The sequence below is a fragment of the Triturus cristatus genome, chromosome 5_2 (assembly GCF_964204655.1).
Source record: "Triturus cristatus chromosome 5_2, aTriCri1.1, whole genome shotgun sequence".
Classification (NCBI taxonomy): Eukaryota; Metazoa; Chordata; class Amphibia; order Caudata; family Salamandridae; genus Triturus; species Triturus cristatus.
The window spans coordinates 272,266,125-272,338,213 of record NC_140588.1 but is presented as its reverse complement, the minus strand read 5'-3'; the positions used below and the strand labels follow the sequence as shown (position 1 = coordinate 272,338,213).

Sequence of the window (72,089 nt, the reverse complement as noted above, 5' to 3'; positions counted from 1 at the left end):
CGGTCCCACAAGAGGAGGGATCAGCGAGGGGAGATGGCGAAATCGCCGAGTCTCAGATCCCAGTTGTTGCTCCTCCAGCTCCAAACAACCAAAGCCAAGCCAGTTCGTTGAGTGACCTGAGCCATGGTCCGGACCCATCAGGGGCACTGCGCCCCGTCTTGTCAGACTCCGACCTCTCTAGAAGCCCCGCACTCCAGGGATCCGGTGAGGACACAGGACTCTGAGCAGATGTCCACGAGGATGGAACTATGGCAGAACTTTTGCAATATTTTACGTTAATCAGCTGATGATACTATGATATTTGTCAATACTGAGGGATCCATCATTGCCACAAACTGCCCGGCCAAACGTTTTAGCTTAGCTATCTGTTATTGTTAATCACTTTTTTTTTCATTCCGACAGATGCTTCAGTTTAGGAAGTATAGGGTGGGGGGATTGGGGGGAGAAGGCCGTTGTCCTCCGATTTGTTTTTGTTGTATCTCCATTTGAGCCTTTGTTTTTTGTTTTTAATGACAGCCTGCCAGTTGCACACATCACCATTGACAGACACCATACTACCTTGCGCATGCCACACCCTTCTAGCATGGCTGAGACGTATCCCTTTCCCTGGGACCCAGGCCCCTTTTGCCCTCCCGGCCCTCACTCCACATACTTTCCAGATATCCACCAGCAGTAGACCTCTTCACGTCCTGTCGTGGAACGTGAATGGCTTCCTGGATCGCATCAAATGCGCAGCAGTCCTCAGATATGCCCAATGCCATGCTTACGATGTGCTACTCCTCCAGGAGACTCACCTCCTGGGGACCCACTGCCCATTTTTAGCAAGATACGGGTACGACAGGGTGTGGCAATCCGGTTTCGCAAGGGGCTCCCGGGCAGTAGCTATACTAATCCGAAGGGGCCTTCCCTTCACCCCTACACAGGTGACGACCGATGCACAAGGCCGCTATGTATCCGTATCCGGTAGGCTAGAGGGTCACATCTTGAACTTAATCTCAACGTACATCCCGCCCGCCACACTCCCCTCTACTCTCCACCACCTTACAGCTGTAATCTCCGCTTTGCCCCCGAGTCAGAAAGTAATTGGGGGTGACTTTAATGCAGTTGTGCAACTGTCACTTGACACTACCGGAGAACCGTCCTCGTCGCGTCTCTCCCACTTCAAGAGGCTGTCGGACCAGTCGGCTGCCCTTGGTCTGTGTGACGCCTGGAGAATTTGGAATCCTCGGGGGAAACAATATACAATTCGGCGGCCCACCATACACACACTTGTATCGATTTAATCCTCCTGCCCGCCACCGATTGCCAACAGGTCTCTAACATTTCCATTCTCCCCCGTGGAGTCTCGGACCACTCAGCCATTTCATTGTGCCTGGGGGGCACCACTGATGGCACACTGATGGTCTGGTGACTGAAAGCGTGGTTTTTGCAGGACGCAGAGATTAAAGACACGCTTGTGGTGGAGCTTCGGCATTATTTCCTCATTAACAAGGGATCAGTCCCCTCCCCGGGCACACTCTGGTAGGCTGGTATGGCTAGTTTACGTGGCGTAGCCAGAGGTCTTGTCCACACAAAACGTGCAGCGCAGAACGCTCGCCTAACCTAGCTTGAGGCCTTGGCCATGAGGCTGGAGCAGACTCTCGTAAATACGACTGAAGCTCAACCTGCCAGACAGCTTGCAGCGATCCGGGATGAGATCTGTCAGATCTCCCATGACTCGGCTAAAATGCTGTGGCGCTCCTCTGTGGCCTGTGTTTACGGGTGGGGTGACAAGAATGGAAAGTTGCTTCACAACTTAGTCTCCTACCCCAAGGCCAACAGAATTATCCCCGAAATCAGTGACGCAGTTAGAACCAGCCATTGCACCTCACGGGCTATTGCCCAGGTTTTCATGGGCTATTATGCCCAGCTGTATTCAGCCCACCCCCCTGGGGCGTCTCTGTTGGGACAGGAGACTGTCTGGCTCCCCTGCCTTGCCCAGGCTTAACCGATGGACCTGGATCTCCCCCTCACCCCAGAGGAGATACACGGGGCTATCTCCCTGTTGAACTCCGGGAAGACACCAGGACCAGATGGCTTCCTGCTGGAGTACTATGCGGCCGTACTGGTGCCCCATTTGGTGGACCTCTTCCAGCACACGGCAGATGATGGCTCCTTCCCACACCTAATCTCCCCCCCCCCCCCCGAGACGGACATGGCAGCAATATAGTGGTCATCCCGAAGACCCAAACACCTTCTCCTTCCTGTGCAGACTACCGTCCGATATCTTTAATCAACACTGCCACAGCCCTGGCCCAGCATGTCCGCCCCCTGTTACACAAACTGGTTCACCCGGACCAATGTGGCTTCATGCCGGCACGATGCACTCTGCACTGCATACGGCGTCTCCACCTCGCCCTGGCCCATCGCCACAACCTCACACCATACTTGGCGCTCCTACTTATAGATTTTGAAAAGGCCTTTGATACGGTGAACTGGAGGTACCTGGAGGATGTCCTCGTGATGATGGGTTTTGGCCCCCATTTCTGACGTCTCATGCGTGTCCTGTATTCCAACCCCAAAGCTCGGGTCCTGGCCAATGGGGCCTTCTCTGAGGCATTTTCAATTCAAAGAGGCACGCGTCAGGGGTGCCCCCTCTCACCCCTCTTGTTTGCTTTGGAAATGGAGCCCCGGGCCTGCCTCATACGTAATGACTCCCCAAATCCGAGGTTGGTCATGAGACCCCCACCAGGTGGATAAGATCGCCCTATATGCGGACAGTGTCCTGCTTTTCTTGGCTGATCCGGAGCGCTCCGGCCCCCGCTGCTTGGAGGTACTCCGGGCTTTCGAGAACATCTCGGGCCTGCGGCTCAACCCGGCGAAGTCCACCCTTTATCCCTCTCAAGGGCTTGATTTGATTGGCAGTTCAATATCCCTATCAGGAGACAATCGTTTAAATACCTTGGGATCTGGGTGACTCTACTGCCGGAGTTGGAATGGGCGCTTAACATTGCACCCCTGGTCGCGAAAGCCAAAGCCGGCCTTAAGCGCTGGCAAGCCCTCCCACTTAACCCCCTCGGAAGAGGGGCACTCTTGTTATCCAGGACTGGTTTACGGGGGTGGACTGACCCGGACTATTGGACTGAGCTTCGAACCATGGACTTCCTGCAAATCCAAACCTACTTGTATGAGGCCTCCATCCCGCAGACTATCCCACCTGTCACCAGAGCGGTTCTGGCGCTCTGCCTTGCGATTTAGGCGCTGGGACAAGCGACTCACTCAACACACACCTCTGTGGCATGGCATGTGGCTGTGGGAGGTCTCAACCCGTGTAGGCTTTCGGCAATGGGATTACGTCAGGATCTCGCTCCTTGGACGTCTGGGTGGGAGATCACGTCAGGGCCTTCCCCAACCTACAATGTCATTCCCTTCATACCTCCCAATTTTAGAGATATCTGCAGCTCCGCCATGCCCTTGCCGCACACATTCCACCAGGAAGGACGATTCCTGAATTTAGCTTGTTGGAGGCCCAGGTAATGATGGGAAACTTGGGCAGGGGAGGAGTGTCGTGGATATACCACTCCCTAGTGAATAATGACCCCACTACCCTGGACTCGCTGAAAACCCGCTGGGGGTGTTGGTTGGGTCCCCTAGAAGAAGCAGACTAGCACAACGCCCTTATGGCTCCCAAAACCCTTATGACCGCCTCTGAACTCTGTCTCATTCAACTCTACTATCTCCACATGGCCTACCTTACCCCAGGGCGCCTATATAGGGCGAGATTGTGGCCCTTCCGAGACTGTACATGATGCGGCCAAGCCCCGGCTGATTTTCTCCACATGGTTTGATTATGCCCTGGTCTTGCCTCGTTTTGGTCAGCTGTGGAATCTAAACTTACACAGACTCTGGGTTGGCATGTACCCCATGATCCCATACGTCTTCTTTCGGAGGTATTTGATGGTCTAGACGGTTCCAGAGCCGACACTTTCTGGGCATGGCGGTGGTGGTTGCCAAGCAAGACATCGCAGCGACCTGGGTTCAGGCCAAACCTCCAACCATGCGAAAATGGTGATGGGGGTGGACTGGTGCGCGGCCCAGGAAGAACCTCTTTGAGGCCCGGGAATGCCCTGGGAAGTTCCACAAGGTATGGGGCAAATGGCTGAGTTTACTGTTTTGAATTATCTGCTCCGCTTTTCTCATACGTTGCCATACTGCCTTTCAAATGGGAAGGCTTACCAGAGTACTTCAATCAGGTTTGTGGTCTGTTAGAAATGATCTCTGCTTTACTATGTAATTGTATGCGGTCATTTTGTGAATTGGTTTCTCAAATGCAAATACATTTGATTATCAAAAAAAGCTGGGAGGTGAAGCTGTGTTTGAGGGAGATAGTCAATGTCCATCGGTTTGCTGATAGAGGATTACCTGTCTCCTGTTTTCTTGACCTGAATGCTATATCCTGAACTATTCTTTGTTCCCTGAAATCTTTACTTGGGGAACCCCCCTACTTTTCCCTTTGGCGAGAGGAGTAGCTTTCCTTAGGTTAGTATAGCTAAATGATCCGTACTTTGCATAATCATTTGCAAATGTAATTTTGTCTCTGAAACTTTTGTCTCTTCACCTATCCACTCCTTCATTTGCATTTTGTTCATTTTGATATGGGTTTGACACTGTTTGCATTAATAATGTTCTCTCTCTCTGTGATTGGTTCTTTGTTTGCTTTGTAAACCTGTATATGATGAGCATTTTACCTTCACATTATTTTGCGACAAACACAGTTACCCTTACACTGAGTTTGTGATTATTTAAGCAGTACAGATAGATAGTACTAATTATTGCCATCAACTTCTCAACTTTAGGTCCATCGACCAGAGGAAAGGAGTTGATATACGGACTCAGTTATATATTTAGTGTGTTAAATAAGAGTCTGTATTATGAAACAAATGATTTTTGTCAAACAGCACTACCAGGGATTTGTTGGGTGTATGAGTATGAGCCTGTTTGGGTTATTGTGGACTATCGATCCCTGATTGACGCTGGATCAAGGGTTAGACACTGGAGTCTGTAGCAGTCTCCATCGACGTCATTGATGAAGGAAGGACCAATGCAGGTCTTGGAGATGGGTGAAAGTATGCACAAGAGCCAATGCTGAACCCATGAGGTGCAGAGGGAGTTCAGATGACACCACGGACTGATCCACCGACTGAGAAACCCCGATAGATCCTTGGGGTGAAAAAGTGCCAAAGATGTGCAGAACCGGTTGATAGCTCCAGCTTGGTTGTTGATAGCCCAGGAAACTTCGGACACATCAGGATCGGCTTCTCAATCAGAGATCAGGAAGGCAATAGATTGTACTTTTACACCCTTTTGACTTCTCTTAATAGAGGTGAAATATGGGTTGAGTCCCGCTTTGCTTTCTTATGTTTTTGCTTGAACTTCAACTGTGAAGACGACTTCTTGTGACTTCAGGAGCAGGCCCATGCCCTTGACTTGCAGTGGGACTTATGAGACGCCCATGATTTCTTTAGGTTATCGGCAATGTGCAGCTTCTAAGAACCGGATTGTCATCAAGAGCATTAGGGCGCACCCATTGCACAACTTGGGAGTCGTGCCCTAAAATCATAGACACGCCACACCTCATGAGTGTCCATCACCAGTTTTCTGCAATCAAAGCATAGTTTGAAACCAGCAGTTTTAGGAGGGAACATCACTACCTACAACAATTTATTCCTCTAGGTAAAATTGTGAGTTAAAAAGTAACCTTTTGGTGTATAACTTGTAGTAACAGTCTTTGTCAGGCAGTTTAAGGGAAACCCGCTTCTCACTGCTGAATAGTGGTTTGTAATTTTTGCAAATTCGGCATAAATATTGAAAACATTGCAGTGTTTGTAAGAGTGTTGTTCCATAAGGCCACTTGCTCCAAGATTTCTTTTCAAGAGCAGTTCGGAGAGAGATCTGCCTTGACTCGGAGCATCACAGGAGGTGTTAGTTTATCCTTTTACGTGCTCTTCTGTGCCAGGCATGCACTCACCCACAAAAAGTATTGACAGCTCACCGTCACTACAGCCATCCATTTTGAGATTTAAGGGTCTATCGTCAGCAGTACAAAAATATCTATCAAAGACGATCTAGACTATGCGGATGTTGTACAGCTGGGGAAGAAAATCCCAATTATTTTTTGAAGCAGCCTTAATGAGGTGGCCAGTTGTAAAATACATTTGCTATATCGTGCTTCACAGCAGTCTTAGAGACGGATTTGATGCGACTGCGTACATTTCAGGCTGCCGATACGGAATTAAAGAGTTGTGTGAAGAATACAGACTTATTAGAAGGCCTTTCCACTGTGCTTGGGCCAAATGCTGCTTAGCATACAATGCAAACAGTTACTAAACAATACACCGGACAGGCAGTTTTTCGACAGCCCCATACAATGACTTCAGACTACATTACTTTGAATAATGCGATTCCCATAACCATAAAGGTCATCACTCTGCCAGCGGTACAGAACCACATAAATAGTAGACGTGCATTAACACGTTGCGTGCTTCTGCCGGCCAACCACCGTCGCGCGCACTACCTCCGTAGTGCTGCGCACGTCCGTTGGCCGCCGCAACCCCGCCCACTCAAAGGTACCGCACCGCGGCAGAAAAGGGTTAACAAAATGCTTGTTAACAGGTAGGGTCTGATGCAGAGAAAACCACATTCTATTGCTTTCAACAAGTTTTGAGTTATTTATTTATTTTTAAACAACAAATTTATACTTGGGTGATATTTATGCAATGAATCTGCAGTATCATTTTTATGATCCTTCGATCCGCGTCAGAATGGATACATTTTGAAACAAAGCTGCACTGCTGATATACATTGAGGAGCCACAGTACACAGGCTTACAGAGCTCCTCAGTTAATCCTACACCAAGGAGCAGAGTGGAGGCAAATCAACACTACCATCAATTTATTTTACAGAGTACCGCCACTGGACTAGGTTCTGAGTCACTGAACTAATTTCATAAAGAACGGTGCTATAGGTACTCCTGTCCAGGCCAATTCAATGCATGAAATGCTTCACAGAACTGACAAACACCTTCATTAAAAACTGTTTGTGTGTCAATTTTAAAGTAGCGTCAAAGCAAACTGAACATTAACATGTATAGCGCCTACTCAAAGGGATTTATTGGTATGTGAATTAGTACTACTTTATATTCTTAAATTAACTTGTGAATTGGTCCCCAAAAAATCCAAAATGGGAATTATACATACACAATTAGTACAAATAAAAGGAAAATGCCCGCTTTGCACATTTACTAAATAGGGAGTTGGATAGTTCAGGGTTAGTTAACAAAGGCGTTAATGGGCACATGATGTAACCATCCTGTAGGACTGATTTATGACTCATGAATGACTGAACTAGCCCTGTGAGAGTGCCTCCTTTTTTGTGCCCACCCCCATTTTTGTCGGCTGGCATTGCTGGGTTTTGAACTCTGCACACTGGGGCACTGTCTAGGCTCAAGTGTATGTGCTCGGACCCTTAAAACATGGTCAAATTGCTAACTCCTAGTTGGGCCACTCAACTTTAGTTAGTTTTGGGAAGTTAAACCAATGACATGGATAAGTTAAATATCACTGTGGACTGCAGCACATATTGTGCCATCCACTAGGTGGACCAAGAAAACCTAGCTTCAGGCTTCCCTGTGTAGCCTGGCACCAGTAGCTTTTAAACTTTGAGAACCTGGTCAAAATCTTTTTGACAGCAAAGAACCCTACTTTTAATAGAGGATTCATCCCTAAGAAGTCGTCCTAGTATTTAAAAATCATTACATGTACGAATTTAATATTGGCATTTACCTAAAGTGACTAGCCATCAAAAGCATTTTCCCTGAGATGGACTGCAGCTGTCCTATGACAAAAAGGCAAAGATCAGAATAAAATCATAACTATGCTCTCTGATTTGGCTCAAGCTACCAGAATAATGGAAATGTTATTAAATGTTTATTAAAAATCCAATTTGGTGGCTAAGTCAGATTTTTAATAAATATTTAGCAAAAGCAACTTTGCCTGTTCTTAACTTTCAGAAGGCTAATCAGCATTAGCCTGCCAGCAGCTGGCCTGTTCATATTTGCGCATTAAAATGTGGGGAAACTGCTACTATAGCAGAAACAGTGGCTCAGGTTTCTTCCCATTCAGCTAGCTGTGAGGTAAGCAAATCAATCTCAGGAAGTGTATCAGGGGAGGGTTTCAGGAACTTCCATGAACTTGAAATGAACCATTGACAGTCAAGTTTAAAGGGAGACCTGGGGAAAAGAAGCATGTTTGTTCCCAGAATCCGTTTGGTGTAGCTGAGAAGGAAGGTCAGCTCAGTTCCCTAAAATACTCCTGGCTAGCACACGCTAGCCACCTCCAAGGGCAGAAAGGATAAGCCATCTTTGATTTTACTTCAAATAATGCACATTCAGATGGTATGCAAGAAGGCAAACACAATGTGCTCTAAACTTGGGATGGGTTGCCCTTGGGAACATTCGGTGGTTAAAAAGTGTCCAGGATTCACACCGACCCACTGGCTAGTAAAAGTTGCACCTCACTCACAGCTCATTAGAACAGTTACTGTACTGTGGAACAAAAGAAATGAACTGGACCTGCTTTCTGGGTTTGCTTTCACATGTACACGGGACTAAAAAGTGGATTCGAAGGGTCAGTTGATTGACCTCCTGTGTGGCTACAGGGATACCGCAAGCTGCAAGAGGTCTTTTAAGGTCTCGCCTGAGCCAGCGCTTTAGCGCTGCTCTCGCAAGAGCTTTTGTAAATGGGGGATTTGGAAGTGCAAACTAGTGCTTTCAGGCCTCCAAATACAGTGCATGTGCGCCGGGCGCGCGCACCATTTGGCAGCCTGTGTGATCATTTCGCGGCCGCTTTGATGTTCTCAGTGAGCCGTGCGGCCACTGAGAACATCAAAGCGGCCCCGAAAGTGCTCACCATATGCCAGCCTGCGTGCCTCTCTCCCCTACCCCCTCCCTCATCCCACTTCCTGCTTGTTTTTTTTAACTGCAACATGTTTGCCAATGTTTGGAAAAGGAATCATGTGCACGTCACACATATATAAACATATTTTAATTCACACACACAAAAGGGCACACAATCCAGCTGCATAAAGCAAAACAAGCATTGGCAAAGCCAACAAGTCTGACTTGTATGTGCTAACACATGTAGAACAGGTATGCACACATGCAATTTGCATGCAATAGCCTCCTTAGGTCAAATCTTTTGTCTTTGCCAATGCTGGTTTGATCCGGCAGACACATTTCAGTACCAGTATCCTGGAAATAATGGTCCTTCTCAGGCAGGTTATGTTAGAAGATTTACAGCCTACTGGTGGCCTTAAAGGTCCTGGGCTTGCGAGCCGTCAGTGTGTGTTTACTTCAGATCCAACTCCTCCTGCATTCGTCCACTCCAGGTTTGGCAGCAGGCTTGGTGTCACTGTGCTGGGAGAAGACAGCAGCGTGCTGGCCTCGCCTCCTTCATCATTAGTGCTCCCAGCAAGCCACGACAGAGGGAGATGCGGAAGCCGACGAGAGCGTGCGCCACTGGCTTGTTTGAAGGGAGCCCGTTTTCAGTCACTGTGGGCGCGTGATTTGTACAATTAGATGCAACTTGAAACGTTTCAGCTCTCTGAACACTCATTCGATTTTATGATACTGGCAACGGAGGAGTGACCCGACATAATTTTGTTGCGTTTCCTTAGCAGCACAAAAACAGAGGCCTTCAATTTAAAGGAATAGCTGAATTATTTATTACCAAGTCAGCAGTTCTCATTACTGACCTCGGAAGGCTGATTGGCTGATACAGCTTAGAGTTAGATGGCTTTCAAATCCGTGATTAAACTACTTCGAACCCGCTCATCGACCCACCAAGCAATCTAGGCCTTTTGTTTTTTTGCATATTTATATAGCACGAACTCGACCCGAAGGTATCGGAGCGCTTTACACGAGCACCGTATTTACATTGGCATGGGGAGATTAAGTGTTTTGCCCAGAATCACAGGATGTGGACGCGACCCCGAGGCTCGAACCCTTGTTTACAGCACCAAAGTCGGCAGTCTAGCCGACGGACCACATCCTCTCCCCTGATAGTTTGACTTGGCACCGCTCTGTGAGTCACCTGTAACTTTTGTAATGCAACCCATTGCAATTTTACAGACACACTACACATCACAACAGGTGTATTTTGTGTTAAAAAAGCTCTTTTATTTAAGTCAGTAGCCTTGATATCAGCAATTGAAGAATGAAACGATGAATAGGCATAACGCTTTGCAGAGAAACAAACTTATTACTAAGGTGCTGATTTACAATTGTGCAGACAGCGTACTCTGTCACAGATGTGGCGGAATACCCTGTCCCCCAAAACCTTGCCCCTTCCAACTTATTTAGACTTGGGTATACTGCCAGCTTCCGTTGACGGAGCCGCTGTAGGCTCAATCGATGGAAAGCTTCCGCCGACGGCCTGATGGAGAAGGGGGCCATTAGAGGAAAGACTTTCCACCCCTATCCTTATTAAAAGGTAAATCCTGCTGGTGAAGGACGAATAAAATAACAAGCATTTGCAATGAAATAGGTCTCGTAATTACGCGAGTTTGAGCTATTGGCATTGTAAATAACAATGCCTTTTATTTATGTTTTACAAACAGACACATAAATAAAAGGCATTGTCATTGATAGTGCCAATAGCTCAAACTCGCGTAATTACGAGACCTATCAATGACAATGCCTTTTATTTATGTGTCTGTTTGTAAAACATAAATAAAAGGCATTGTTATTTACAATGCCAATAGCTCAAACTCTCGTAAATGCGAGACCTATTGCATTGCAAATGCTTGTTTCCTGAAGTAACCGGTTGACCACAAACAACTGGACCTGTACTGGACCCTGCTGGTGGCCTCTGAATGAATCCTGGCTGCTAAGTTCTGTCCCTGAGGAGCTGGGAGCCTTACAGGTGGAGCTGCTCTGGAAAATCTGGGACTTGGAAAATGTATAGACTTCCAGGACCTTGGAGCATCACTGGGACCTCATGGCAAAGGTTTATTTTCGAAGGACCATCATTAGATGTAGCTTCAGGCTCAGCCCACTGAAGGATTTTGAGATCCATAAAAAACAGACCAACTCAGAAAGAAGAAACCTTGACCGAGAGAAAATGGGGAAAGTATCGGTATGAAGCGAGGACTCAAAATCCTCAGACCACAAAATTCGAATTTCTCTCACTGAGCTTTCATTTGAGTTTTTGAGGACTTCTGCAGATAGAGCCGGGCAACCTTGCCCGGCTGGAGATCTCGACTTGCATTTCAGAGACTACGCCGGAAAATAAAATATTTGACCAGGACAAACCCGCTTGGTGTATCTGACCCACACTCCACCAATACCAGTCAAACATAGTGTCTAGGTTCTGGTTAAACACAAACAGTGACTACTTATTAAAGTTACTTTTTCTTGCCCCTTTTTGCCTTAAAACATTATAAATTCCTAGTTCTGGTTACCGCTATTGGTTTTTAAGTCATTTTGGTGTAATTGTATTCGATTTTTGAACTGATTTCTGACTTCAACAGTTTTGTTACTGCTAAATACTTACCCACTTTCTTAAGTTAATCCAGTCTGCTCTGTGCCAACGATTCCACAGGATTAAGTCCAGGTTCAAATGGTTAAAACGGTTTTACCGTAACACTGTGTGGTTCACTCCCATCCAAATACGACTCGTTGCTACGAGAGTCATTACATCGCGTGCCTTCACAATGCGGTCGTCGACAGCGTTGTTACCACTCAATGCCATTACCACACAAGTCATTACATCGACTTGCAGTAGATGGCGCGCTAACATTAGGAATGTATAATTTACTATTCCAACTCCAGCCTACGCAACAGTAGGGAAGGTGTTGGAAGAGTAAGCTATACCATTCTTTATGTTAGCGCGTCATCTACTGCAAGTAGATGTAATGACTTGCGTAGTAATGGCATTGCGTGGTAACCACGCGATCGTTGTAATGGCATCACGGTCTAATGACGACGATGTAAAGGTTGTTTCCCCTCCCATCCACCTCATTTAGAAATCAACTTTAACAACCCCATTGTGTTCAATAAATGGCAATATCTAGAACATGAAATGCTCCCCATACCAGGAAATTACAACAGAACTGTCAAACTTTGGCATGTTTAGGACATGTATATAAGAATCAGATGCAGAATTTTTTTTTTTATAAATCCAATGTAGACCTTTATTTTACAGAACAGAATATAAAACAAGACAGAAATTGTCTACTACACGGAACATGGGAGTTATCGGTCACCTCTTTTGAGAAACTAAATTCAATTTACAAAGTGAAAAAATAAATACTTCTTGGGAATTACAAGGCTATGTGCATGTGCCATAAAAAAGTAGTTTTCTCCAATAATAGTTTTTGACAAAATGTCTGTGCAAAGAAACAAAATGCATAAAGAACACACTTACTGCTACATTAAGGCAATATGAAGAGGAGATAGAGGAACGTTTGCTGTAAAGTGACGGTGTAGTCGGTTTGTCCAGCTTTTCAGACAGCTAGTATTGCACACAAAATGGTCTCCCCTTTACTCCTGCTTATCCAAAGACCAAAAATGCCCAGATTTGGTAGTTATGAAGAAAGGAAGAGAAAATAGTGATAGTGGGAGATTGGGATAAAAGGAAGGGTGGAAGATAAAGTGGTCCACCCAAAATAATTTTCATATAAAGGAAAGGTTTAGTGAACACTCCTACATGTACACAAAAACAGTTTGCATCGTCCATGTGCCTTACAAAGTTCATTCCTTTGGATTAGTCCCACAACACCAACTCCTGAGAAAGTGAGGCTAAAATGCAGATATCAGCAAGAAATAAAAATGCAACAACCTTGCAATTCAAAACCCGTTTTTAAATCTGCTCACACAAAAACTTTTTTTTTTTGTTTTGTCTTTTAAATAAAAGTCCTAAGGTTCATTTAAAAATCCAGGGCAGTATCCAGAGCGAAGAACCACTTCCTTTGAAAATGCTTGGGTCAGTGTGGTCATATGAACTGACCAGGATGCCAAATAGGGACCCTCATTACGAGTTGGTTGATAATTGGTATGCTATTTATAGCACCTGATAAAATCAGACTTCTCCAAGTCGGAATTAATTGGGTTTGATCAATACCACCCGAATAGAAGTTTATCGCCAATAAATTGGAATAACAATCTGAAGTATTTACGGGGCATTCTCCCCTCGCCAATAAATATCAGCAGGTTTATCCTGAGTACATTGATCTGGGGATGAGATTTTTATCACCATACTTGTATGTATAATCTATGCCCGAACAGAAGTAACTACATACTTTGGAGTTCAACAGCCAATTTGCAAGGAGGGCCTTGGTAACAATCATTGGATTTGAGAGATCCGCATGGAATTCTTACGAACCAACAACTACATTTCTATAATACTGTTTGAACCTATTTCTCTACTAAAAAAGCTAGCTGCAGCACAACAAAAAAAGAACAAACCTTGGATGCCACACAATTAAAACGGGTCAGAAATAATGTTAACGCATTCTTTGTTCTCTCAATTAAATTTTAAAAAAAAGTGGAGTCAGATTCAGTAAAAGATCAAAAAATACAAAAAGAATTAACAGATAAAAACCAAATAAAATGCTTGACGTAGCTGGCGGTAATCTTCATTGTTCAGTGTAAAGTGTCTGTGGTCACCCCCTCAGTCACACTGTGTAAAGGTCCTTTGGCAACATAACCTATAGCGGAAGGAGCGCGGCTATAGGAAGAGAAAGGCAATCTGCTCCATCAACACACTTCTCATGGGTTCCTCAAGAACGAGAAAGCTGGTGAAATTCGACCTCCATTTAAAGCCAGATACACACCCGCCGGCTAAGTATTTCTGCTTCTCGACTCTGGCTGATGCTGGTGACCATGTCACCATTATTGCAGCTCAACAGTGCAGTTCCTTTCAACTAAGTACAGTACTTTGGGTCTCAAACCAGAGGGTATCCAGGTGCAATGTTCATATCAAAGTAAGGTTCAGCAAACTGGCGTGGGTCGGCAGGTAGACGTGCTGGACATGCTCCACACGAGATCGACACACCGGGCACACCTAATAAGACAAAGAAAACAAGCTGGTGAATAGGACGCAGTCAGAGCATTGCATTTATCTACACTATTTTGATACTGCTCAAAGCCAGAGAACAGTCTGCTTTGAAGTGCCAGATTATAAACAATAATATTAATTGAAAAACGAATATAGTTCATAAAAAACACAACTAAACATGAAACTAGCACTAGGCACTAACATAAGGGCATAAATGATTGGCTGATTTAAACTACATTAAAAATCACACAATGGGCTCGAAGATGCTTTTTTAGATTGACTGTAAAGCTCTCAATAGTCAGATGTCATAAAACAGGTGGCACCAGATTTCTCAGCCTTCCATTGGCTACGCTGTGCTATGCCTAAATGAGCATTACCCGACAGGTAACTAGAGCAATCATTTCTATGTACCAAAAACTTCTTCCAACAGTTTAACTTGACAGACCTCCACATATGAGCAACAGATTACAGGCAGGAATTAAGTTTCCTCTTTTAAACCACTTGCATTTTCTTTTTAGGTCGAGCCTGGGCAGCACATGCGCTGCAAGGCATGCTGTATTCGAGTATGACTTGAAGTCCTGCCGACTCTCTGCCCATATTTGTTATTGGCTTGTGTCACTGTCCTTTCTAAATGCTGGCTTATGATTCGTTAATAGACTTGTGAGTCCCTCCTTAGTACGGTTTGGTCTTCATTTGTTACCTCACATGAGGACTGGCCCTAGTTTGTTGCACCGGATACTCTAAGCACTATTTTCTTTAATGAGTTTCACCTATTGAAGGCATGACATGCTTTCCTGCAACAAACAGCGCGCCATGCATGCTTTCACTATCCAAGCAGCCCGGGAAAATGGCCTCCTGTTTAAAATGCAATAAGACTCGCATTTACTAGAGTTTGAGCTATTGGCATTGTAAATGCCAATGCCTTATATTTATGTGTTAATTATCAAATAAATAAAAGGCATTGTCATTTACAATGCCAATAGCTTAAACTCTCACAAATGCGAGACCTATTGCATTGCAAATGCTTTTTTTTTTAATTAACCAAGATTCACAAGATAACTGCTAGCAGATCAGTAATACGGAGTGCCAGATGGCTCAAATATTTGCATTTTGAGCCGCGAAAGAACCCCTGTGTGAAGGCACATTTTCAAATTTTGAGTTGGCCGCAATCTCTGCTCCGCAGTGTATAGTGGGGGATCTCGGTGCACGCAACACACTGCTGAACAAGGATGTGGCAACATCATTGCTCACAACAGGAAAGTACTGCCACACAAACGCGAAAGCACTACACGGTAGCTAAAAGTGTGCTGTATTTTCATCGACAGTAGTAGAAAAAGGGAAAGTCACCTTAGCATATTAGGAACAAATAGGATGTGGTCAATTGGAAAGGGTGACTTACACAAAAGAGTCATGTGACAATACGGGAGTGAGGGGGGGGGGGGGGGGGGGGGGGGAGTTGGGGAGGCGTGGGCCCTGCATTTATCATTCCAGAGGATGAGTTATCCACCATTAGAATAAACATTAGAGGTATGTGGCTATATCACCCCTATGATTGCATTTTCACTACAGGGATGTGACAAACCACTATGTGATGCTGCAGGATGTGTTATGCACCTGTGCGCACCACCACAGCAGACTTTCCACAAAAAACAGAAGTGATACAACTACGTGCACGATACAGTTGGTGTCTGCACAAGTTCTTTATCGCAGGGCGGCCCCGAATCCAGGTTCTGCAAGGTGATCTTGTTCTTGAGTCACAAGCTCTTCAATTACTTGTTTTATACTCTTAATAATGGTGACTTGTACGATTTGAACATACAGTACTAACAGTCTCTGGAAAATAGCAGGGGAAAGGCAATATCTTACCAAGACTAAATAATGCCGTTATATACAATTGCACATCAGGTTTTTTTGTAGAACAAATTGTGAATAGCAATTTGACACAATACTTCAACTGTCCCCGAACTAGAAATGGTTCCAACTTCATATCTTAACCATTTCGCTTAGTTCAGATTCGAATTTTTGTGAGTGGGGGGTCAGAGTTTGTAAATACAGGGCTTTTTCTGGAGATATACATGAATGTATAAGCAACGATACATTTTAGGAATTTGCCCAACAGGATTTCTAGCATAGATCAAATACGAGGTGCACTGCAACTCATTATTCTATCACAAATCCATTATGAAGGCACAAAACAAACTCTTCAGAAACTAGAACTCTGATAAAACGCCACAGGCTACTAAAAGAGGATCAAGGAGACTTTAACCACACAACCCTGCTCACTTCTACCCAGCAGTCCCAATGGAAGAAATAAATGCAAAGAGCTGGGCACAAATAATGTCCTAGTGTATGGACTACAACAAAAAATGTCAAACCCACATATCATTCACATTTTCTCTGCCATCACTACAGGTTAGAACAAAGGATTCTGCAAATTTAAAGCAGCTTCCTCTTCTTTAAGTTACCAATGTTCAGGGCAACATCGTATAAGTGTTAAAGGATGGAAGATCTATTGCATTTTTATGAATGGAGTATACCACCAAGCACCATCAGATCGAAGATCGTGGTCCACAGTGGAGGCCTGGTCTCTGTGCCAATCGTTGTTCATTACAATCACGGCTTATGGTGACGGCTAAGGCCCTTCTGATGAAAAAAGGTTCTCGAGATGAAAAATTAACCAATCCACCGCTTTATGATCATCTTACAGAGCTACAAGTTCAGCCATTATGCTCCCATCAATGATGTGTACGTTATAGGTCTGCACCTGGATTCTTACCCAGGTATGAGATGGGTAGGGCCCCACATGCATTAAAAGATTAAAATGTCTAAGTTCTTGTGCTGGGTAATAAATAGGTCTTATTCATCACCACCTTCTTGATGAGATGTGATGGAAGCCTTGACCTCAAAGATTGAAATTTCAGGATTTTTCTGGACTTGAATAAGATGGTCCAAAAACAGAGAAGTGAGGGCAGGTACAAATCTAAATACTTCAAAATTCAACTTCCAATGAAAACATAAATCCAACATGGAGTTCCATGCCAGCTAAATCGTATGAGTCACTCATTCAAAATTGGTCAATTTTCCAAACTTCTTTAGAGGTTCGGAGTAGACAATAGGAGTTTCAAGAGGAAAGATTTCACACACAAAGCCAAGTGCAAATAAGAGCCTTTCCAACTTCAATCCAACTAAAGAAACACCCTGCGGGCAGTGGGAGAATGTCATGCAGGATCTAATATTTTAAAACCCCTTGGCATTACATATGGTAATCATTAGGACACAAGACTCCAGTTAACGCATTGTCAGATAACCACAAGCACTCATTACGTGGGATGCCTGAACGAAGAAGCTAGTTACCTGTAACTGGCCAGCACACCCCTCGCAGCACACCATGTGACCACACGGGCAGAAGGCCGAGTTGATTTCCTCCTCGCAGCAGACCATGCACAGCATGGCCTCCTTCAGCTTCCGCAGCTTCTCCTGCAGGGCCTTGGTTTGGTGGCAGTGAAGGCCCTCGCACCCGTCGCAATCCAGGCCATGCTCTGAAGACTTGAGGGGGGAATTGGTGGCACTCTGGTTACTGCTGGGGGCCAGATCCACAATGCCAGCATTGTACAGCGCCCGCCGGGCATGGTCGTACACCTCCTTTGAAGTCCGTTTAATGTCAAAGACGTATTTTTTGCCAAGGTTAATGTTTTCATTCAGGAACAAAGAGGCCAAGTGGCCTTTCAGGTCTCTGCTGTACTGCATCATGACGGCATTCGTTACGGTGTCGCATCTATTATGAAATGAAGAGCGTGTTAACAAGGGCTGCTGTACGCAACAGTGTGTACACTACAGTTAAGTTTTCTTTTTTTATGTTGGAAAACCGCTTATTTAAATACAACATGCAATTACATATGTAAAGATTTACCAGGACCACTGGAATTAAGTGGCAAGAGAATACCTAATTATGCTGCAGGGTTAACTAAATTATGCATTAGGAATAGGGAAGTTATGTGACGTAACGTGGCACATTTAGGGATAAAATTACTCCATTTTGTTAATTTTTACATTTGCCACTGTCTGGGCAAAAAGGTCACCTCATTCATACTATTTTAACAACCAAATACAGCAATAAGCAACTGAAAGATGACCAGTCCACTTTTGCCAAAGGCCTTTCACTTCACTGGAACACATGTTGCCACATAAGTAACTTTTGATCTGTCTGAGATAAAAGTATATTTTTTTGTTAAAAATCTGCAGATTATGCAGCACATGATGGATTATGTGGCAAATCCATAACTATGCAGAAAACGCAGCAGCCGCAGAATCACACAATTCCAGTGGCCCAGACATAATCAAAGTAAAATTAAATCCCAAAATAAACTAATACAAATTGTGAAAATTACCAACTTGAAGCAATTTCTCAATTGAAAGATCTTGCACAAACAGCAGTTGAGTATCAACTGAATGCTGCTGTACCATCAACTCCAACCCATTTGAAGTTTGCCAGCTAACTATTCAAGCCAAAGCTCATCAGCTCTACAGTCGAGCACCACCCTTGCCCACCACCAGCCGCTCTCCCTCGACAACCATTGCTTCTTTGAATGGACTATTTCTGGAGCTTTTTGGAGCGGCTTTTCTGTGTCCAAAGCACACCTCAAAATGCTTTCGAGCCCTTGGGGAAGGCGGACAGGGGGTTTAGTATTTATGTGAAAGGAGTTGTTTGTGAACGAAGTCAAGAGGCCAGATTGACTGCAGGCGCTCAGTTTCTAGTGGCATTGATGCATCAACCTCTGAAGGCTGCCAACAAGAGGTGCAAAAAGTGAAGAGGGATTTAATGATGCGGAAGGGCGCCTGCTGGCAACCACACCAAACCAACTGTTTTTTTTCCTACAACACAATTCAGGCAAAGGGTTAGTCTCACCCAGGGTAAGAATTAGAAAGGACTGTTTATTTTAAATTTCTGAGAACTTGCAATGTGAATAACCAAAAGAAAAGGAGCACTGCACATTTAGAAACAGAAGTATCAGGTTAAGGCATATTGCATAGTCTTCAAACGTTTTCAAACTCCTTCACAACTCTAATAGATCTGCCGACAGGGCATACTAGATTTCGCTCCTAGTAGAACTGTGCCTCGGCTCTATACTTGTTCTATGCATGAGTACTTAATCAGCACAGACATCAATGCTTTAAACTCAGGTATTTCTAGTTTTGAGTATCCCATTACAAGGCTTGTAAAGAAAAAAGTACTGGACAGCCTACCACCACTAGACAAGGTGCTAGTAACTTATGCACATCAAACAGCCTGGAATACACACCTGTAAAAGGCATGGGTCTCAGTTATTGCTCTGTAGAGTCCGCTCGCGGCCCGGGTGCTGATCATCTTGAAGAGGAGCACAATGCTCGTGCCAGTCTCCTTCGTGACCGTCAGGTAGACGTTCTTGCCTGACTGGGTCGCCATCTGGATTACTGGATACGTAATTCTGGAGCAGGAAAACAAACTAACTTTTAGTTATGCCGCCACATTAGAAAGGGTGAAGAAAACGTAGGAACATCAACACTGAATAAATCTCTACGTTCAGGTGAGTATTCTGCAAGAGTGAGAGGGTGGATCATACAAAAAGCATAAAAGCTGAACTGCCTGATCACGACTTATTTCAAAAAGCACCAGAGTGGGTGATCTAGTCGGGGGCACAAATCAAGCAGACAGAAAATTCAGAGTCAAATATTATTTAGTAGGTAACATTTGCCTAGCTGAAACCAGAATGTGATCAATCTCTGAGAACAGGAGCAGGGGATGTAGGGAAAGAAAAAATAAATAAATCAAGAAGAGCCTAAAATAAGTGGAATGATCTGCATCGTGGAATATGGCATCTTGGTGCGATTAAATCTGCCAATGACATGTATGGTGAACTAGTGATACCAACTTAGACCAGATGACCATCACCAGAGTAACTTCTTAGTTCACCTGGGTATCAAGTTAGGAGTCCACCACATGCAAGAGAGATAGTCCCCACAAAGCAGGTTGAATAGTTCAGTGAAAACTGCAAAGGCCTCTATAACCAGCAAGAGACAGTTCAATTCAAGAATACATTTCTTCAAATTGTACATCTTCAATACTTTGAAATGTGACTCTCAAATGACAATATGGAATGATGCTTCTAGCACGACTATTAACATGGAAATATTGTACCTGTTAATAGGGCTAAAGTCTTCTTTACAGACGGATACACCTTCGGGCCCGATGCCGATAATCAATTTCTGCCCTTCGTTATCCCTCACAGAATGCCATTCCATCCCAAAGTTCTCCAGAGTTGACGCGATCTGAAGGACTTGGTACTCAGCAGACGCCTGGCTCACCCCTTCCAGTGCCTTGTGTTTTGCAGTGATGCTGTGGAAAGATCAAAGTGCCAAGTAAGTAAACAGCAATTCACAGAAGTAACGTGCCTACATGCAAGAATACATACTGTAAATCAGTGCAACTGACCGAATTGTGTGTCTAACTCTAGAACCCACCAACCCAGTATTCTGTTACACACAGGCGCAGTTACAAGTCCGGAGCAACAGGGCACAGCAGCCTCCTCCATTTATGAACGACACATCCACACTGTCTGCATAGGCTACTGTGCATTCACAAGCTTTCTCGCGACACTTACGCTAGCACCTTACAAACCCAACCCAAGTCTTCCTTTAGCTCCACTACAGACGAAGGCAGATAAAATAAAGACATGGCAGAGCACAGCCCTGTTCCTCAAGCACACATTAAACTACTAAACACAGGAACACACTTCCACCCAAGCACGCCCATCCGCAAATGCGCTTTGGTGTCTAGGGTCTGAAGATCTGTATAAATGCATCTATAATCCACGGTAAATGCAATTGTCAGAGATGGAAGCTGTTTTATACTAAATGCCTAACTGAACAGGAGAATCTAAAGGAAGCGTCATCAAGACATAAGAGCGTTTCTTGTTTAAAGATAAATATATATATATATTTTTTTAAATATATATATATTTTTAAAGCATTCCAACAGAGTATTCACTACAAGACCACGTGGTGAGTCAATTCGACTAGCAGTGCCCGGGTCACACCAAATCAAAAGCATAAAGCTGAAGCCATCCGTGTTCGGCATCTGCCGAAATTGATATTTTTAAAGATCACAAGGGAGAAAATCAATGCAATAGTCACAAGCAAACAAGGAAGCATGATGCAGAGGATCACCAGCTGGGGAGAAATCGAATTGGGAGGGCTGCGGATCAAAGGTGATGTTGTGGGAGCAGTGACGCAGGCAGGTGCTTGTACATTACCCTGCATCATTTGCACCGAGCCGAATTACAGTATTCAGGCTTTAACGGGGGTGAGCATGTCAAGTAGGCACTCCAGAGAGTAGGGTTGGTCACAAACGTTCCAATGAAAGATCAGAGCACTTCTGCCCTTCAGGAACACAACAATTATTCCCAACCACAAAGCCCTGCCACACAATCCACGGGCCAGAAATGAACATAAAACTATTCCTTCAGCCTCCCCAGGCGCCATCGCGCGCCTCTTACCGGTTTAAAATGGCGGTGCCGAGCTCCTTCCCACACAGCTCGGGGTAGCAGTACTTGGCAGTATTCTGGTTGTAATCCCCGAACTCCATCTGTGCCAACAACGCGCTGAGCTCCACTGCCTGCTCGGGGGAACACTGCAGATTGCCTGCCAGCAGATCCTCTTTGACGTGCAAGAAAAACATATGCCTGCAAGAGATGAAACACAAAACCCATTAGCTTCTGAGAAGAGGATCTGAACAAGGAGAAGAAAAGGTTGAAATGCTACATCTTTTCATTTCTAACAGACGAGGCCCTGTTGAGGCCAGGAGACCCGCTATGTTTCCCGGGTCATTTTACTTTCCAGATGAGACTGCAAACTCCTAACAGATTAATTGGACATTAGCGAGGACTGCTAAATTAACTGCACAAACCTATAAAACATCACTAAAAACGGGGCTTTCGACGAGGCAAGAAAAACATTACAAATTGAAATAGATTGCCTACACGGTCTTATTTCACTGGTTCACTTTCGATAAGAGACTCCTTTGATATTTACAAATACATAAATAAGCCTTTCATTGTGAAGCACTCACACCACACTAGAGATGCGCAAATGTTCACATACTAACCACAAGATGGCGGTATTCACCCAGATGTTTGAGGACTTAGAACAGCTGCAGCAAAAACTAAAGCAATGGAAAGATGCCTCAATAATTCCTAGCCATTGGCGATCAGACAGGGCCATCTTTTTTCGCTCACTGTGCCACTCTAGACACAGACCAGTCGTATGCAAAAAATGAGCCCTGATCTTGTCGCAATAGGAATAGTCAAAACCAAACTGTATGGACTAAAGATAAAAACTGCTACTTCACCTTGAAACATTAGCCACAGTAACTATGGCCGGTTTCAGGTAGCAACTAACTGAAGAGACCCTTCCAACCTCTCCTGCCTATCTGTATGTGTACACACCTTGCTGGGCTCCAGTGCAGGGCCACAAAGTTAGTAAGGCCATAGTGCCAAAACTAAAACAAGCAAAGATCACACAAAGCAAACGAAACCATTCCCAAGAGATATTTTAGGAACCTATGTTATGGTCATCGTACATGATGGGCGCATAAATGACAAGCAGACAGTCAGCTCGGATGAACTCCAACAAACCGGTTTGAACACTTGAGCACCAAGAGAAACAGGTTCCTGATTCAGCTGGCAGAAGAGGGTGAATAATTCGCCCCCGCCCCCCACCCTCTGCCTGCGAGGCACACATTGCACAAGCGCTTCCTGGTGCTCAACGGGGCGTGCTCAGCCTCCTGGAGTTGTTTACTAGCATACGAAACTGAAAGACACGAACTAAATTCGGGGGCTGCCATTTTGTGTACTGTACAAACCTGGAAAGCCTTCCCGAAATTCCCCACTTCTGTATTTCTATGGACCCGGCTCCCTAACGTTACATCTTTTCCTTTTTCGAGGAGCACGCGGTTGCCAGCCCTTCCAGTGACACCCACTCACTGCATTCTTTCAATCCCGCTCCGGCAGCTTTTGAGAAAACTTGTCCGGGCAAGAGAATCCTTAAACTGTAGCTGGCAGGGGGGGGGAATATTTCCACGGAGACGCTTTCTAGCCTATTATTGTATGTCGTTGCGAATAAGGTGGCCAAGTTAGTAAACACCACCAACAGATCTTGAATCAGTGGGTCATGAAGAAAAAAGTCAAAAATAAAACGGCATTTTAATATGTTCCATTAATAAAAGCAGGAAGGCGTGAAAAACAAAACCACCGAGACGGGATTGGAGACAAAAAGAAGTCGTTAACGCGTGAGCGACCAGCCATGGGTAAAAACAAACTGAAGAAAGAGAAGTCAGCCGACTGGCGCCGCAGCCAACAAACGAGACCTAAATTCCAAGAAAGGGCCAGGACATAAAGCCGCACCTGACGTCCTGTACATTTATCTGGAAAAAACACAACATGGTTGGTATCTTCCAGCAACCCCAGAAAAGGGTTAAAAGGAGCTTTTGTTCTGTACCTGGCAGCGAAGGCGCTGTGCTAGCCTGCTCCACCCCAGGAGAAGGTGAAGAACATTCGCTGTGTGTATGCGTATGCAAAAACTAACCCCGTTTGAAAACACCAACAAAACCATAACGGACCAGCTTTAGAAAAACACATGCCACAAGTCTGTTTTTGGAGCCCAAACATTTTTAGTTTACATCGAAATAGCCAATCCGTCATTCACTTTGTATAGAATCCATAAACCCATATATCAACTCAGAAGACACGGAAAAAGTACTCCCTAAAAAATTCTATTGGCAACATCCACCGCAAGCCATCACTGCCTGCATTTAGTCAGGACCACTGGTATTATGCATTGTGCAGCCGTGGCGATTTTCGTATTATTGTACATTTGCCACATAATCCATCATCTGCCACATAAAATTTGCAGTTTAACAAACAAATATTTCTACCTCAAACGGGTCAACATTTAGTAAAAACGCAGTGACGCGTTGCAGCGCAGGGAATGGTCCTTTGCAAAGGGTGCCTGTTCATTTTTCTTTAACTAATTGCTATACTTGGGTGTTACTGTAACTAATAAGGCACAACTAATGCTCAGACTGGGTCAACAATCTTAAAAATGACAAAATAATGAAGTAAAACTATCACAAAATGTGCCGCATAATTTGTGTTTTCATGCTGCATACTTTACTGCCACATAATTCCAGTGCCCGGCCTTTAGTTACACTCATCACCAGTAACCTGTCTCATGCTTAAGTAGGACTTAGCAACCTGCCTCTTCATGACCTAAGCCTTTGAAAACTCACTCTTTTTTCTGTTTTAAGAAACTTGGTACATTGCCCTTCAAGGGAAGGGATTTGACCTTTAAAGAGAAGTGCCTCAGAACCAATAAACGTCCAGCCTTCTTCAAGCCAATGGCAGATTAGAGAAGCACCACAATGCTCCCTACACCAAGTCCTGCTGCAAACAGATCGTCAGAATTGGGAAGCGCGGAGAAAAGGAAGCAGTGGACACACATCTGCTCCGGTCAGCCTTGCTTACTCCGTCTTTGGAACTGCCAACAACCCAAAACAAACACTGGCAAAGCCAAAGTGTCAGGGGTGGGCCGCTAGCCTTTTGTCTTTGTCAACGCGTGTGTTTTGTCCTGGCTTTTTGAAAAACGTTATTGTAGGGGGGAAGCTTTGAGACCCATGTCAATATACCCCAAAAAATCTTAGGTCATGGAGTCCTCAAGACTACATGACGCTTTCTACTATAGACAGGTGCTCAGGAGACAAAATGGGGCAAGACCCTCTATGATACACATGACCAGCGCATGCAGTGGGAAGGGGCTAGATGCATACAGTGTTCATGTTTAAAAGAGGCGCTAGATACACCATGGTGCATGGATACTTTACCTATAAATTGCCTTGGCTCATGCCACTGTATGGATGCTTTAAAGGGGCTAACTACACCTCCCCTGTGGCTCATTTGTACAGTATATATGTTGTACAAAATAAAGTAGAACATACAACATCATAAGCTGCTGCCTATGCTACCCGAGCTGTAAAACCTAGATCCTCCTTGGCAGGATGGTGCAGCGAGCTGTAAAAAGCAGCAGGATATAGCCCTCCCATGGCTCCAGGGCCTAATGTGTAAAAAAAAAATATATGTGCCAGAGCTCTAGTCAGGCCACTGCAGCTTGCACCACCCGCTGCCCCTGCCAGAGCTTAAAAGTCGGACAATTGTAGGCTCCCAAAGCTATAACAAAAATGGCCTGGGCAGTAAGTATTAGTCATTTTTATTGTGTATTGAATTAATAAACAGCTGTTGTGCTCATCTCCGAATTCGACTGACAGCACCACCGTGTGGCAAACTGTCATAAGTGCCGGTGTGGATAGTCAAGTGCCGGTGCCCAGCACCAGAAACCACCGGCTCAAATTAAGCACTGCATTGCTCAGTGGTGCAGACATATTGCAAGAAAGAAGAAAAATAAATTTAATGAGCATCTGCTCCAGAAACAATAGCAATCTTCTGCTTAGTAAGCATGCACCACCAAAGTTGAGTGGTTACTTCAGCCCCCCCCTACGTACTTCTATCCTCTACGTATTTCTAAACTTGAGAACACTACCAACCCCTGCATCAGTGAAGCACTATAAATGCCCAAGAAAAAGGAGAAGTGCATTATGACCCACTTTATACCATAGAAACAGTTCGCATAAAAATAAGCAGAATAGTTTCTCAGGATAAGAACAACTGTGGACAAGTCACCTTGCAATTAACCCGGAAGAGTGAGGTGCGGGGGCTGCATTTCTCTCGCGTAACAGGAGCAGATCTCTCCGTGAGAGAGAATAAAGGCAGTCATGCAAAGAGCAGAAGGCAAGAAGCACCCCTTTCTTTGAGGCACAGAAGGCGCTCTGAACAGATGCTCCTGCCGGCTGGCAGGGGTCGGGTCGATAACCTCACCGCAAGCTTTACCTGGAGAGGTGGGTGAATCACTCATAGGTAACTAACAGCATTAAAAAAAAATGGGCTTTTGTTCCCATAATCCGGCAGCTGACGCTCTTTGGAGCGGCTAAACCAGTCAATTGTCACGCATGTAGTTATGTTTGGGCAGCTGCTCGGAGCTAAGAGTCCCCTCAAACGCGCCCTCACCAGAAAAGAAATGCACGGGTCTGTGGCGATTTCACATCCACAGAACTGGATTCCTTGCTATAATATTTTACACCCTCCCCCACCCCCAAGGAAAGATTAAATAATTATGTAACGTATGACTAAATGATATAGATTATGGTATAGGGGTTTCATACCACATTTGAAGCGAATAAAGTCACATAGTGACCCTATGCAGGATGAGCGCCCATGAATCTGCAGACCTACAAAATAAATAAAATCATATAGAAGAAGAAAGGTATCTTTACACAATAGATAATAGGACATACTTTCACGTCTACTGAGACAAATAAAAACAGCAAAGGTGGTTCGTTCTTCTGGCGCTTTCCAACTCTAAGAGTGTGTGTGTAAACTCAAATTGTTATTTGACTCTGTACCAACATGAAACAAGCACTGGCAAAGGTAATGAGTCAATCCTTCTAAAAGCTAGTACAATGGTTATTTATTTTAACTGAAAGCGTATGCCACAAAATGGAAAAAACACGAGGACACCTTAAGGTGAACACCATATACTAACAATAAAAATAAAAAAAAGACAACTTTTAATTAAAAAACGTTCCCAAGTATGGCAGCATTACTAGTGATGTTTATTAATTAACTTGCCCATCAGGTGAGCCATGCATTTTATAGTTTGTGAAGGAGACCTGGACAAATCATTACCTAACCAAGCAGTCAAACTGTCAGCAGCTACAATATTACAATGTACCTTAGCACGTTACTACATCAACTTTAAGAACAAGCATTTGCAATGCAATAGGTCTAACATTTCTCACTGTTTGAGCTATTGGGGTTGTAAATGACAATGTCTTTTATCTATGTGTTTTGGCTTGGAATGTAGTGGATGTATGAACAGAGATGCAGCTGCAGCACTGCATAGATGACTTAGAATGAGAAATTACATATGGAGACCAGAGACGCAGCTAGCAGCACTGTGTAGAGGACATAGAATGAGGAATTACTGACTGGACCAGAGAAGCAGCTAGCAGCACTGTGTAGAGGACATAGAATGAGGAATTACTGACTGGACCAGAGAAGCAGCTAGCAGCACTGTCTAGGACTTAGAACGAGGAGTCACTGATGAGACTAGACTTTCGCTTGGCACTCGGGCAAGAGTCTGCCGGCAGTGAACATCCTTGAGGCCATCGGGAGCACATTAGGGCAACGTTTCCACAAGCACCAAAAAGATACCAGTTACTCTTTTTAGGAGTGCGCGCCAGTAAACTCCGCCCCGCTGGTGGTTGCGGAGTTTTCGCACAAATCCAAGCATAGCTAAGAGTGGTAAAACTCTGCATTCTCCACCGGCAGAGTGGAATTTACCACCCACCCCTAGTAGCAGCACTGTCTAGAGGACTAAGAATGGAGGAATTACTGACAGGACAAAAGAAGCAGCTGCAGCACTGTGTAGAGAGGACTTAAAATGAGGAATTACTAAAGGGACCAAGGAAGCAGTTAGCAGCACTGTCCGGAGCAGGACTAAGAATGCGGAATTACCACTGGAACCAGAGACGTAGCTGCAGCACTGACCAGAGGACTAAGAATGAGAAATTACCATTGGGAAAAGAGACACAGCCGACACATTTGTCACCAGATAAAGAACAAGATTTACAGCCCTGTTTACAGCAATGGAGAAACAGAGCTCAGAGCAAGTGAAACAATTAATGCTAAAACGAAAGAGTTGGTTAAAGGGAGCGAGCGAGCAAAGTCACATTACTAACATTTTAACTTTGTGACTACTCAACTCGATCTTCAGTGACAGACTGTCGATCATAAGTGAAAGCCAAGGTGCGAAGTGGTGAACACACAGAAAAACGGTGGGTGGGAGGGGAAAGCAGTAACACTGGCCAGCTGCTCGCGTTTGCAACATTTCCAGAACACGAGGCGGGCAATCGGGAAAAATAGTGCGTGAACTAAATGAACCCTGTAACAGGGCCAGTCGCTGTGAGAGGGAACAACAGACCAGAAGGATAGACAAATGGGCAGGAAACAACCAATGACAAGCAATAGGCCGGCTTGGAGTCCATGTATTGAATACACCATGCCTCGCAGAGCAGTGCATAATCGCTGCTAGGCTCGACCTAATGAAAATCGAAAATTAATCGCCATCTAAAAAAAAACGGCAATCAATTTAAAGAAAATGTAAATAGCCAGTGTTAAAAGTTATTAAAAAAAAAATAACACTTTGAACTGGATTTGTTACTAAAGAGAAAGGAACCATTTTAGGTGGATGTGGACAATATGTACAGTGCAGTCATGCATGAAAATTTAACAGCCAAGTGTGCCCAGGCCACAGAACAAAAGACACTCTACAAAGGTTTTTGGATAAACAAGACTTGCAAAACAGCTAAAGCGGTCTCAAAAGCCAGACCTTAAAAAAAAAAAAAAAAAAAAAAAACGCACACAACGGTGATGACATGTTCGCGGTGCCTGCCTCATACAACACTGGCCTAGTTTCAGATCAAAAGAACTACATTGTAAATTGATTTCAAGATTAAAGAGGACTGAATTTGTTTTTTAACCGAGCAGATGGTTCTTCATTTTAGCTAATTTCATTTATAAAGATGTACTGTCAAATTAAAGCAGTGGTGTAACGCATGCCCAGAGGTAGAGGGCCTACCCCATCCCCCAAACCCTCCTGAGGGCCCCAATTCAGATATTTATGAAATATGACACTCGAGTCCCTCATCGTATTCTACGTGGGGGGGGGCATCATTTTGCGCTACACCAAGTAGGCATCTACATTCATGACATGGCAAAGAACAAGAGAGCCCAAACCTGGCAGAGAGTGTGAAAGTACTTCACACACTAGCTTTTACAATAGATGCATAACTAGCATGGCAACCAATTAAGGGAACAAAGGTCGGGTGCTTTGTGTTCAAAACCCATTCAGTATAATTCTACACTTGCAGAATAGTGTATGCGTTGAGAGTAGCAAATAGACAGGCAATCCAAGATAAATGCGGACGACTTAAGCAAAACTGGAGGTGTTGTCGACAGTCTCATCGACCATATGGCGAGTCGGAATGAATGCAGGGTAGAAACAGGTGGAGACGGACTCTTTATTTTATTGTATTTATTCTTTAGGAGGAAGCATGATACCGTTGAGTATCATCTCCTCGCTTTGGCCATCCATGTTCCCATGTGAGAGGTTCATAACAGAAGTACCACAGAACAGAAATCAGCTTGGAAACATTTTTTTTTTTTTTAAATGTTGAACTGAACAAGTAAGCACACCCTTCAATAGAAAACTGGAGAATACAAATTATGTTTATCTCGTGCATCCAAGCTCTGGGGGACTGCCAACTTGCTTGGGTTTTCAATTTGTAGGTGGGTAAAGCCACTTTCCAGTCATTAGACAACCAGATCCCGAATAGTGCTGCACCTCTAATCCCAGCCTCTGATAAAACAACAGCAAAGAAACGGACAGTCAACCGTTTCAAAAAGCAGGTGAGGAGTCCAGCAAGGATGGCACGGTTACACCATCCACAAGTTCAAAGAATGACCAGGTTGATGCCTTATGTGCCAACACCATACAGTTCCAGAACAGGAGGAGCTGAACACCAACACCCTGCTCTGCTGCAAAGGCTCCATGCAGCGTATCCGTAGACATCTCATCTCACCCATTTGAAGGCAACCTCAATGATGAGCGACTGAGGCGTCCATTAGTAACATCAAGAAGGGGTCCAGTGACTGCACTACTCTTCATTCAAGTAGAGGTGCATTAAATACAATGGTACCAACGACTTGGAGGAAGTGGGGGATTAGAGGAGGGTGGAGGTACTTTCTTACCTCAATTGACCCGGTAAAAGAAGCAGGGAGTTTAACGGCACCATAATCCAAAACAGAAAGAGGAAGTTGCTCAGGTATGTAATAAATCACAGATGGTCTAATGGTCTGGGCACAAGGTGAAAGAAACAGTAAAGAAAATATGGTTAGCCAATTAACAAAAGTCAAAAAAGTGTTGGTGTGTGTACATGGGTGGGCCCAGCAACGTTGCAAGATGAACAGATTATCATGCTGTTGTGCCCTGTGCACGTCATTTTTCTCAAGCAGTGTCTTAAATGCTGCAACATGCGAAAGATCACACACTATGCCAACTTGAATGAGCCTTTTTTTCGATTATTTGGGTGGCATAACACATGAAACATACTTTCATGCAAATTTTTTAAATGATGGCCCCGATAAGACTTTGACCTAAAGATGACCGCAAGAGTTGTTCCGCGCAGACGTTGGTAACCTGAGGTTCGCCATGGTTTAAGATTACCACACCAAACAAAGGCCCTTGTTCATGTGGGTAGGTGGGTTGCTCGTGGCCAAGAAAGGAACAGCCCCTGCTTCTCAGCCGGTCCCATCCCTGAGAACGCAGCTGCGGTGCGCATTTAAAATGAGCTCTGTGCAGTCCGGGTCAGTGCGTGCACGCTTCCTGGTCCGGCAGGGGGAACACGTCATCTGATGATTCACGGAGGCGGCACGTGAACCGTGCGGGCTGGGGCGGGAGCCACGGCGGGGAGGAGCACGGCAGCTCGGCGCCTACGGCAAGGCCCCGAGGGCTTCGCTGCGGTGTACTCGAGTAACCTTTCCCCTACTTTCCAGGGTAAGGCCACGGGCTGCTGACTGAACAGCAGCTTCACACGCACCAATATTCCTGGTCAACAAAGGCTACGCCGCTAATGGCCGCTTTTATCGGGGCAACTGTCAAAAGCCCTCTTCGGTAAACAAATACAGCGTTGAATAAGACAAAAACCAACAAGCAAAGCAAGCATAGGGTCACAAGGGTCGGACAGTACACAAAAGGCAGTCGAGGTCTATTGACACGACAAACACTAGTAATGGCCGTTGGTCAAAACCAGAAATTTGAGCAAAGCAGTTTTCCCTACGACAAAAATGAAGCACGCTTTTGGCGAGGTAAATGTGAAACAGACATAAAATTAATCATCCACTCTCCACTGGAAGGGCTCGATCCAGGGTCCTATTCTGAACCACTGTGCAGTTTCAACCACGAAGCATTCAACTACGGATTACAGGTTTCGTTTAGGCAACGTGCTTGATTAGTCAGTGTGGTCCAGTTAGTTGGAAGAGACAATAGAATCGATGCTTCATTTTCAGGGTAACCGCTACTAACATGCTCCTATCTGGAATAATTACAAGCCAATTCATCCTGCGCTCCTATCCTGAAAATCCACCATGAATGGACACCCCAGGACCAATGTTAGACAATGGGGATTGTGCACTCAACTCTGTTTGGAGGCCATGGGCTGGATAGCAAACCACTGTACTTGTATCCAGCAATCAAGGACTCCCTTCCAAAGATATGTAGTTAAAGTGCTCCATTACCACCCAGACACAGAGCGGCCCAGATCTCACTCGTGCACGCTGCAGCTTTAAGAAAGACATATCAGTAACTTGGAACAACCTCAAATGTAGCAGTGAAGCCAGGCCACAGTAGCAGGGAGTGGGACTCGATAAGAACACTGCATACTCACATATTAACAAAAGAATACCAGTGAGTAGCAACAGACATGGAACCTCACATCAGACAATAATAGAGAATCAAAGACCAAGTTTGAAACAGTTAGACAAATGAAGTACTTCTGAACATAATACATCAGATAAGATGACCAGAAGTATTGAAAAACAAGGCTAGAGCAGTCTACAACAAACGTAAAGTCCCCAACAACGAAAACATCTGGAACTAATAACACTGCATATGCTCCCAGCCTAAGAGCCACAACTAACTGCTATAATGGACCACACAGCGTATTGCAGGCTGGGAATGCTCAAAGCTAGTGGATCTGGGATTTCATCAGTCATTAGTACCGACCCCCCACCCAACTTCCCTACCTACCTCCCCACATCACTTATAAATATGATGCGCATCTCTGGGTGCCCAGTCCAATTTCCTTCACCCCGCCCCCCTTTACTCACCTTAACAGAAAACACCTTTCCTACCACACTCACCCACACCCTGCTTTTAGCACTTCTGTGGGTGCCAACAGCTCTGGAGAACGAGTCACAGTACTGCAGGATTCATACATCCTACGCCCCTATCCAACAGCTACACAGAGGCCATAGTTCCGACACATCCCTCCTAGTTAATGATGTGTTCACTTCCGCCTATAAATGAGGAGGTACAGCCTGGTTCAACTGGTGGCTATCACACCACTTGGAGAACTGTAAGCCTCCGTGTAACTATACAGGGTACTTTAAATGGAAATGTAGAAGTGCAGGGACTCACTATTTAGAGTACTTGTTTACTCCTGTGAAGAGCAGGTACTCTCCAATTAAATGTATTGTAGCAGTGCTGAGAAGTGCAGATATCGTGTAAGAAAACACAAGGAACACCATACTCACATGGAACAAGGTTACTTACAATTTAGACAAAAAAAAAAATACAGTGGTTCCTGTGGGCACTTAATGATTAATATATATCAGCACAATTGCAGTTAAATGGGGGTACAGAAGTGTCAGAGAAAGAAGGTCATGTAACACAGAGTGTGTAGAGAAACAAGCTGTTTTATATATGGAAATTCACAATTGTTTTCAGTGCGGAGTAAAAAAAAGGTGAAACCTACGAGTATCGATTGAAACCTAGTTTTTAGATCACAAAAGTCTCAATGTGGTTACAGATACGGCCATTCATTGGATACACAATAAAGGTTAGCAGCCTCCTAGTATAGGAGGAGGCTGCTAACATTTATTGTGCATCCATTGAATGGTCCTTTCTGTAACATTGACACCTTGTTTTTATAATCACAAAAGTCACAAATCGATACTCCTAGGTTTCACTTTTTTTTTTTTTTTTTTTTTAAACTCGGGATACTCCGCACTGAAAATTTATAACAAATGTGAATTTCCATATGTAAAACAGCTTGTTTCTCTACACACTCTGTTACATGTCCTTCTTTCTATGACATTTCTGTACCCCCATTTAACTGCGAGTGTGCCGATATATATATATATTATATATTTTAATATTAATCATTAAGAGCCCACGAGAAGTGCAGGTACTCTTCCTCTCAAACTGAAGTGAAGGTACTAAGTAACGGACAGTACCTGCCCACTTAATGCACCAACTATATAACCGCCTCGCAGAGAATAGCTTTCTAAAACAATCTACATCAGTGTTACCCAAACTGTGGGACGCAAAAGCTTGATAAATAAATAAAGAGGCCTTTAAATTCTGTGTTTGTCTTTCACATTTGGTGCTGGTCTACCCACAAATTGCTGCTTATGGGATTGATGTTTACTTTTCTCTCACCAACTGCAAAGTGACAGGAGTTTCTAAAGTGAATTATGTGAAAATCTTGCTGGCGTATAGGAAAGAGTGCGTTGTTTTTTTACAACAAAACTTAGATACATGTAAATGAACTGTATTCGTTCGGCAGTTGGGAAAAGCAAAATTAAAACAATGTTGTATAATTCGGAAGTGTGCTGGAAACAAAAACAAATGAAGACACTTACCGGTGGATAAACAAATGATACATATTCAAGTCAAGTCAAGTCAAATAGGCTTTATTTCGACATAAAATATCTTAAAAAGCGTACATACATTAGAGGTCATTTAGAGCATTTGCTAAATAGAAAACGTAAAAAAACCCTAGATATTCTAAAATTCATCATTTTTTCTACATTTGACTAAAAGGAAGGTTATTTAAATTAGCTAAAAAGAGTTAAAATCATGATTAAACAATTTGCCTAAGTCTTTTTGACCGAATTCGCCATGCCCAACCTAGATACTTCGAGGTGGCGCATGCGAAGAATGGGCGAGTGTCTGTGAGTAAAATACGTAATGCCACGTTACAATGTCTAGTGCCCAAAGTAAGGCACATCGGTTTTAACCATTTCATTCGGGGGACCTTATAGGCGGGGCACTCAAATAACAAATGGGGGACAGATTCATGACGCTGAGGGCAAAATGGACACCATGGCGCTGTCTGGTGTGGTATTTTCCAGTGGCATGTGAGTTCCATGACCGGGAGAAGACCTGTTCTGAATTTGAAATACAAAGATCTATCCCATGGGGCAGTAACAATGTCCAGGTACAGTTCTCTGATAGGGACATCTTTGAGCTCCAAAACATTTCTGGTAGATTTGCAAATTGTTGAGGAAGAATTCCTTTTATTTGCTACCCATGTCCAATAGATTTGTTTTAATATGGATTTGGGCGGGGCTGACTGTTGGTGCCATGCTTCTTCCAGACCCAGATTTATAAGTAGAGCTTTGACGTCCCTTAGCCATTTTATTTTTGCCCAGCCGGGGCAATTAATTATCTCCCGTAGGCCTTCCGCATAACTTGAGAGCTCTGGCACTCTCCAGATGCGGGCCCATAGTAGCAGGGGGCGTAGTTTTGCTTGATCTTCGATCGCCCGGCAACCCATGTCCAATTGCAGGGGTAAAATGGGAACAGAAGGGCCGAGAGACATTAGGCTTCTCTGGAAGGCGTTCTCAGCTAGAGTTAGCACTTTCACATTTGACATCCCCCAGAGCTCCGCTCCGTAAAGTGCTGCACTTATTCCTCTGGCGGAGTAAATATCCATTAATGCCGCTATTGGTCTTGTGGATGCTGCTCTCTGTTCTTTCAACAGGGCCCCAGTCACTCTTTTTAAGCTCAACAACATTTTGGTCAAGTGGCAGTCCCATTTCATTGTATCCACCAAGCGAATGCCCAGATAGTCAAACATTTTAGTTCTTTCAAGGGCAACGTGCCCCAGTGTGGTTCAGAGAAACCGCATTATCGTTTGTAAACTATATAATTTTAGCAGTAAAATTGTAAGTCTGTGTAAAGTTAGTGGCCGCTTCAATAGGAAATGTACGGTCTGTAAATGCGCTTCCTTCTTTCCACACGATGCTTCAGTTACATAAAAAAACAAAATCGCCTCTCCACGTCCATTAATGCTAGGTAGGTTACGTAAGTTTGCCATTTTAAAACGTGGTTCTTAAAAGTTTGAGAACCACAGCCCCTTAAAAAAAAAAAAAACTGGTAAACTGTATATATTATTCGTAACAATTCAACGTTCATTTGCAAGTTTTAGAGCATTGTATTCCGAGAGGGCTAACATAAAAAACACCATGGCTACACAACTTGTTCGAAGCTTTGGAGTAGTTTGGAATAATGAAAGAAAGAAAAGCCTACAGAAAGCATTCCTAACTCGGTCTGAATCTAAAATGGAGGCCTGCTCTTCGTGTTGTTTTTCGGAGCTAGTTTCACTTGCCTTAAAAAAGGAACCAACTTCAGAGAGGCCGGTGTCAAATAACAACGCAGATACTTCCGCGTGGAGACAGGAGCCGTAGGCCAATGAGAAGCCCGGAGTCTGCCTAAACGAGGAAGCGCCGTAGACTAGACATATCAACTGAACTTGCCGTACTGTATAGCAAGGAACGCTCTGGGGTTACTCGCAGTCACTGACCTGCAGTTACATCGTCACATGCCATTTCTATGACATGAAATGCCTCATAACAACCGCGCTGGAAACCACCGCTCAAAACACACCCAGCAGCTTCGGATAAACAGGTCCTGTGCTGAGAACCGTAAAGGCTATTGGTGCGGAACCCACTACCACAAACCTTACACCGCACTGAAAGACCACATCCCCCACCAAGGAAACTCAGGCTTTTTAAAGTCACGCCTATTCAGGCAGGACACGTTTACAGCTGCTTGCTACTAACAGAAGGAATAAGCAAACTTTAAGTAGCAATGCAGGCGAATAGGAGCACGCCGACCCCCTGCAAGGGAGGAAGAGGCTGAAGGCAGGACATTAGGGCAAGCCCACTACACGGGTGAAGCAGGAACAGCACGACTGTTTTGTCCCACTTTGTTACATGGGTGTAATAAAAAGGGATCTGAAAGTCACACGGGCTAAGGGGCAGGTCACAGGAAATATTCAGCAAAAGAGGATCAAATTGCTTGCGCCAATGAGAGTTATTAGGTACAATATGCGGCACACTGTGGTATTCTCTAGGTTTTTGGTAATTTATCCTATATGGATACAAAGGAGATGGAAGTTATTGTATTCTAAATAAACAATACACAATTCGCTTCAGGTTTACCCAGTGTTCACACTAACAACCTCTAGAAGCTTAACTTAGAACAGTCCTTGACAAAACCAATGTGTCAGCCCTTGACAAGCAGGTGCGTTTATTTTACGGCAAGCATATGCCACACATATAAAAAGGAAAACATTTAATATGCCGTCACCCAAACGCGAAAAGAAACACAAAAACAAACAGCCACCCAAACGCGGCCACCTTATAACTGCAAATATATATATTTTTTTAAAACCACACACACACACACACACCATTAAAATGCAGTCATCATGTAGGATATTTTACTCGTTTTTATTTTTTAAACACGACTTTCAGCTATGGTTTTAGTTAACTATGCAATAAACGTATTACTTACAACAAGCCTTTCAGAGTAAAGATATCGTAATCTTCGCTAAGAACATTTTCTTCTAGGGTACAAAGGTGGACCAAACATGGGAAAATCCCAAAGCACCTGTCCAGTAGCCACCACCATGTCATTCTTCAGGTAGACTGAAGTTATCTGCTACCTTTTCTTAAACAGAATCATGGTTACAGCAGGAATAATGACGACTGGACAGAAACTGCTTGGAACAAACAGTTTCCAAGCATAGTGATTGCTTGAGACATCCCCCTCCTGTCTAAGCAATGATTGGGGATATATGATCAAAGCGCAAAGAGCTTGTGCTGGCCGTAAATTGAAGTGGCACAGCTTTAATCAACTTAAAAGTATATTTTAGTGAATTTTCCAAATGGGGAAGAAATACTTGTATCCAAAGTATGGGCCCGTAGACCTGACCTAAGACGCCTTAGCATTTATGCGCTTTACAAAACTTTCACTCACTTATTTACTATGGACAATATTATTCACAATAATGTCCATTTTATTGTGGGCAGGGTCCTGACATTGCCGCGATAACATTACAACTGTTAGCGAAAGAGAATAATAGTTCTTCGAAACAAAGTGGTAGCCATAGAGCGGAGTTTGCCTGCGTAATGTTGGAGGCTTAGGAGTCACTTTTAATGAAATGAGCTTCTGCTTTAATCTGAGAAGTACAAAATGTCTGCCATCTTTTAGGTTCTGTTTTCTTCCACATTCACCGTCAGCAGTGTTCCCTTTACACAAAGGATCAAATTGGGTAGTACCAGCAACAATTCGCTCACACTGCTTCACCCACGTCCCGTAAGCACATTTATACAAAAGGACACACATATCCATCCCTTGGCAGTCCTAAGAAGACCGCACAAAAAGAGGTGGCTAAAGCCCCAAAATTGCCAATCTTCTAAATACCTACTTGATCTCAGAAAACTCCAAATGTGATCATAGGGTGGAGGACATAGGGAAATGTGCTTTAGCAACGTGGTTACAATCAGGGCCACTGGAACGATGTAATATTGTGGCTGTAGTGTTTTCTCCGTAATTATGGATTTGCCACATAATCCATGACCTTCTGCATGGGGGAGGAGTTGGCCTAACGGCTAGGACGGTCGACCTCGATTCTGGGGAACTGGGTTCGAGTCTCGGCAATGACGCTGAGCATCCTGTGATTCTGGGCAAATCACGTATTCTCCCCATGTCTAACAAAATAAATAAATAAATGTGCCCTCAAGTAACACAACTGGTGCTATGTAAAGCGCTCTGATACCCGATAACTTCGGGTCAAGTTCGTGCTATATAAAACTCCGTAAAAAAAATAAAAAAAAAATAATCAGTGGATTTTAAACACAAACACTTTTTTCCAAGCTTAAATTGATCAAAAGTTATTATTAGAAACACAGCAACGTGTTTCTGTGCAACGGAAGGAACTTTGTAAGGGTTGACTATTCCCCTCTCTGTTGCTTACTGCTGTCTATTTGTGTATCAAACTGGATCTAATGAGATGAAGCATCTGCACACAGTGGTAACGTGTGTAGAAGTTACAAAAGAATGAAGTAACACTATCACTAAACGTGCTGCATTACACTGCACAATTTGTTTTTTCTTGCCACATAATTTGGCACAGCATAATGCCAGTGGCCCTCCTTACAAGGTATCTCTATTAGAACAAGCCTGCTTCCTCAGCCCATTAATGTGGCCACAGAAATCTGATGAAGTTTTGGGAATATCTCAGTATTAAGCCACGCCTTAAAAGACAGGGGATTATCACAATTGGAAATTAAATGAGGTGCAGCCTGGTTATTCCGTCGCCTCTGTCAGTCTTTGTGTTCTCTTAAAAGACAGAGGAAGGAGGGCGTAGAACAGAGAAGGAGCAGTGGACCAGAAAGTAGGAAGAGAAGGACTTAATTGCAACCTTGAGTCAACCAGGTTCAAAGATACCTACTCAAAGCAAGGACCAAGACATCACACGAACACCAACACAGTACCCTCGGGTATCACCAGACATAGTCCTATGAACAGAACTTCATAGAAACAAGGGGCCTCATGTAGGTAGCATACCAGTTACCACTTCTAAAATACCGAACGATACCGAATCGGTATTTTAGAAGTGGTAACTCGTATGTAGGTAATGAGTCGGTATTTTTTACCGATTCGTTACCATTCGGTAATTACCGAATCGGTATTTACCGATTCGGTAATGAGGCATACCTTCCCATTGATGGGAAGGTATGCCTCATTACCGAATCGGTAAATACCGATTCGGTAATGGGGGGGAACACATACAAGGGTGGCAGGGTGTCACATTGACACCCTGTTGCACCCCTGATTCGGCCATGTGTGCACATGTGGCACACATACATGCCCTAAGGGCATGTATGTATGCCACATTGCACACTGCTACGCACGTAAAAATGCATTAACACATACATTAATTATTTACCACCAACTATAAGTTGGTGGTAAATACCGACTCTTAAACACACACACACACTCCCCCTACATCTCGATTTTGGTTTCGGAATTTACCGAATCGGTAAAATTACCGATTCGGAAAAGTTACCGATTCGGTAACATTACCGATTCGGTATTATTACCGAATCGGTAATTTTACCGATTCGGTAAATTCCGAAACCAAAATTCGTCCCCCTACATACCAATAGCCAAAATACCGGTCGGTAACGGTATAATTACCGAAAATCGGCCGTTACCGACCGGTATTTGGCTACCTACATGAGGCCCAAGGACTCTACAAGAATTCCCGTAGGCAACCTGTCCAAGCAAAGGTAGAACAAAAATGACATCACCACCAAGGAAGGCAGCTGCTAAGCCGAATTCACTGTTTATATTTGCATTACGAGGCCACACGCCAAATCACCTAAATACAAAACGAATTGAACAAATATTAGATTACTCAGTCGTCAAACAAAAGAAAAGAACACCGCAGAGACCTAATTCTCTGCAAAACAACCACACACTTAAAGGGACCTTAGACCCAGCCTCCTCTACTATCAATGTTAGAAACAAAATTTAAAAAAATGCAGAGTTCATAAACAGCAAATCATTCATTTTCAGGACAGAAATCACACCAACGACCACAGGAAAAATCTCTTCTAGTGTTAAACTGTTTTTGGACCACCACTAACAGGTAAGAACGAGAAGCAAAGCAAGCAACCTTAAACCACACAATACCATTACAGCACAGGAACCAGAAAAGCATGCTTCTATAGTCTATGGGCATTATTGACCTCTCACACTGAATAACCTACAATAGATTATACACTAAACAGCTCCATGTGAAAGTGATCTTCCCTGAACACATCACTGTGTTACACTGTTACAGATGCACCCTACAAGTACTACAATATATCAATAAACCTTCAGGCATGCTGAAGACCATTTCATACTCTCACCTTCACCCAGAAAGAGCAGAGTATACTCCTCACAAAACACCAGCTCTAGAGGCCTCACCCAGGTTTCGGGGTGGATGCTTCTGTGCACTTTATCCAGTTGAAAAGAAGTGGGGTCGACCAAAATGATAAAGGTACTTTCAGCAAAACAGTTCAGAGAGGAATCTACAACACCCATGCTGCCCGCCTAGGTCCAACCCAAAAGTGTGTGGGAGCTTACAATCGGCAACCATGTCTTTTGTTCAGAAAGTCAGCTAGCAGCAGTACAGAGTTTATGCAGCGGGCTACCCTACCTGACCATCTAGTCCAGAAGTGAAGGATTGCGTTGAAGCCGCGTCCATGCCATACTTGTACACCACGGACTTATTTGAGTAAGTCAAATCAATCAATGTAAGCTTTATTCGGCTTTTGGAAATTAAAACCATACAAGTAAGACAGACCATGATGTACATATAAATTAAAACCATCCTCGAAATAATCAAAATAAAATGCATGGATAGAACTACAAAACATATTAATAAAAAACACAATTACAAATCTCAACAGATATGAATCTTAAAAGAGAACAGCTATCTAATACACACAAAAAAGTCAATATAGCTAGAGAATTCAATGAAGGGATCATAGTAAGTTCTGAGAAGTAGAGGTCCCTACATGTAATGTAATAGCAATATAAGGGCCAAGGAGTTGAGTGCACCATTCTTAAATGGGAGAAACCTTTCTTAGGACAAGAACCCTCACTCACCCTAGGGTGACATGCTTCATCATAAGGCTCCCTCCTCACACCAGGGATAAAAGGTCCCTGGTGTGGGCTACAACTCTTCTGAGCCAGAACAGGAGCCGAGGTGTTTTGCAGAGAGGGGACCGAAAATATGGTTAGTGAGGGGCTGAGTGCAAAAAGAATGGAAAAGGATACCTAGGACAGGATTAAAAAGCGAAGAGGACTAGGGGTTACTAGCAAATGTATCCCAAAAATAGGTCAACGTGTTTCAATGACCCCAGCCGAGGTTCAAGGGTATTCTTGAAGACCAGAAAAAGTAAGACACTCTGCAGTCACATTAATGATACAACATTAAAATCTTATGTAAACGTGTATACTGGCCACGACGTGATAATAGCCGGAATATTTACCCGCTGGAACCCCCATGACTGAGAACCACACTGACTGCTCCGCAGCTGAGCATTAAGTGGGGTACCCATCAGGCCAAAGGGAGGTAACTGAATATCACCGATAAGATGAGACGGTGTACCCTTAGTATATACTACCTTTGGGCCATCACTGAAATATACCGGCTATTATCACGTCATGGCCAGTATACACATTTACATAAGATTTTAATGTGGTTTCATTAATTTGACTGCAGAGTGACTTACTTTTTTTGGTCCTGCAGAATGTCCGTGAACCCCGGCTCGGGTCCTTGAAAGACAGAAACATGTTGAACTATTTTAGGGGTATATTTGCTAGTAACCCCTAATCCTCTTTGCTTTTTAATCCTGTCCCGCACAATAAAGACATTTGGTCTCCTAGAGACAGTTTTAAATATAATTTTCCATTCTTTTTGCACTCTACCCCTCAATAACCATATTTTCGATCCCCTCTCTGCAAAACACCTCAGCTCCTCTTCTGGCTCAGACGAGTTGTAGCCCAAACCAGGGACCTTGTGGCCCTGGTGTGAGGAGGGAACCCTATGATGAAGCATGTCACCCTAGGGTGAGTGAGGGTTCTTGTTCTAAGAAAAGACTCTACACGTTATGAATAGTGCACTCAACTCCTAGGCCCTTATATTGTTATTACATTACATGTAAGGCCCTCTACTTGGTTTCCCCTTTTTCGTGATTTGATCATTCTTGAGAACGTACTTCCAGCGAGTTCATATTCAGAGAGGGAGCAGTGCACTCGCCTAATTTTTGGGGCCCGTCCCTTGGATCTTTTGTGTGCATTAATTCATAGTAAGTTCTGTCAGGGTTAAGAGAACCACTGCTGCCCACACAATCTATGAAGGAAGGCCCAAGGCCATGTACAGGCGGGCCCATGGTCTTCGTCACCCTCCTCCTCCTCCCATCCCTCTGTTCTTGGCAATGCAAAGGTACATCACACCTACTCCAATTTGAAAAGTTGCTAGTCTCGGGGAAATAACACAATGTCCCGCCAACTCTTGGATTCGAATATAGAAATCTAAAAATGGGAAGACATGTCTCCCCACTGCAAAAAACGAATATTCCGTGAGGCCCAAGGCTTTAACAAGGAGGCCTGGGACTTCTGCTACTCTGAAGGGTTTCTGAAAAACACTGACATTTTATTTTGCCTGCTGTACTTGGTAAAAGGAGGTAAACTGGGTATCGCTGCAATTTTTAAAAAGGTAGCAAGATTAATTTGAGAGAAAGGTAAATCAAAAACTAAAACTTTTTTTTGAGGACTTTAAGTTATACACTTCCCTGAACTTCTCTTAGGCAGTCTGGCTTCCAACATTTTTTACACATTTACTTATGGGGGTGGGGAGCGAATCGCTAATTCAAAATTCGGAAACATTTTACAGCAAGCAAAAAGAATGCTTCATGTGAAATAAGACCTGGCAATTGCACGCCTGAAAAAAGTTGAACTATATCAACACGTGGGGAGGAGCCATTTCCTGCCTTCCTATGCAGGCGGGTTTCATATGACCTGCAGTAACACTGACAGCAGCGAGGGTTACTAGCGTTCATAAGGCGCCCGCAAAAGCCAGACCGAAAAATATCCTGTCATTTGATCGGTCCGTCCCTCACATACTGAACTGAAAAACAAACTGTGTTAACACGGAAAAAGAACTCAACCCTGCAGTTCCCACAATCACGTCTCGGATTACGGCTTTGCAACCAATCGGTCTTGAAATGTACACCTTACATAGGGTTAAGGAAATTACTCGCGAAACTTCGACACTTTCAAGTTCAGGGGGAAGGGGGTCCGATGAATTGAGCGAGTATACATCTAGCATATTGATTTCTGAACCCACACGTTTGTAGGTATTCACACATCTCCTACAGAAAGTGTCCTGTTATTGGAAATACATACATACACACATTTACTCCAGTCATGAAGGTGCAAAATTGGAATGGGGAGGGAATTACCCAAGTACTAATGCAGGGGTAGGATAAGAGGTTCTCCAAAGGAATTCCCTCGCTGAAAACAAAATAAGTTAAATTTGCAAATGTATAACCCAGTCACGTTTTTGTATACAAGTTTCCAAATGGTGAAAATTCAGCAGCAAGTACTGGAAAGGTGCTACGCCTTCAGTACAATTTTGGGCGTAGTAGTGAGATACAAAATCTCAGGAATTGTTTAAATTTGCTCCAAACATTGGAGAGCTGCCAATGGCTCAAACAGATTCATCTATGCAAAAAAAAAAAAAAAAAAGCTATAAATCAAACAAAAGAAACATTGACTGCTGTCCGTAGGATAAGCAAGTAAAAATGAGAGACATAGTAAAGCCTGCAATGCACTTTTTTTTTTTTTAAACCACAACACTTTTTCTGTTTCTGAAGGGTCAGTGCTGCTTCTTACCTGGTCTGCTCCTGCAATATGAGATGGGGCTCCACGAAAAACTTGACCCGTAGCTTCATTCTGTATGGTGCCAGGCCGTCCATTTGCTGGGAGATCCGGTTCCTAAGATTGAGCCACAAATTTTCGCCTTTGTTGCCGGTGAATTGGAGCCCGAAATAGTCAACCTCTATAATGCCCAACCTCCGGCAGACCTGCAGAAAAAGGGGGCATGATCACACCCTCGTTCAACACGGTGCACTCAATATTCACAGGGCTGCTGGAATTATGTGGCAGATTAGGGTCAAACTATGTGGCAAGGTTGATCAATTATGCAGCAAGAATAGGCAAATTATGCGGCATAATGTGGCACATATTATGATGGTATTGTCGAATTATTTTGTCATTTTTACAGATGTTAACCTGGGCAAAAGTTTCGCATTAGTACACCAGTTTAACACCCCAAAACAATAATAAGATACAGAACTGTTACCAATCAAACTTTGCAAAGCCTTTCTTTCCATTTTGCCTCAACAAGCGTTGCCTGTGTTTTAATAACTTTTAAACCGTTTGAACTACCGAAAATGTTTATTAAAATGTGAAGATTATGCAGCACATCCTGGATTGAGCAGAACATTTATAATTAGGAGAAAGCAATGCCGCCGCCAAAAGGCATAAATCCAGTGGCCTTGAATGCTAAATATGATGGAAGGCACATATGTAGTAACCTTTGCTCAGATATGTTCCTTTCCAACAAATGCGGTACCCAGTTAAAACAATTTCCTGACTGACCCAAACCTTGCAGGCAAAGACGCTAAAACGTAGTATATACATCACTTATGTAGCCACCCATATAGAACGTCTCCTCTTTCAAGTAACTTTGGTACGGTGAGCAATACCTGCTTATCTATTTCAAAAAGATGAGCTGTTCTCCACTCACTGAGATATCTTAAAATAATATAATGCCCAACTTAAAAAGACTGCCCTGTATGCCACCGTTTGCTCATTGTATTTACTTTGCCGAGCTGTGATCATTAAAGATGACTTTACATGCCATCTCGTGACCATATGCACTGACTCAATGGCAGCCACGTGCAAATTGGGAAACCAAACAAGTTACAAACGTAGTAAGATTTTTTTTTCTCCGGAAAGTAACAAAAACAATCGCGATAACTAAGAACCAAAATGTAACACCACCCCAATCCACACGCCGCTGTTCAAGTCAGTAAGGAATTCCAAACTGGAAATACATTCATGTCCCCTATTAACAAATGGACTCAACTAGATACAGTTGCGAATATGTTTTTTTTTTTGTTGTAGAAGTCTAATCAGCATGTGGGCAGAAAATTACGGCTACACTTTGGAACTTCAAAGTGGAAGCTAACGCGTGCTTTGGTTTCAATTTGTTTAACCAATTAGAAAGACAGAGCCAATTACGCATAAGGGGCAAAAGACAGCAAAAGCCCGAGGGAGAGGGGAGGCGGAACAGAGAGGACGGCCACAACACAGGAGCCCATCTGCCGACAGCGGCTAAGCATCTGTCCCTCTTGAAGCATGGGGGCAGCTGTTGCCCCCTCTCTGCCTGACCCCATCAATCTTCTATACATCGAACCCAAGCGCCTGCACGTACAGCCATCGCCACAAAAGACAACGAAAGGCACACTCAGGGTGACTACCAAGAGCAGCCCTCCCAGATGAGAGGGATAACAACAAAACACACACTTAAACGCTCTTTTCGGACAGATGGGTTCAACTGAGCTATTGGATTACTTGCATATTGCACGCCTAGGGGGAGACCACCCACGAAAATATATATATGTATGTAGTTGCTTCTTGTATTGTTTAATAAGTGCTTCCAGAAGAGTGAAAATATATATGTATATATACACACACACATACATACTTGTGTTTTTTTATCAATAGGTGCTTCCAGGAGAGGTGGTTTGATTATTTTTTGGGAGCCGATGAGCAACCTTACCAGCGTTCACAAATTCTTCAAATACACTCGGATTTGTTCCAAAAGCAGTTCCAAGAGGACGCCTTTTAGAAGGCGTCTGGGTTAATAAGTGGCAGGACCCGAGGAGAAGGTGTACTTTCCCATCCCTCGTATAATTATTAAAGGATGTATGGGCCCTGCCACACTAGCATGAACTCCACTCACACAACACCCCGGGTAGTCCCACAGGTGGCACCACGCGTGAACCAGGAGGATTTAGGAAGCTTTGAGGTATCTCGGTGGTCACTTAGAAATCGGAGCCTGAAGGGCTTCACAGGTGGCTGGCTATTAGTACACATGCGAGATACCACAGACAAGCGAAGTCCCTCCTCTAGTTAATACTGGATGGCGGTCACTACAGACGGTACAAACAAAAACACATGCCACAACTGGGCAGTGAGGGGGTACCGTGAAGGCTTAAGACCACAGCACACAGACCACAACAAAGATACATAGAGCCTCAAACAGAGTTTGGAAATCTCTGATGAGGTGCACAACATATAGAGCGACAGGGGCCAATATTATTAGAGATAACAACTTAAGTCAGAAAATACAGGAAAAAAGGAGATCCTTAGTGATGCAGGTCGAGACTATCTACAGGATTTAAGAAATTACAAGAGGGACCCGCAGATGAAGTACCGAAAGTGAAACTACAACAAAGGTCGTGGGATGAGCAACCTACGAGAGGAGTGATTAGAGAAGGAGCAATGATGGTGGGCCCCAAAATCAATATCAGCAATGGAGGGGCGAAACATCAGTGATACTAATTGAGGGTGGGCTTTGGAAGTACCCTCATCGGGGAGCCCAGATGAAAGAACCTAGATCGAAGATTCTAACAGAAGGGGAACTTACAAGAGGCGACTTTAAGGAAAGGGGCACGACAGGAGAATACACAGATAAATGAAACCACGGAAGGGCCTCCTTATTGGTGAGGGGTGGGCAATATGGAGTACACTGCTACAGGGATGGTCCCAGAAGAGGGTCTTTAAGAGGGCCCTCGAGAGGGATGGGACAATAGAACCCCTCCCTCCCAATATTACATTTCTTACAAAAATAGGCCCAGAAGAAAGAAACTACAACAAAGATTATAGTGTGAGTAACCTACAAGAGAAGTCATCAGAGTAAAGATTATAACTGAGAGCTCCCCAGCCTCCGGATTACTACCACCAAAGGTGCAAGAGGAGGCTGAAATAATTTATCTACAGGACAGGATAGGGGGGGGGGGGCAGTCCATGAACACAAAACTATAGCAAGAGTCTAAAGATGAGGGGAATTACAAGACTCTTCTTCAGAGACGGACTCTAGAGGAGGACTAAGGTAAATGAAACACTACTTCAATCGTGCCACCAAAGAGGGAATGAGAATATACAGAGGAGCCTGCATAAGGCAGGAGAACCTCGGACCAACATCACCGTAGGAGAAGCCCCCCCCCACCCAAAAAAAAACCTCATGTACACCAGTGTGGAGGGACCATATTAGTTAGGGTACTATGGATCTAACGGGTCCCAACAGAATTCTCTATCTCGATCCATATTTAGCGGTGAGGGGGGGGTGTCTAGATAGGTCGTCATCTCACCTGGATCAGGCAATCTTCCCCGTTTGCTTTGGCGTCCACTTCAACCTCCATGACTACGGCGTCCGGCCTCGTAACGAAGCACAGCATGGTGGGTACTGCCGCCAGGGCTGCTCTAGCGTATGCTGCTGCCACACAAGGAATCCGGTCTGCACCGACCTTAAACACAACCCCCGCCGCCGCCGTGTCCTGCTCTGGTATCTCGAGCTAGGCGCTCGGTTCCCTATACACAGAACCCAGCGCCGGCCCCCAGTCCCGCCGAAACCAACCGCCGTGCGCCTCTCATCTCCCTAGGCACCTCGCCAACCAATCAGAGCGACGGTAGTTCCAGCGAGCCCTTCGGGCTTTTGAAGTGTGCGCATAGGCGCCACCGCATGGCTATCTGCAGAAGTACATTCCAGGCTGTGCCTGAGGATTGATTGCTCAGTTTTGTTTTCAGTCAAGTTAGCTGGCTCTCGGTTGAAGAACAGCACGCGCGTCCTTTTTCAGCTGTCTCTTAGTTCTCCGCCGCCTCCGGCGGGGGAGGCGGATCGAGAATAAAAATAGAAATATGTTTTTTATCAGTAATAGGTAGGAAGAACTCACTGTGGCATAAAACAGTATATTCGTTAAATCCCAGCCCTGAAACAATGGTAGGGACAACATTTACGACAGGTTTTGAAATCCTAAAGGTCACAGAGCATCGATGGAGCATGGCCAAAAAAGCGTTTGAAACACAAAATCACACATACACATCGATCCTATTCTTGCCTATCACTGTAGTTACCAACTGAACTGTGCTCCCGAGGGCTCCGGTCTGCATACCTTTATGCACTGCAGCCCTCCGGCTTACAAAGAAAAGTAAATAGCCAAAGAAAGCTGTACATTATTCGCTCACAGAATCTTGGCCTTTGTCAGAAGCTTCCACATAACGAACGTTCCAATGCTACCGGCAGGAAACTGCCCTTTCACCCGTCTACCTATCTTCACGTTCTTCGTGAACATAATCCCGGTCATTCAGGTATCCACGTGCAAACACTTATAATAAATAAATAAAATAAATAAATAAATAATTCACTTCCCATAATTTTACGATCCACAATCATTGTTTTGTATTGCATTGCAACATTTATATAGCGCTTAATACACCCCTATGTGGGTCACTGAAGCGTTCACCTGCACGGACAGCAAGCTACGCCGGTGTTGCAGTCAGTGCTCTAGCGGCTCTAGCGCTCTTGTCACTGGTGACGTGCGTACGCCACGACGGTGGCGTACGCGTAGATTATAAATAAAGGGGGCGTGCCCATGTGGGGCACTCGCGCACCGACCCTGATACCGAGTGTGGTCTCCGTCATTGCGCGCAGCTGCTGCAAGGCCCGCGCTGCGCAACAAGTCAACACTGGCGACGAGGCGGTCGGACCCGCCGCGTACACCTTCGACGGCGCCCCCCAGCTGAGCGCATCGCGGCAGACCCGCGATCGCGCACCTGATGCCCTCGAGCCTGCCCTGCTCCAGCGATCTCCACACGCTACAGTCCTGCCCTGCGAGGTGAGCACGTGTGCACCAACCACAGACCACACGACTGAGCGGACGAAGATTCCCGCCCTCTGGCCCTGCACCGAGCCTGCACCTGCCCTTACTGTTGACAAGGCCCACGTGCCACCCACTGCCCGAGGCCCCGGCTGTGCTGCTTGTCGTCCAATTTCTGTGCACCCCACCACCCGGAGTCACCCCCCCCCGCTGCTGTGCCATGGCGGATGACAACGCTCCGCCTCCTGCCCACCCGTTCCACCCGCCCACAGGTGTCCTGCCTCCTTTTAGTGAGACGGCTGACCCGGCGACCGCCGCACCGCGCTGGCACACGTGGATTGGGCGTTTGAACAACTATTTCATCGGCTCCCGGGAGACGGATGGCGCGGTGAAGAGGTCCCTCCTTCTTCACTACGCAGGGGAGGAGGTCTACCTGTTATTCAAGCACCTCCCGAACACTGGTGGCGCAGACGACTACGATGCAGCTGTGATGGCCCTTAACACGCATTTTGACCCCCAGACGAATCCGGATTTCGAAATGTTCAAAATGCGCCAGGCCAAGCAAAAGGAGGGGGAGTCGGTAGACGCATTTCATGCACGGTTGAGGGTGCTGGCGGACACCCACCTGGTCGGCGACCGCGCAAAGGAGGAAATTAGAGCACAGCTTATCTACGGCATCCGCAGTAAGAAGGTGCGGACCCTCATCCTCCGCCAACCGAACAATCCCATGGCCGACATCCTAGTGCTAGCCCGCTCCCACGACCTATCCGACGCACGGGCAGAAGAGATGGAACAGGCACTTACGCGAGGCCCAGGGCCGAGCGTGACCATCAAAACAGAGCGCGCAGACGCAGTGCGGACACACGAGAAGAAACGCAGGCCAGCAGCCAGACAGTCACCCCCGACGCAGTGCGACTACTGCGGGTATGAAGAACACCAAGGGAAAACCTGCCCAGCAAAAGGGAAGACGTGCACGAACTGTGGCACGCTGAATCACTTCTCCTCCGTCTGCAGGAAGCGCGCCACAAGGAAGGATGCTTGAGGGAAGAGGCCCACAAGAGGCATGGTGAGGCAACTGTCCCACCTGTCCCTCTCCTCTAGAACCGACACAGGGCAGCGACACGCACAAGCCCTACAAGAAGACGACTCGGAGTCCGACGACGAAGAAGAGACATACGTGGTCTCGTTCACCAGGGCACTAAAAAGCACGAGACGTCCCCAGCCTCGGTGCGACATCATGGTCGCTGGATCAAAGGTGAACGCCGTGATCGACACAGGGGCGTCTGTCACCGTCATGGGAGTGCAGCAGTACAACCGCCTTCGACCCAAGCCAGAGCTCAGAACCTCGAAGGCCCGGATCCATGCCTACGGCAGTGATGTTCCTTTGCCCCTCCTGGGGAAGATGACAGTGCCGGTGGGGACGGAGGATGCCGAGATCACCATTGAAGTGCACATCATCAATCAAGAGGTAGACACCCTCCTGAGTGGGCATGCCGCTGAGGACCTGGGGCTCCTGATGTTCCTCCGGAAAGTTCAGGACACGCAAACGGCCGACCTTCTGGATCAGTTCCCCGAACTGTTCACCGGCCTGGGGAACATCAAACGTCCACCGGTCAAACTCCACATCCACCGCTCCGTCGCTCCCACAGCCCTGAAGCACAGGCGAATCCCGTTCTGTCTACGACCTCTGGTAGAGGAAGAACTCCGGAAGCTCGAAGAACAGGGGGTCATAGAGACAGTCACCGGCCCCACTCCGTGGGTGTCCCCGATGGTAATCGCGGAAAAACCTCGTCAACCAGGCAAGATCCGGGTGTGCATCGACATGAGGCTCCCCAACAAAGCCATCAAGAGGGAGAGGCACATCACGCCCACCATGGATGACATCATCGCAGACCTGAATGGCGCGCGGTGGTTCTCCAAACTGGACCTCAACGCAGGTTATCACCAGTTAACACTAGCCAAGGAGAGTAGGTACATCACCACCTTCAGTACGCACCTAGGGCTGAGACGGTACCGGCGACTCAACTTCGGGATATCATCGGCAGCGGAGATATTCCAGAACACTATCAGAGACATCCTACAAGGCCTGCCTGGGGTCATGAATGTGAGCGACGATATCCTGATTCACTCTACGACCGTAGACGAACACTATCGGCGGGTCAGAGCCACACTGACACGCCTCAGAGAATACGGAGTCACTCTCCACAAAGACAAATGCCAGCTGTTTCAGCAGCGGATAGAGTTTTTCGGATACACATTCACAAACGACGGCATTCAAGTAGACCCCCGCAAGTCACAAGCCATCAAGGACGCTCCTGCACCCACATCTGACGCAGAGGTGCGCAGTTTTCTGGGTATGGCCACATACTGTGGAAGGTTCATTCCGAACCTAGCAACGATTGCAGAGCCGCTCCGACAGCTCACGAAAAAGGACGCCCCATGGCAATGGGGGCCCCAAGAAGACTCGGCATTCCAGTCCGTCAAAACGGCGCTCCTTGACCAGGCCACGTTGGTATACTTCGACCCGGAAAAGAAGACAGAGCTGATAGTCGACGCCAGCCCAGTGGGACTTGGTGCAGTCCTCACCCAAGAGCAAGAACCAGGCCGGTGGGCCACGTTGGCTTACGCAAGCAAGGCCCTCACAGCGACCGAACGGAGATATTCCCAGATTGAGCGAGAGGCACTGGCTATACGATGGGGCTGTCGACACTTCCACCTGTACGTCTGTGGACATCCGTTCACGGTCGTGACGGACCATCAACCGCTGGTACCCCTGTTCAGAGGAACAGCTCCGCACCCCCCGCCACGGATAGAACGGTGGGCTATCGGGCTGCAACAGTACCACATGGACATAACGTACCGGTCTGGAGCCAAGAACCCAGCCGATTTCTTGTCCAGGCACCCGGGCCCTCGCGAGCACATCCCGGAGGGGACAACGGAGGAAGACGACGCAGAAGCGCACCTCGATTTCATCGCGGCCCTAACATGCCCACAAGTGCTGACGATACAGGAGATATTGCAAGCGGCGGAACAAGACCCCGTGATGACCAGGACCAAGGAAGCCCTCCTGCAAGGATCATGGGCCAATTTCCTACAGTCCGCCAACACGTGGACACCGGAAGAAAGAGCGGATTTGCAGCAGATCTGGAGAATACGAAACGAGCTCAGTATCACCAGAGACGGAATAGTCCTACGAGGGGCCAGTATTGTCGTGCCAACAGCCTTGCGACGCCAAGCCACCCTTCTGGCCCACAATGGACATCAAGGGACAGAGAAAATGAAAGCCAGGATGCGAGAGAAGGTGTGGTTCCCAGGACTAGATGCCCTGGTGGGTGATGTCGTAAAGAGCTGTCCAGCGTGCCAGATGACCAGCGGACCAGAACTTCCGGCCCCCATCACAACTGAAGAACCAGGAAGACACCCCTGGGATAAAATCAGCGTTGACTTTGGGACCCTCCCTGATGGCAGAGTCACGCTGGTAGTGATGGACAATTTCTCCAAGTATCCACTGGTGGAGGCGCTGCCATCCACCGCGTTCACATTTGTAGGGCCAGCGCTGGAGAAGATATTCCACATGTTCGGACGCCCGTCGGAACTAAAAAGTGACAACGGGCCGCCGTTCCAAGGCCACGAGTTTAAGGAGTTCCTCGCTGTCCAAGGAGTACGACACCGGCGGATCACCCCGCAGTGGCCTCAGGCAAACGGCGAGGTCGAACGCTTTATGAGGACACTGAACAAGACCCTCCGCATTGCCAGCGCCGAACAGCTGGACCCCGAGCGAGAAATTCAGCGTTTCCTTGGAGAATATCGAAGCACACCCCACTGCTCCACCAAGCAAACTCCCTGGGCCCTCATGCTGAAGGGGACCCGCCGGGACGGTCTACCCACAGTCCCAGGATGGGCTCCTCCACCGTTTGATGCGAAACAAGCGCTACGACGACGAGCGCACCGAAACCAGCAGGTGAGCCGGGCGAGAGGGTGTCGGGAGCGCGCCCTCGAGCCGGGAGACAATGTCCTCATCAAGGACCGACGACCGGGGGGAAAATTCAAGCCACGATATGAGCCGGGAAGTTGGACGGTAGAACGACGCCGGGGGACAATGGTCACAGTTCGCCGGGGAAACGAGTCAGCCACCCGAAACATCTCGTGGCTCAAACGCATTCCCACAGCCACAAGACACCGGCCGGAGTCGGAGGGAGAGGACGCCCGGGGCCCCGTGAGAGGGCAGTCACCACCGCCCGACCAGCCTGAAGAGACGGCAGCCCGGGACGGGCCCCGCTCCGAAGCTGAGGAAGTGGCACGTGATGACCCGGCGACTACCAACACCCGAGCGACGGCCAGGTATGAACTGCGACGGAACCCCCCGCCAAGCAGCCGTCTCAAAGACTTTGCCTGTCAAGTAAGTGACTGATAAAAGGGACTTTTGGTCCAAGGTTCATTTAGCCAAAGTTGGATAGGGATGTTGCAGTCAGCGCTCTAGCGGTTGCCGCTAGAGCGCTCTTGTCACTGGTGACGTGCGTACGCCACGACGGTGGCGTACGCGTAGATTATAAATAAAGGGGGCGTGCCCATGTGGGGCACTCGCGCACCGACCCTGATACCGAGTGTGGTCTCCGTTATTGCGCGCAGCTGCTGCAAGGCCTGCGCTGCGCAACAAGTCAACAGCCGGGTAGGATGTGTGGTTTTCGTTTTGACTATAAATAACAACCTTCACACTAGTGAGGCACCTCCGGCCTGCACTGATCCCAAACAAGCACCCTCAACACAAACTCACGAAGGCCTGGCACTCTATGTAGTTACCAACACAGGCACTCCCATGTGGCGGATGTGGTCCGTCGGCTTAAACTGCCGACTTTGGTGCTGGAAACCAGAGTTCGAACCTCGAGGTCGCGTCCACATCTTGTGATTCTGGGCAAATCACTTAATCTCCGTGCCTGAATGTGCAATGTAAATACGGTGCTCATGTAAAGCACTCCAATACCTTCGGGTCGAGTTTGCGCTATATAAATGCAAAAATAAACAGAGCCACCCCTTCTCCCCACCGCATTTACACCCTTCCCCGTGCAATTACACCCTGCACATCTGCTGCAATCATCTCCATATGGATATAGGTAACCACAGCAGCCCCTCAAGCAAGCATCTACGCCTGCACTCACACACCCTGCACTCACTTAGGCAACCCTGGAATGCACAATCACAGCAACACCATGCACTCAAACAAAGGCACCCTTGTAGACACATACCACCTATACTCACCCCCTACATTTCACTCCTCTCTTTGCAGAGACCCCCCTATGTGCACATCCTGTACTCATCTACTGAAGGCACCCTGTCACTCGCGTAGGCGCACCTCACAGTAAGTCCCCACTGGCTTCCAGTGCACTTACCCCATTAGGGACAAAAACCATTGACTTCACTATGGGGACCTCTGCACTCACCCTATAAAGGCATTCACTAGGAACACACTCACAGGCACCCACCTCCTGCACACGCACAGTGTCAAGAGTCAGACTCACCTTGTGCTCAAAAACCTCCCCAATTAACTCACTTGTTGCACACATCCCTTGTACCTACACATAGCTACACGTTGCACTCGCACATATGCATTGCACTTAACACCGACAGGCACCTGCTGCTCTGTCCCCCTAAAGCCACCTCCAGCACGAATCCACCTCAACTTATCCCTATAGGCACATTATTACCCACCCTTTACTGAATCCTGCACAAATCCACCTTTAGGCATGCACTGCACGGACACAGGCACTGAATCCACATAGGCACCAGATGGACTCCCACATGCAGCCCACTGACATCCTCGGCAGGCAGTCCCTGCACTCACCCTCCCACCTTAAAGACATCCCTTGCACTTACTTACACAGGCCCCACAGCAAGCATTCCTACAGTCACCCCCCAGCAAGCACTCACATAGACAGCCCCATGCACTTATGCTCTACAGACACCCCTGCTCTCATCTACTGCATGCACACTGGCACAATCTTGCTCACACCCTCTGAACACGCCATCTGTGTTCCCACACAGACACACCCTGCATTTAACTCAAAATGGCATCCCACAATCACCCCCAAAGGCACCTAATATGCTCACACCCTGCACACACACAGGTAACCCCTACACACGACTCACCCTGCACACACATTCCTCCCCCTGCACGTGCATATGCAGCTAATGCACACGCATAACAGCACCCTGCACTCACACAGAAGCTACCCCTGCACTCACACACAGGGATACCCTGAACTTACCACCTATAGACACCCTTTGAACAAACCCATACATGCATGCACTACCTGCACTCATCCCCTACAGACACCCCCTGCTCACATAAATAACACATTCCCTTGCAGCATGCACACTCTGCACTCAGTCACCCCGTACTCACCTTGTATTGGCACAGCCTGCATGCACCTCCTGCTTTCACCCCTTACATGCACATCCTGTACTCACCGCATGCAGAATCCCCTACACTTACCAAGGGACCACTTGCACCCTCCCCCTTCATATACCCTCTGCACCCACGTACCTACAAGCAACTCCTGCACCCGCTCACACAGGTACTTCTCCACACCCACTCACACAAAAACTCCTGGCACCCACTCACACCCAGGCACCAGACTCACCCTGTACACCAACAGGCACACATGTCCCCCTGTACTCACACTCCTCTCCCTCCATTCACACAGGCACCTTTATGCACCTCCACACAGCAATACCATGCACTCACACAAGCACCACCAAAACAGCCCGCACTCACACAGGCACAACCTGTGCTCATCCCCTGCACGCACCCCCTGCAAGGACCTCCATCCATGCACCCCTTCTTATTATCCCCTTGCAGGTTCCCCCATAAGTGTATTCTTCACTTATGTCCCACAAATATAGCTGCACTCAGCCGGACACTCTTTGCAAGTGATGTAGCGCTTAAAAGTTTGAAAATTGTAGGGGTGCGTTATATTCACTGTTAGTTGGCACCCGCATATAATCAAATGTGTGCTCAGGTATTTTATGTGCAATGTATTACGAATTGTATAACCTATATCGAGTTTAATAGAAGTGTTAGCTATGTACAAGCATCTTATGTATATATTGAAGCAATGCATAGAGCTTAGTCCTTTTTGAACAATGTGATGTTAAAACGTGTAGATTAGAATTCGTGTCTGTAGACTGTTTAGTTTGACCACACATGAAAGAAAGACGTAAATGTCAATACTGTGATTTAAACCTGCTTGTGTAACCGAAGTAGTGGCCAGAATTCGCATATATCGTTGAGGCGAAAGGCCTGGTATTTTCTTATGTTAGCCAAGGGCAATAGGCCAAAAAGGATTTATTCCAGTAGAGGTTTTAGGCTGTAGTAAATTGCAACTTAAAAGATGTGAAGAATGTCTGCTTTGCATGATCTCACCCCAGGTGCAAGGACAGTTGCTCGTTAGTAGAGAAGCTCTTTGTTCACAAATTGACTTATGTAGTAAAAGCCAGACATGGGAGTGTATTGGAATGTGCCAATCGTAACTCCTAGTGCGGATGGCGTCTGGGACTCAAGGCCAAGCGATGGACGATGGAACTGGACAGCGCTCTGTGGAAATTTACTGAAAGACGACCCCGCAGAAGAGGAGGCGCAAAGGGCGTGTTCTGGGATTTGGGGTTCTGTATTAGGGACAGCGCCCCGAGGGTGGAGGCAGTTCAGAGCAGCCCAGAGCAGAGGAAGGCTAGGCGAAGGGATAGAGGGGGCAACTTAGACCAAGCTCTCTAAGTGAAGTCTTCTTATGAAGTTTCACTCTGACACCTTTTACTCGATGAGGGTCTCAAGGGATTGCTAAGTAGGGATGTCATCTAGTGCAGAGTAGGGACAGAGATGGTATGGTTCAGTGTCCCTAGTATCGACATTTGCTTGGTGGTGTTCTACCTCATGCTTTTAGAGATTGTACTTTTAGTTATTTTTAGCCGTATGCGGATTCTCCGTAGAGTAGCTTTTGTGTTAGTGCCTATGTACTTGTTGTGCCTCGTATTGAGGACTTTGTATCTGCAAATCTTCATGCTGATAATAAAAACCAGAGAGCCAAGAGATTAAGTCTCGAGTCCTTGATTATGGCAAATTGCGGACAGTAATTTTGATAGCTGTGTTTTTCCCTCCACGCTATTGGGCAAGTAAAAAGTTCCATCTGACCAGAGTGGGTTCTAGTAGATAATTGCGGGATACTAAAATGGGCCGGAGCAGTTGGTAGCAAACGAGGATGGTTTCTTTCTGATAGCGAGGGAAGATTAGATAAGGATAAGTGACCCTTGAGGCCCAAGAGACGATAAGTGATGCTGAATCATCAGATGGCGAGCAGCAGACGGCAGCAGATGAGCATCGACGGCGAGTAGCAGCGCGGCAGAAAGCAGCAGTTCCAGGAGTGAGTATGAACATAATGAGATGTTGTAGATTGCGGTGTTGATTTGTTGTGTGATGTCTTGCGGAGTTGTTGTGTATGTCGTGTGATTGTGAGATCAGGCTGTGAGCGCGCGCAGCCCGGGAATTGTGGTGTAGAAGACACCTGAGATAGATTTTGTTGACCACCCAAAGGAGATCGTGAGGTACCATCGATCACCTGGACCGAGATAGGGGGAACGAATGCGTGTGTGTATGGCAACTTAACGCTGGTCGTGGGTTGTGGTGTGCAGATCGGAGTGTTAGTAACCTATCAGAGGCGATCTGTCTGGCCGGACGGGGGCAGACGGGCGCTAATTGAGGTCAACAAGGTCGAGAGACTGTGGACGAACAGTCAGAGGCTGTGGACGGACAGCCAGAGAAGTAACTTAATTGGTTATTTCAGTGTATGAATGGGACGTGAGTAAGCGTGAAACGAGTTTTGGAGAAGGGAACTGCTGCGAACGAAGGAAGGTGACGTCAGAGAGTGTCGCGCTGTGATAGGCCGGTTGGTGTGAGTCGCGCTGTTATTGGAGGATTCGAGAACAAGAAGTAAATAGAGCGCGAGATTGAATTTGCTCATTATGAAGTGCCTTAGGGCTTTGCGAGAGTTGTGTAGAGGCGATAAGCATGTGGTTGTTCGTGGGGGAGAAGAAGCCCCTCCCGAGGATACCCCGGCACACTACATGGCACAGAATGTGGGGTTACATACTATAGTTTGGATCGAGAATTGGCACAAGATGACACAAGGCGAAGGGGAACTAGCTTTCCCGAGGTATGGCTCATTTAGACTAGCGGTGCTGTACCAACTGAAGACGGTGATGGGGTCCTTAAGACCCTTGCCAAGACCAGCACAGTTCGAAGCATTACATGCGTGGATTAGAGCAGCGCATGATAAGGAAAAGGGAAGAAGTCAGGAGAGGATGAGGAAGTCGATTTGGGCATTTCAGGATGCCAAGTGGGACGCAGCGGAGAAAAGATGGAGAGTGCAGACAATTGAGGAAGCGAAACTGTATCCCGTGATAATAGATTTGACGGGGATACGCCATGTGAAAGCAAAGGAGGAGGCACAAGAGGAAGATAGTGATTCCGATGATGGGGTACTGCAAAGATTGCTAGACAAGAGACCACCCCCTTATAATCCAGATGAAGCGGATGATAGGTGGGGTGAGAGGGGAGAAACTAGGAGGGTAACAATCCAGCCTGAGTCCCGAGTGGAAGGGTTGGTTTCGTTTGAAACCGCGAGTTCACAGGGTCAGTCTGAGGCTAGTGGGAGGATTGAAAGAGAGATGAGGTTACCGGATGCCTTGAGGGTACCGGTCACCATTGGACCGATTGTGTCGATATACAGTCCGGGATCAGAGGAAAGAGAGAGGTCAGAACGAGTGACAGAAAGAACGAGGAGAGAAAGCGGGGAAAGTGAGTTGGAAGGGGCAACGGCCCGACCTCCAAGCCCTGTACAATGGAGTACACCATTAGCAGCGGTATCAGACACATCTAGGGGCGAGGAAGACCAGAGATCGGAGAGGCCGAGGACTCTGATGGAGTCGAGATCAGATTTAAGGTCATGGGTACCGCCAAAGAAGCAAATGAGCTGGAATATGGGCAAAGCGGGGACAACTCCAGTTGCCTTTCAGAGCCCTTCTGCTCCTGTAGAACCACCAGAAGAGAGGAGGGAGAAGGAGCCAGAATGTGAATATGAAGAGGGACGTGGAGCAAGTTGTCAGGTGTTGAAAGGAGCCTTGAAGGCAGGGATGATAGACGTAGTAAGGCTTAAGGCAGAGGCAGATGAAATTATATATGGAAGTCTACCTCTTGAGAGGATAGTATCCTACAGTCCAGATGACCTGTTTTTCGTGGTGAAAGATGTGACGCGGAAAGCACGAATGGCACACGAGAAATTGAGGGGATTGGCGAAGGAATATGGTGTGGATCTGTCCAAGACTAGAGCGTTGCAAGGAAGCCATAGGATGCATTATACAGAGCGGGAGCTAGAGGAGAAGAGGGTTGTTGGACTGAGGTCACATACTAGAGAACTGGTCCTAGCCATGCGGCCATGGTTGACGCTTGATAAATGGGAAGAGAAATGGTCAAAGAAAAAGACTCCAAGGGGAGCGGACGGAGGAACTCCGGCAGAGGGGTTGCTATTAGCTAAGACCTTTCCCCTTAGGGAAGTGGCGAATGGAGGATATGTGCATGTACCATGGAGCAGGGGGGATTTGGCATCATTTACGAATGATTTTCCCAGGCTCAGGGAGAAGCCTGCAGAGTGGTACAAGCAAGTTGAGCGTTTTGTTAAGATTTCAAAGGTGTTGTGGATAGACCTGAACACCTTATTCGATATTGTGGTTCCAGGGGATCTGTGGAACGCATGTAAAATTGCTGTTGATTGGCCGGACTATGAGCCTGATAGGAACATGATTACAAATGGTCCGTCGCCCGTAGTGATGAGGCTGTACGATAAAGTAATTACCTGGTTGAAATCGAAGGTTTCACCCCAAGACATTGATTGGGTGAAGATAGATAGGACAGTGCAGGAGCCAAAGGAGACAGTACATGAATTTTATGAGAGACTTTTGAAGGCTTTTAAGCAGTACAGTGGCCTAGATGAGCTGGAAACGAAGGACATGGGACAGTTTGTGTCTAAGTTCGTGCTGGGTTTGAAGCCCGAGGTCAGTCTCATGATACAGCAGCATTTGATCTGTTGGCAGAATAAGCCTGTGGATGAGATCTTGCGGTACGCCAGGTACTGCACGGATGAGATTGAGTCCAAGCACAAGAAGATGAAGGATAACCTATTGCTCATTCAGATGCAAGCTGCTCAGGGACCGCCGAATGGGGGTCCGGTGGTGCGGAGACAGGGAAACTACCAGACAGGGAATCAGAACGCGCAGGGTCAGGGAAGGCCGAGGCCCGTTGACCCTAGGACAGGCATAGATGTAGCGATCTTGAAGAAGACGACTGCTTGTCACCAGTGTCACCAGGTGGGACATTGGAGGCGCGAGTGTCCCTTGAACCCCTATAATCAGCCACAGATGGAGGGAGGAATGGGTCAGGTCCCTGGGGCAGAACAGGTACAGACGGTGACTGTACCGAGAATGATGCAAGGGGGGACCGGCGTCTCGCAGGTGCAGGTTCCCCAGCCACCCAGGATGCAGAACATACAGCAGGGAGCTCGGACTTATTTGCAGATGCCCATGTTCGAAGTGGGAGAGGAGAGGGATGCAGATTTGCTGGCGCAGCTAAGTTTAGGTCAGGATGATGATTGCATACTTAGGGCTATTCTAGAGGTAGATCAGAGAGGACCCTTTGTGGAAGCAGAACTCGATGGACACCCTACTACCTTTTTGGTAGATACGGGGGCTACCAGGTCAACTATAAGATCAGCAGTAATTCCGGGGGTAGCCCTTTCGGGGGAATGCATACAAGTGGTTGGAGTGGCGAACAAGAGGCTAGTGAGCCCCTTAACGGAACCGATTCCAGTCAGGATAGGAAACTTTAGGGATCGACATCAGTTCGTGGTGTGCGATTCTAGTCCTGTTTGTTTGTTGGGAAGAGATTTGTTGTGTAAGCTCAATTGCACAATCTACTGTACCCCGAAAGGAGTAGAGGTACAGACAAGGGATGATGACGCGACCTTTAAGGTTGCAAATCAGCGGGTGTGCGTGGAAATGTACCCGGCTTTGACAGTGGAGGAGCTTCCACAGGATTTGAGGGAGTCTGTATCGACCGATGTGTGGGATCTAAGCGGAGAGGAGATTGGCTTAGTCAGGGGAGTGGAACCAGTGAGAATACAGGTTAAGCCGAACGCGGAATTCCCGAGAACACCCCAGTATAAACTGTCGCCTGAAACAATTGCAGGGATTAAACCTGTGATCGAGTCTATGATTAGGCAGGGAATTCTGGTGGAGATTATGGGTAGTCCATGTAATTCGCCCATTATGGGATTGCAGAAACCAAGTGGGAAGTTCAGGATAGTGCAAGACCTGCGGAAAATAAACAACATAGTTGTTCCATGTTGTCCAGTGGTACCGAATCCATCTGTGATACTGTTCCAGATCCCATGCGAAGCTGGATGGTTCACAGTGATTGACTTGTGTCAGGCATTATTTTCGATTCCCCTACATGAAGAGAGTAGGTTTCTTTTTGCATTTAGGCTAGAGAATCGTATATTAACATGGTGTCGTATCCCACAGGGGTATACGGAGAGCCCGTAAATTTTTAATCAGCTCTTAAAGAAGAATCTTGAAGGTCTTGTGTTGCCGAAAAACTCTGTTTTGGTGCAATACATTGACGACCTGCTTGTTGCGTCAGAGACAGAAGACGCTTGCAGGGTCGATACCATTGCGTTGTTGAATTTCCTGGGAGAGAATGGTCACAAGGTGTCTCCAAACAAGTTGCAATACTGTTTACCTGAGGTACAGTATTTGGGGCACAGGATCGAAAAGGGTAAAAGGAAAGTGTCTCCAGATCGCATTGATGCGATTCTGAGAATGCCAGTTCCCTCGACGCAGAGGGAAGTTAGAATGTTTTTGGGAATGGTGGGCTATTGCCGCCAGTGGATCCCAAACTTTTCCTTTGAAGCGAAGCCTTTACAGCGGCTGACGCGAAAGGATGTAAGTGATCCGGTACCATGGGACGACGACTGTTTGAAATCATTTCTGAGGCTGAGAGAAGCCTTATGTAGCGCTCCTGCGTTGGGAATGCCGGATTACAACAAGGCATTTGCATTGTTCTGCTGCGAAAGAGAAGGTTGCGCATTAGCAGTGTTAACCCAGAATCATGGAGGTGTCCGTAGACCAGTTGCCTATTTCTTAGCTACTTTAGATCCAGTAGCTTCTGCGTTGCCCGGATGTCTCAGATCCGTTGCGGCAACAGGTGTCAGCATCGAGAGATGTGAGAGCATTGTGATGGGTCATCCTCTTACTGTACATGTGCCGCACTCTGTTGAATTGTTGATGACTAGGACTAAAACACAGCACCTCACGAATAATAGGCTGACTCGTTATGAGCAAGTTATCCTTGCAGCCGATAATGTGACATTGAAGAGGTGTGCTGTTTTAAATCCTGCTACATTGTTACCTGTTCCAATTATGGATGATAATGAAGATTGTGAGGACCATGATTGTCTCGACGTTACGGAACTATGCACCAAACCGAGGCCTGACATTGTCGATGAACCACTCCCAGTGTCAGATGAGATTTTCTTTGTGGACGGTTCATGTTTAAGAGACAGTGTCGGTCGATTGAGAGCAGCGTTTGCTGTATGCACCATCACGGGTGTGGTTGAAGCCGCTTGTTTAGAAGGAGTACACTCCGCGCAGGTGGCTGAGCTCATTGCCTTGACTCGTGCCTGTTTGGCAGCCGACAAGATCCGTGTAACTATTTACACGGACAGCCAGTATGGGTTTGGTGTGGTTCATGACTTCGGACAGCTATGGTCCCAGAGAGGGTTTATGACGTCTTCAGGTTCTTCTATAAGAAATGGTGAACATGTACGGAAACTGTTAAAAGCATTGCAAGGTCCTGATGAAATTGCTGTTGTTAAATGTGCTGCACACACAAAGGGAAATGATTTTGTTTCATTGGGAAATAACTATGCTGATGAAGTAGCCCGATTTTGTGCAGAACAGGGATGCAACTTCACTGAGACCTACATGGAGGAAACTGGGGAGGAGAGGGTGTATGGTCAGATGTTAGCAATGGCAGACTCATGGGAGGAACTGAAACAGCTTCAGGAAGGGGTCTCGGATCAGGAACGTGACAGCTGGATACGAGCTGGATGTGAGAAGGGAGAGGTGGATATATGGGTTTCGAATGATGGACGAGCGGTGTTGCCGGAAAGTTTGTTGAATCCCATGGCGAGGTTGATACATGGTGCTGTACATCTGGGTAGGGATGCCATGATGAGAGTGTTTCGTCAGACTTGGTACAACCCGAAGTTTCGTGCAGTGGCTGAAACTGTGTGCCAGAGGTGTGTCACTTGTCAACAGATGAATGTGGGGAAAAGAACCGCTGTGACGTTGAGCCACATAGGGAGGTCAGGGGGACCTTTCAATAGGATGCAGTTGGATTTTGTCGAAATGCCGAAGTGTAATGGGTTGAGGTACATATTAGTGATAGTATGTGTCTTTTCCAGGTGGGTGGAGGCGTACCCTACACGCAGATGTGACACACTCACAGTAGCGAAACTATTATTGAGAGAACTCATTCCAAGGTACGGGTTCCCGACGTCCTTTGAATCGGACAGAGGAACTCATTTCCACAGCGAAGTTATGAAGTTGCTTTGTGCTGCTTTGAATATAGACCAGAAGTTACACTGTGGCTATAGACCAGAAGCTTCAGGGATAGTGGAGCAGGTGAATGGAACTCTGAAGGCTCGGATGGCGAAAGTGTGTTCGTCTACGTCTCTGAAATGGCCTGACGCATTGCCTTTGGTCCTTATGAGCCTCCGAAGTGTGCCTGATAGAAGGACTGGGCTGTCACCCCATGAAATCCTCATGGGAAGAGCGATGCGTTTGCCTGCAATACCTGCTACTGCTCTGATAAATATCACTGATGATATGATCCTGGACTATTGTAAAGGCCTTGCTGACGTGGTCCGTTCTGTGTCTCAGCAGGTGCAGACAGCAACGGTTCCAGCTGCGAGTGACCGGTGCCACGACTTGGACCCAGGCGATTGGGTCCTAGTCCGAAAGCACGTGAGGAAGAGTTGTTTGGATGCTAGGTGGCGCGGCCCTTTCCAAGTGATTCTTGTCACGAACACAGCTGTCAAGTGTGGAGGTTTACCGAACTGGGTGCATGCTTCTCATACCCGTAGAGTTCCAGCACTCGTGGAAAATACAGCCCCTCTCGAGAACCAAGATCCCAGAGAGCCGACCGAGCCTCCTGAGAGGGCCAGTCAAGCTGTAAGGGTTGCTGAAGTGGCTGATGGTGCACTGAATCGAGTTGGGGAAGAGCGTGAAAGCAGTACTGACCCAGAAACCGGCGAAGGAGCAAGAGGTGCAGTGGGTAGTACAGAATCAAGTTCTGCCGAAGAAGAGGAGGTCAGTGCACCGGGTACTGAAGAGAAGACCGGAGGTGCTACCGAAGCAGAAAGGGTTTGGCCCGCAAGACAGAACCGGGTAAACCTGAGGTTGGCTCCGGACACAGACCTTGCACCAGTTTCGGAGGAACCAGAAGAAGAATCAGGAGACGAGGAGAATCCTCAAGGTGGTGTGAGAAGGTCCAAGAGAACTCGAGTGCCAAGTCGGAAGTACGCTTCACCAGAGTGGGCATATCAAGTGACTGATGCCAGGGTTACCGAGCACGGGAAGGTTGAGGTCGATGACATTGGTCAACAGTGTCCCGCTCCAGAGGGTGGAAGTGTTGCTGAAGGTTCCGGGATTGGAGATCGAAGGAATTATGACGATTCATATTCCGAGTCCGCCATTCCTGAGTGTCATTCGAGGTATGATCTTGGACAATTTGGAGTTCCCGACGTTCACGACTGTGCCAGACCCACAGGAACTGATCATTCTTAAGCTCGAAATATTGCAAGGAGTCTTGGAACTGTTGGGACCAGCGCTTATGTTAGATTGATTTGAGAAGGTTGCAAGCAGAGAAGAAGATAACCTAGATCCGAGTGGAAGAAGAACAAAATTAGGGATTTTTCCGTTATAGAACGAAGAAAAGTTAGGGAGGTTTGCCTAAGTTCACGAAAGAGACACTGATGAGAAAGAGACTTACCCTTTCAGAGACTGTATTGGACACTGAGTATATTCCGAAGATGGCAGATCCTGCAACCCCACATCGTAGGGCTAAATTGATAATAGGCACATTGGTAGGAGTTGTGATAATCACCATATTTGCGGTAGTGATAAGTTCATACATGGTGGCTCACAGGCAAGAGGGGAAGGTTCAGGGAGCACCCACACCTAATACCCCAGGGCAGAGTGGTGTCAGTATTAGAGAACAGGAAATATCGAAGTTGAGGGATGATCGCAGACTCCACATGGATTTGTCGAGGGGTGATTTTAAGCTTAATGCTTATGCAAAGTTGCTGTATGAGTATGTTGATGCGATGGATGTGAAGGATTGCTATGTGTGCATGCAGTTGCCTGCTTCAGTGGATGAGGGTATCAAGTATCATCATCTCCCATTGACATATGGGATTTCTTGTAGTTTATTGCTCAGTTTATTTTATGACAGGAGACAGTTCGAGTATTTCTTTTCAAATTTTGACACGGTACTTCCTGAAGTTCCAGCAATCAAGCATTTGAACAAATATGATTCTAACAAGAAAGAGGACAGACTCCTGAAGTATTTTAGACCGACTATGAAGTTGGATACGGCGCATGCTCACAGGAATAACCTGACATGTGCGTTATCTGAGACAGAGAAGAAATTCATAGATCAGGTAGAGGACAGATACAGAAAGTTGACCCAGACACGACACACCGGAGATAGTCCAGTAGATTGGACAGACGAGGAGAGGGCTCACAGATCCAAGGGAAGTTATGGACCAATAGCGTTAGATGAGGTACAGAGAGGGAATTTGTGTATTGGACGGCCTCAATCCGATACGGATAAGGTCGCAGTAGGACATAGCACTTGTTCTCAGACCTTCACAGTGGAAGCTTCTGCTAAGAATTTTATGGTAGGTCCAGTAGAGGTAATTCCGACAGTATATTATGTATGTGGGAAGAATGCTTATGTCAGGCTACCTGCGAATTGGTATGGCATATGCTATTTGGCTATTATATTCCCGAAGATCTATCACACCGAGGACTTGGAGTTGTTAGAGACGAAGCGACAGTCTAGGAAACGTAGGGCTACGAACGCCGGTGCAGTGATTGGAGACATATACGGAGCAATGATACCTAGTATGGGTGTGGTGTTGAATGATGTGAAGATCAGGAGGTTGGCGACTGTGGTTGATGAGTTGTCTATGAACACGGCGAGATCTTTGTTGTTGGTGGCTGGAGAGATGTTGTCGATACGGAATATGGTTATGCAGAATCGCCTTGCTTTAGACGTATTATTAGCAAAAGAAGGCGGAGTCTGCAAATTATTGAAGGTTCAGGAATGCTGCACATATATTCCAGACAACACGAAGGAGATAGGGAAGTACATAGACAACATCACGACTATTCACAAGGAGATTATGGATTTGACGGAGGAGAATGTGTGGGAGAAGATTGGATTAGGATTTGGAAGAGTGGGAACTTGGTTTGCGAATTTGGGAAGAGGATTTCTGGGATCAGTATTGAAGCCGATTATCATTGCTGTGGTTTGCGTGATTTGTTTGTGGGGATGCTTGAAGGCATGGAAGTGGTATCAAGGAGGCAAGGTTGAAAGGGCTCTTAAGGCAAACGAAAAAAGGATGGCGAAGCTCCAGGAACAGCAATATGAGAGTCTTAAGAGACTGGAGGGAGTTCGACATGGCAAGGTTATGACTAGCGCGGTCTAAGTCAGTTCTAAAGAAGAGAATTGTAATGATGTGATGACGGATGTCATCAAAGGGGGGAACTGATGTAGCGCTTAAAAGTTTGAAAATTGTAGGGGTGCGTTATATTCACTGTTAGTTGGCACCCGCATATAATCAAATGTGTGCTCAGGTATTTTATGTGCAATGTATTACGAATTGTATAACCTATATCGATTTTAATAGAAGTGTTAGCTATGTACAAGCATCTTATGTATATATTGAAGCAATGCATAGAGCTTAGTCCTTTTTGAACAATGTGATGTTAAAACGTGTAGATTAGAATTCGTGTCTGTAGACTGTTTAGTTTGACCACACATGAAAGAAAGACGTAAATGTCAATACTGTGATTTAAACCTGCTTGTGTAACCGAAGTAGTGGCCAGAATTCGCATATATCGTTGAGGCGAAAGGCCTGGTATTTTCTTATGTTAGCCAAGGGCAATAGGCCAAAAAGGATTTATTCCAGTAGAGGTTTTAGGCTGTAGTAAATTGCAACTTAAAAGATGTGAAGAATGTCTGCTTTGCATGATCTCACCCCAGGTGCAAGGACAGTTGCTCGTTAGTAGAGAAGCTCTTTGTTCACAAATTGACTTATGTAGTAAAAGCCAGACATGGGAGTGTATTGGAATGTGCCAATCGTAACTCCTAGTGCGGATGGCGTCTGGGACTCAAGGCCAAGCGATGGACGATGGAACTGGACAGCGCTCTGTGGAAATTTACTGAAAGACGACCCCGCAGAAGAGGAGGCGCAAAGGGCGTGTTCTGGGATTTGGGGTTCTGTATTAGGGACAGCGCCCCGAGGGTGGAGGCAGTTCAGAGCAGCCCAGAGCAGAGGAAGGCTAGGCGAAGGGATAGAGGGGGCAACTTAGACCAAGCTCTCTAAGTGAAGTCTTCTTATGAAGTTTCACTCTGACACCTTTTACTCGATGAGGGTCTCAAGGGATTGCTAAATAGGGATGTCATCTAGTGCAGAGTAGGGACAGAGATGGTATGGTTCAGTGTCCCTAGTATCGACATTTGCTTGGTGGTGTTCTACCTCATGCTTTTAGAGATTGTACTTTTAGTTATTTTTAGCCGTATGCGGATTCTCCGTAGAGTAGCTTTTGTGTTAGTGCCTATGTACTTGTTGTGCCTCGTATTGAGGACTTTGTATCTGCAAATCTTCATGCTGATAATAAAAACCAGAGAGCCAAGAGATTAAGTCTCGAGTCCTTGATTATGGCAAATTGCGGACAGTAATTTTGATAGCTGTGTTTTTCCCTCCACGCTATTGGGCAAGTAAAAAGTTCCATCTGACCAGAGTGGGTTCTAGTAGATAATTGCGGGATACTAAAATGGGCCGGAGCACAAGCATTTCAACAGTCACTCCTGCAAGCACTCATGCAGGTACCTCCCAGCACTCATTCCCCTACAGGCACACACTGTGTTCGCCCACTACCAACACTCAGTGCTGGCACCACCCTACACACACCCCCTCCAATCACTCATATGGAAAGGGGGGGCTTTTGGCCCCCCCGCCTGCATGGCTGTGCGGCGACCTCCCCCCGGACTACTCGGTGGTGGGGCGCGTCACTGAGGGGGCGCGCCCTACCGCCGATTGGCTGCCTGAATGACCCGGATGTCGTTAATCGACATCCGGGTCGGAAGGGAGGGGGGGCGGGCCACTGGGGGGGGGATAAAGCGGTGGGGAGCGCCCAGGTGACCCCCTTGTTCCCTGGACGCTCCCCCACATAGGACGTGCCCCGGCGCTCGGGGCGGATAACTTTTCGCTTGTTTTATTTTTAATCTGCAGGTTCGCTTCGTAGCTGAGGATTCGCGTTCGCGTCGGACGGCAGGCAGCGGCTTCGGGAGCACGAAGAATCACCGGACGGCCTCGGGGGGTCCGCCAGGAGGCATCGTGTGTTCCTGGGATACGATCTCGCGATCCGGAAGCGACGGAGGCATTCTGTGGTCCGCGTCCCACGAGAGGGGAACCGAGCGTGTGATCCGGCGTCGGCAGCGTGCAAGGAAGGTAGCAGGTACTGGGAGGCGGTGGCACGCCCCTCCTGCGATCGTGCGCTGAGTGTGTGAGGTCCCAGGCTGTTACGTTTTTATTTGAATTTGCATGTGGCACCGCAGAGCAGATGTTTCTGATCTATGCATAGATTGATGCCGCCGGTCAGTAAAGGGATGAGTGTTAGATTACACACCCTCTTTTAAACGTGCATTGGCATAGCCAACAGGCCTGAATCTGATGTTCACATGCTGTATTTAATGCGGGAAATAGAAATACAGAGAGCCTGAAAGAGAGCGACAATATATTGGTGTCGAGTTTGATGGGGGAGGTTTGATACGCATTACTTGACCAGGACCCCATTCAGCTATATATTAAGGTGGTTTTACCTAGCCTCGACTTGAAGACAGGACCTCTGGTGATTCTGAGCAACTCACTTAATCTCCCCGTGCCTAACAAAAGCAAGGATTGGTCGATCATAGGTGCAAATAAGTCTGTTACTGAGCACAGTTTTAAGTACTCGTAGTACACATTAATATTGAAGCGCCCGGTGGTTGCTTAGGTAGGCAGTTAAAGGAAGTGGGTGCTGCTGAATTTCAGGCAGAGGGCAAGGGGTTACAAGGAAAGTACAGGGTATCGGCTTTACTGCTGGGACTGTGTGACACTGAAACACGCGCAAGGGGCAACAGCCAAGGCCAGTGGACTGGGCAGTGAAGGAAGGTGGAGCTCGTACATACGTGTGTAACTTTTCATAACTACCGGGATTTAATACATTTTCTATTTCAGGTGCTATTACTACGTCCCTGTAATTTCTTGTGGTAAGCCCCGAGTGGTGGCCAGCGGTTGTGGTCGCAGGTACCTTCAATTCCGGCTGGGAGTACGCAGGATTCGATCGGTAAGAGGAGAGCGGGGGGCTCGCATTACATTGCTTCTGGTAGCCGCCGGGTGGGTCTACGTTAGAGTTCACTCACCCCTGACAAACCGGATAAGCCGGGGCGTTGCGGTTACGGTTGCATGGTGCTTACAGCCCCCTGTAGATCCTCCACCTAGTGAAGGTAATAAGCGTACTGACGCCTGTATTAGGGTATTAGTGTAGGGCGGTGCACCCAAGTCATGGCGGGGCCAGTGGGTAGTGAAGGGGGGTCCAGGATGGAGGTCATGTTGCAGGCCATGATGCAGGAGATGAATAGCATCAATAAGAGATTGAGTAAAGTGGATGAATTGGAAGCACGCTTGAATGAAAGGTTTACTGACCCCCCAGCACCTGCAGGCAGGCCCGCGCGGCAGCGGAAGGCACCATTGTCCAGGGGGGATTTTGTTAGCCCGCCCAAGTCGTCCAAGGCTAAGAGGCGAAGGCGCAGTGCCCCAGCCCCGGTGGTACCGGTTTCAATCACACCCACGGTTTCTGATTCAGTACCCTTGGTACCTGTCCCGGCACCCGTTACATTGGCTCCTGCCATGCCGCCGCCGCCACCTCCTGGGGGGCCTACCCCCCCGCCCGTGCTACCGATCCCAGTGCCGGGTCTGCCGGTACCGGTCTCTCCATCGCCTATCAGGCCAGCCCCACCGGCTATGCCTCCCGGGGGGCCCATAGTCCCACCAGATAGCCCAGACTCGGTCCCGCCTGAATTGGCATCTCAGATAGCGGCTTTATTACCTTGGCTAAAAAAGGGGGGGGTTTTACCAGCGTCATCAGACCATGCAGCTGAAGCAGCACAGTTGGTAGAAAAGATTAAAGCAGCAGCGGCAGCGGATAGAGCTGCGGTTCCCCTTTCTTCTTCACTTACAGGTTCCAGCCCCGCCCAACCAACGGCAGATGGTGGTCAACCGGTCGCGGCGCAGGAAAAGGGTAAGGAGGTGGCACTGCCCCTCTTGGGCGATGGGTCATTGCCCTCTAGGTCTGAGAATTTGGCACAACATGTGTCCCAGGCAACGAAGGAATGCATTTGGGCGGGGAAATATGTTTACATTTTTTCATTACTACTGGATCACAGGGAGATGGACCAGGCAAAGACACTAAAGGAGTGGATGCTTCCAAGTGAGTGGAGGGCACAGTGTGCTAGGTTTAGGGTTGAAGAATCTTTGCTCAATTGGGTTAGGGCTTTCGCAGTGTTCACGACCATCATGGCCGAGCGGCCTCCTAATGTGCAGGCGTCATTGGCTTGTTACCAGAGTAGAATCGTGGGGTGGAGCGAGCAGTACCCGGGGGATGCCTGGAAGGAGTATGATGTTAATTTCAGGAAAGCTAGGGAATTTGACGCGTCATTGGCATGGGATAAGGTGGACTCTGTGTCATGGCATAGGCAGTTCTCTGGGAGCTCTGCCCCACTACAGTCTGCCACTGCGGGCAGGGGGTACTTCACCAGACCTCAGCACCCCTTTCGGGCGGCTCAGGGGAGTGAGGTCCCGGGTAGGGGTAGGGGGGGGGGGGGGGTTGAGAGAAAAGGGGTGTGTTGGGACTTTAATAAGCGTATCTGCACGAGGGCCCCGGGCACCTGTAAATTCAGACATGCATGTTCGATCTGCGGTCACCCCTCCCACCCCGAGTCAACTTGCAGGTCCAAGCAGGGCAACCACAGCCAGAGGGGGAGGGGGAAGCCAGTGTAGGGCCGATATGCGGGATATCGTGACCCCTATAGATGTTTTGGCAATGATCCCTTGGTTGAATAGGTACCCGATTCACACAGCGGCCACTCTACTGCAAGAAGGTTTTTCTCAAGGTTTTAGGATCCCGGCAGGGGGTTACACAGGTAGCACACATTGCAGGAACCAGCTGTCGGTGCAACATAACCCCGCAGTGGTGGCTGCTAAGATTAGCAAGGAACTGGCCCTGGGTAGACTAGCTGGCCCTTTCCAGGAGGTGCCTGTCCCCGATTTTGTGTGTTCTCCACTAGGGGTGGTACCCAAAAAAGAGAAAGGGGAGTTCAGATTGATCCACAACCTGTCGGCTCCGAGAGGTGCGTCACTGAATGATGCGATTGATGAGGGAATTTGTAGCGTCAAGTATGCATCATTTGACCAGGCAGTGGATTTATTGCGGGCACTGGGGCCAGGGGCATTGATGGCAAAATCTGACATAGAATCTGCCTTCCGCCTCCTCCCAGTTCATCCTCTGGACCATCATCTTTTAGGTTTCACTTTCGATGGCAAGTTTTATATGGACAAATGTATGCCCATGGGCTGTTCTATCTCATGTGCGTACTTTGAGGCGTTTAGCTCATTTTTGGAATGGGTCATGAGGGAGGTGACGGGGCATCGGCAGGTGATGCATTATCTGGACGATTTCCTTTTCTTGGGTGCGGCAGGATCTCAGGAGTGTGCTTGGGCGTTGCAGGAATTTTGCGCGCTCATGCGGGCTTTTGGTGTCCCGCTAGCCCCGGGGAAGACGGTGGGCCCGTCCACCTGTTTGGAATTCCTCGGTATCGAAATTGATTCCGTGGAGGGATGCTTCAGGTTACCCAGGGCTAAGGTAGCTAGCTTCAGGGCAGCCCTACGGCAATGCCTACGCAAAGACAAGGTTACATTGCAACAGCTACAGGAGGTGG

General features: G+C 46.6%; 1 protein-coding gene across 1 annotated transcript; it reads right to left on the bottom strand.

Annotated features, from left to right (window-relative positions):
* Nucleotides 1–12,198: 12,198 nt before the first annotated feature.
* Nucleotides 12,199–47,415, bottom strand: MYLIP (myosin regulatory light chain interacting protein). Its single transcript, XM_085607034.1, has 7 exons — nucleotides 47,153–47,415; nucleotides 43,605–43,795; nucleotides 21,626–21,811; nucleotides 20,269–20,466; nucleotides 19,394–19,558; nucleotides 17,448–17,868; nucleotides 12,199–14,099 (listed from the first exon to the last, which is right to left on the bottom strand). Exons 1-7 carry the CDS (start codon nucleotides 47,237–47,239, stop codon nucleotides 14,010–14,012), a joined length of 1,338 nt encoding a protein of 445 aa, XP_085463160.1. The 5' UTR covers nucleotides 47,240–47,415; the 3' UTR covers nucleotides 12,199–14,009.
* Nucleotides 47,416–72,089: the final 24,674 nt, after the last annotated feature.

Coding starts and splice junctions, on each gene's coding strand:
- MYLIP (XM_085607034.1), bottom strand. CDS start 47,239: ATGCTGTGCTTCGTTACGAGGCCGGACGCCGTAGTCATGGAGGTTGAA. Junction 17,869..19,393: donor GAGACCCATGCCTTTTACAG/GTGTGTATTCCA, acceptor ATTTCATAATAG/ATGCGACACCGTAACGAATG. Junction 14,100..17,447: donor GGTGTGCTGGCCAGTTACAG/GTAACTAGCTTC, acceptor TTGTCTTATTAG/GTGTGCCCGGTGTGTCGATC.